Source organism: Lethenteron reissneri, chromosome 24, assembly GCF_015708825.2.
Source record: "Lethenteron reissneri isolate LAM-NWPU_2019-01 chromosome 24, ASM1570882v1, whole genome shotgun sequence".
Taxonomy (NCBI): Eukaryota; Metazoa; Chordata; class Hyperoartia; order Petromyzontiformes; family Petromyzontidae; genus Lethenteron; species Lethenteron reissneri.
The window spans coordinates 14874214-14935161 of NC_083802.1; the positions used below are offsets into that span (position 1 = coordinate 14874214).

General features: G+C 43.6%; 1 protein-coding gene across 2 annotated transcripts; it reads right to left on the bottom strand.

The window, feature by feature from the left end:
* Window positions 1-48286: 48286 nt before the first annotated feature.
* On the bottom strand, window positions 48287-57690 carry LOC133346667 (relaxin-3 receptor 1-like). Of its 2 annotated transcripts, none has more exons than XM_061558442.1 (2): window positions 57271-57690; window positions 48287-54231 (listed from the first exon to the last, which is right to left on the bottom strand). In XM_061558442.1, exon 2 carries the CDS (start codon window positions 54105-54107, stop codon window positions 52590-52592), a length of 1518 nt encoding a protein of 505 aa, XP_061414426.1. In that variant the 5' UTR covers window positions 54108-54231; window positions 57271-57690; the 3' UTR covers window positions 48287-52589. The 2 variants fall into 2 exon arrangements, with proteins under 2 accessions (XP_061414426.1, XP_061414427.1); XM_061558443.1 differs by lacking the exon at window positions 57271-57690 and adding an exon at window positions 55321-56103.
* Window positions 57691-60948: the final 3258 nt, after the last annotated feature.

Here is a 60948-nt window from a genome sequence, read left to right on the forward strand (position 1 = left end):
ATCACTAGCTTAGCCATTGCTATAGTTTTGCCAAACCACAATCCTACCTATCCACACTGCACTGAGTACAGACCTGTCGTGCCAACTATTCTAAACCCCCTCACTTAGTCTTGCACTGCCATAACTTAGTCCTCACCTCCCTTAAGAAACATGCTCAGTGTGTGATATCATAACCCCTCTCACTCTCATTCCTTACCCTACCCTCTCCATTACATTCCTGCTCAATCAGCCCACGAACCTACAACTGTAAATGACATTACCATATTCATCATAACACTGCTGTGTTATGATGAATATTAAAGCATATATAGTAGGCTGCAGTTTCGGACACTGGTCCTGTCTTCGGAGTATATATGGAGAGATGGCAGAGATAGTAACAGTAATGGGTTAGAGTCCTAGTACTTGACACTGTGGGACCCTGATAAAACTTTATGCTAACATAGCAGTGCAATGCATCAATATTCCACCATATCTCTGGCTAACATATGTACTGTAATGCCCACCACCACCTACATCTGGGCAATGTCCACCTCACCAACGAAAAATATCCCCCGTATAGCCTTAGGGTCCGTCCATAAATGACGTCACGCGAGTTTGGACGATTTTTGACCCCCCCCCCCCCCTCGTCACACGGCATCACAAAAAGTCAGACCCCCTCCCCCTCAAATATGACGTCACAAAGCTCTGCCCCCGCCTCAAAACCATATTTCCATTTTGAAAATAAAACATGCTTCAAATCGCTTTAAACTATTGTCATTGTAGTGCGTATTTAATGTGGCGCTGCACTCTGGTGTTGTAGGAGAAAACATTTATTAAAAAGTCTATTTAATTAAGTAGAACGTGTTGTTTATATTTATTAAAAGTTGGGACAAGTGCCGTTAACGAGCCCCTCTGAAGGCGGGCACGGCGCCATGAGTGGGGTGGGTGGCCACCACCACCACCACCATCCACGCCCGACTGGCCTTTGCCTCCAGAGTGGCGATGCTGACACACACCGCACAGCACCAGCGCCTCATTCCAGAGGCTGAGTCGACCGAGGAGAGGAGGAGGAGGAAGCCCCTCCCCCCCCCCCCCCCGGGGGACCGGTGGCAAATAATAATTCTCGAATAATAATTCGCCACCGGTGTTGGCCCGTGAGCGGGGAATGGAACTCGGGTGGCCGAGTTTGTAGCGCAGCGTGGCTGGCCGCTACACCGCCGCTCCCCCTGCCAACCCAGGCAACACCCCTCGGAACCATCTCCTATTCACCCCTCCCCAAGCTCCTGTCGCCCAGTTCATTGTCTCCTCTCTCTCTGCACCCCGTGGGGCTAGGGAGCGAACGCGACTTCTCTCCCACCCACCCATCCACCCACCCCCCAGTCTCATTACAATGCACCGTGTGACGAGCTGCAGACAAAGCGTAAAAGCTGCGGTTTGCACGGCGGGATTTTCAAAATTCCCGCCGTTTTCCACGCCAGATTTGCAAAGGGGCGAAGATGAACATTTGTGATGCATATCGCGATGTTCTTCGATTCTTGCGAACGGCATCACCACGTATTACGGAGATGAAAGCCGATGTCGAAGTGTGCCAGTGACGACGACGGGGCTTTAGGACAGAGTTCGTGTAGGTTTGCTTTTACTGGACATCTGTGAAAATAGCATCGTAGCTCATCGGATATCTGCGGAATAAATAAAGATTCTGATTATGACATTCCTACGTCGAAGGAGTGCAGACAGTCGTTTACTTTACGCTCCATAGTTTGAGTTGCATGACCACAATCGCACTTATTGTACTGTACTATGGTTTGTCTTTAATGTATCTCTATGCTTCTATATGAGTACGGTACGTGTGTATGTATCTTTGTGTCTCTATTGGTTTATTCTATGGTCCATAGTTCTGGGTGCATGGCCACATTTAGGAAGATATGCGCATAGGCATGTCGATGTTTTGATGCGGTTGATGGTTACACCGGTGTCACTATGTAACAAACAATAACTTTACCAAATAAGATAATCATCGCTGCATGACTGTCAGTTAATTTGCAGGAGGGTTCTTACTATGACAAGTCTGGTTTATCTGTAATAACAATTATCATACTAGATTCGAAGCCTTCGTGACTGCAGGTTCTTTCGGTAAAGTCGTGTAGAAAATAATAATAATAGAATACGACGTTTCGGTTGCAACACAAGCAGCCATCATCAGGTAAGAATGAATGATAAAACACAGACACGGAAACAACATGGCCAGACACACATGCAGAGACACACCAACAGTGTGTGTGTCGGTGTGTCTCTGCATGTGTGTCTGCCCATGTTGTTTCCGTGTCTGTTTTATCATTCATTCTTACCTGATAATGGCTGCTTGTTTTGCAACCGAAACGTCGTATTCCATAATTATTTTATTTTCTATGTGACTTTACCAAAAGAACCAAAGAATAATTATCATGTCTTTGTTTAGACATAAAAAAACACTTGACGATGTTTCAGAAGGCTCCAATTTTGGGGTGGTGGAGGGTATTTATTTTATTTGTATCAGTGACAAAACGATCCACGATTAAAGTTTCACTTCACTGTTGTAAAACGATTTCCTGGGTGCGCCTGTTTTCGGATGTTTAAATTTCAGGTTTGTTTCGTTTGTCGGAATTTGGTTACAGCTTTTATTTTTTAAGGGCAACACCCTACATTTTCCTGGCATAGTATTTGTTTTATAAACATTTTATCAGCCCATGTGTATATACGCATCACATTTGCACCGGTTGGTTTGTTTTTGTTCACTCAGTGCATTACTATACAGCATAAAGTAATGTCCAGTATATTTTAACCACAGTCCTCTATACACAATATTGCAGAATTCTTTGTAAAGATCTGCGGGGCCAGCAGCCAGTCGCTCTATAAAGTATTGATACTGATAATGATTGACTTTCGGAATTATTTTAAAGCATAATTTCGGATGTTATGGTCATTTACATTACACATACATTTATAATGCATTCGCGTTAACGATAGTGACACAAACTGACAGCACGTGTTGACGAGGGTGGTGTTGAGTTTTTGTTTTTATTCCTCATCATGTTTTTGGATAAATTCGAAACAAACATTTCGGATAGTCCGAAATTTGGCATCTGGCCTCGAGATGCGAATGAATCTTAAGCTTTGGAAAATATCCCTAATCACTAAATGCCGTACAGAATCCCCGTGTCCTGTTTCACGCATGCAATCTATTTGTATCATGTGTCACTGTATTGCACGTGTCAATTTTGTCATAATATATAGATGCATAACGTTTTTTTTGCTTTTACCTTTTATGTCATAAAACGATTCACCCAAGTAAGACACTAGTTTCAAATGTGTACGTTAGTGCATTCCTTCAGATGTTTAACATCCCTGTAATTAGGTACAGCATTACAATGTACCAATTTAAGACCAGGTGCTGATGGTAGATTTAAACACAAACTATGGTACTTCAACACACCAGTGGGTTAAAGCAGTGAACTATTTGTCTTTTGTCAACGTGACACTTTTTTGCTGATTGGCCGTGTCGGGTGGTGGAGGGTTACGACACATTTATAAATAACGCGATCTAACCCAAAAACCTTAATTATTGTTCATGATTAATGGTATTCTTCACACATATGTATCACTCTCTTGCTTTGTACTTTACCGTATAGCCATTCCTTGAAACATAGACCGAACACTGAAAGTGGAGTGAGATTTTTTTTTGCTTTCATGCTACCGAATTAAATGCAGCACATTACCGCGGTGAGAAGGGCTCCAATTCAATTTTATGCAAAACACAATAAAAGCAATGTACGAGATGGGAGTGGTGTGGTCGGCCCTCTGCATGGATAACACAACGCAATACTCTGTTGGCATTGGCTTCTACAATACTACGACACTCCAATACTATTGTGTTATATAATTAATGTTACAATGTTGTGGCTTGGTTCTCCAACACACAGGTGTGCTGTACTAGTGACGAATTGGCATGTTCTGTTTACGTGACAGCCCTTACTAGTTGGCTGTGTCGGGTGGTGGCGGGTTTTAACGACACATTTATATATTTACGCGATCTAACCCAAAAAAACCTTTATTATGGATGATATTGGTCGCAAAAGATTACGTGTTAAAAAGCCTACGTGTTGAACTAAAATCTTACTGTGAATGCTCAGGCGTTACAAGCATAGCTCCAGCACACCGATGGGTAAGCGTTGCAGCTCTACGTACAGGTTGGTCCAGATGTCTAGTGACTCACATTTAAATCTCTAAAACTTAATATATATTTTTTAAAGTAAGGTTCTTTAAAACAGAAATTAATATCCAAAGGAACAAAAATGCTCCGGGTCAATTAATTCGGCGTCACAAAACATCTGGGCCATCCTGTACTCACACCTGATACATTTCAACTCATATGAGCACTGCTAATTGTATTTCTTTAAATGTGTGGTGTGCGTTTGTAACCGAGGACTCGCTTTTACCAGAATGACTGTTTCGTCTCATCTGTACTGTGTTCTTGCAACCTTGCTAAATTCAGGAAACGTATTACCCCTCACATAATTACAACTTCAATCGTGCTGCTTATTGCTGGCAGCTTGGCCTTTTGGACTTTTTGATCAGCAACCGTGATATTAAAATAGTTATTTAACGCGTGTGTGTTTTCTTTCTCTCTCTTGCCAAGTCGTCATTTGAAACGTCTCGCATAGACTGACGCATCAGCAACACATAACAACTATGTAAGTGGTATGATCCAGAGCAGGTGAATTGTTTGCTTAGTAAATACTGTAACGCTTTAATAATATGTTATGTAGTTCAGGCGGAGAGTGAAGATATGTCGGAATTTAACGATAATACTTCAATGATAGAGCAGTTCTTCGAATGCAATAGCACTAGTAAGAGGACACTGACCGACATATTCCAATCCCTTTATTTTCTAAAGTATGTACAGTATTTCTTTTTTAAATCCTTTATATTAAGTTCGCATGCTTGCTTGCTTGCGTGCTTGCTTGCTTGCGTGCTTGCGTGCTTGCTTGCTTACGACCGTGCAAATCTTTCGGTCGTTTTTTAACCCACTTCCCGTGATCCAATCGAGCTGACATTTTCCACACAGACTCGTTGTGCCAGACAATTAATGTTCGTGAAAAAAAATTCCCAAAATTTTACACTTTTTAGGCAAAATGTTTTTATTTTACATATATTCAAATAGAACTCATTCTTGGCTTTGGCTGAACGTCACAGTGCAAGAGCCCAGAGCGTAACCCCTCCACAGGCCGTGGCGGAGTAGCGCAGTTGGTAGCGCCCTCGCTTCCCATGCCAAAGGTCGCGGGATCGATCCCCGCGTCCTCCACAGGCGAATATATTTTTAAATCCTTTTTATTAAGTTCGCTGCCACGCATATAAAGGATTTATAGTGAAAAACTTTGTTTTTACGGGTTTACTTATTCCTTCGCTTTATTTATTTCACAGTGGACCACGGCTCGATGTGCTTTTTCAAGGTTCTAAAACGTAATCGTTTTTTTTTCATCTTCTCCCCTAATTATTGCCGGCAATGTCATGAAACAAACCCACATTCAATTCAATTCAGTGAGCAGTGCACCTTCTTGTGTCTCCGGACCATCTTTTCAAGTCCCTGTCAATAATGCCGACCTAATTGTCGCACGGCAAACGCTAAACTGCGTAATCCTCAACAGCTGGGAAGAGCGAAAGCGAATCAAGTGGAGAGCAAACTTAATCAAATATGATGGATTTTATTTCGGTGCAGTCATTGGTGACCCGGCTAAGGCCGCCGACATCTCGCTTTGGTTTTATCACGGGTGGTTTCCCAGCGAAAAAAGCCAGAACGTCTGCGGTGTCGGCTCAGTGTTCCGACACGGTATTAGCCCTCGTGAGCCACCTTCATGCCAAGTGATTCCAAAAGGGCTTACTTACGCAACGAAGGAGGCTACTGCATTGGAATGTTTGTCTCGCTCCGATTTCTAAAATCATTTTTTTTGCATAGGTGGGAGTACCGGACCGTATCCGGGGAAACCCCCACGCTTACAAAATGATGACTTCTCACACTCTCCTGCAACCGAGAAGGGTATGGTAGAAACCTACTTGCTATACGGTCTCCTATAAGAACCAAATACTTGTCCTTATTGGTGAACATCTTCCATCCACGTGTGCTTCATCAACTTCGCCCCCTTCTACGCCACAATCTAATTTTATGGATGTCAGGCATGCACCGCCAATTTTGGCACATTTTAGCATCTCTACTCGTTCTTCAAGTCTCCTTTGGTGTTCTGGGTTGCTGTTTTTTCCCGAATATTTTTGTTGCGTGGAGTCACTTTAAGATGTTTCTTGTTCATGTTTTTGTTTGTTGCGGTTGCACCCGAGTCAAGAGCCGCATGGCTCACAGGGTTATACCTAATAAATGAAACTGAAAACTGAAAACATACCACTCTAATACTGTAGAATTGTACTTTAATTAGGTAATATGATGTTTAATGTTCACCAACTACCTGTTTATGTTAAGTTGTATAGCAATGATAACATACCGATCAATGGATAAGATTGCCCTCTGTGGTGTCATCCGAAGCGTTTGCTTATTTTATATTCAACGTTTAGTAAACAAAGTACAGTGCTAATTTTTGCGGTACAATGTGTGGTTGCTGCGTGTGTGTGTGTGCGCGCAGGAATACACAGATCACCTGTATATATATACACACACACACGTGGTAAAGATTGTACTAATCCACGCGCGTCATTATCTACACAGAGTGTGTTCTCATCGGATGTCCGACACATTTCCAGACTTGGTGAGCAAACGCGTTGTCAGCCTCGGCCGTCAATATTTTCAGTGAGATGGATAACACGCACATCTGGCCCCACGTATACAGGAGTGATTACACTAAAAGTGTGCAATGAATTATTCACAACCACAAGCAGTGCTAATACGGCAGCGTACACATGCCACGTTGGCGTACTTTGAAAACTGTAGATAATTGCATGATTTGCATCCCAAAAAATGCATCTGAAAAAAGCGTAAAATTGTACATGCTCGTTGTGAGAACAATTGTCCTGGATAACAAGATTATAACTGCTTCATGCTTCTCTGGTGAGATCATTCAAACTCCCCTAGTTTTACAATGGACTGCAGTCGCCGTAGAGATTAAAGTTGTTCATTGTTGATTCTAATGAGACAGCTTGTTCCACGTGATCATAGCCATAATACGACTAGTTTACAATACTGTACAAGGCATATCCCATGTACAGTGTAGCTTTTTACCAATATTTCAGAATGTCAGCCTGCACTTAGACGCATCACGATTGCGGTTCTTACTCATCATGCTGTGGTCGTGAATGAGGTGCCGTGTAAATGAGTGACCTAATTGCTGAGCCATTGTTTGTGCTAAGTCATTTAAAAGGGAATTTTCAATCACATCCAAAACAATAACATACCAGGACACGTGGAAAATAATTAATTTTAATCCACAGATGTCCCTTAAAACAAATAATCTCAATGGAGTATCACTTATATTATTGGTTCTTTCGGTAAAGTCACGTAGAAGGGAAATAAAAAAATAAAATAAAAATATAAAAATTCTCACGACGTTTCGACAGCAAGATAATTTTTCTTGCTGTGGATTTCACACCTGATGATGATTGCTTGTGTTGCAGTCAAAACGTCGTGTTAATTTTTATTGTTTTATATTTTAATTATTTTATTATTTCCCTTCTACGTGACTTTACCGAAAGAACCAAGAATATGAATCCCTGTAGTCACGAAAGCTTTAAATCGGAGTATCACTTGCAAAAATTTCCCAACGATAACGAACTTAATGCCTTGTTTTTGTACTATTTGACAACCTTTCAACATTTATCAGACGCTTTACAAGCGAATCTTATAGAAAAGTACAGCCATATGTACTATAAATTATGTTAACTGTACATAATAATAGTCAATGTTATTTCTTGCTGGTTTGAGCGTGGAGGCGGCGCTCATCTCATATTCACAGCCCTGACTCTGTGGTGGAAATTCCACATTCATATGGCGGAGGCAAGTCTTTATATTAGGAGAACAATTGTGGACTTCCACACAAATCGGTAACCCACCACCAGGATTTGAACTCGCAAACCTTCTAGACTGCGAGCCGATGGCTCTGCCACTGAGCCGCAGTGTTGCGATGATCCCGGTGATCTGAATTTGATTCGCCGACGTGGCTAATGTGAGTGGCGTGTGATGTGTCTGAACCGTCCCCGAGATTGCACTGCCTTCTCTCGCTATCTCAAAAACATCCGACTGATCAGCGTGAGGAATGTTTAAAATATTCCCCATAATCGATAGAGCGTGGGGGAAGGCTTCACTCAGAAGTCGATTGACAAAGGGCTGTAAAGCTCTCAAGAGCAATGCAGTATAGTATTGGCGAGTAAGGGGGAAAGATGTTGAATTACAGGGTAAGAAGGCATACCAAAATTTCCCAGAACATTAACACACCAGGGCCTACTTTGTGAAGTGTCGTGTGACGTTTACTGCCATTAGAAATATAGGTGGCAGAGTTCACTGAAAGAGACCTGCTTACTTGATTGTGTTTTCTTTTATTGACACAAATCAAGCCTGTACATGTTTGGCCTGACTGCAATCCCCTAGACTCCTCGTTTGAATTTGAACCTTAAATCACGTTTGTCAAAGGAGTCGCTGTAGGCACAGTGTTCTGGTAAATGGTCATAAGTGTAATACATTTCAAAAACGTAGCTATAGAGCTACTTGCCAATCGAAAGGCTAATTTGTATTCGTTAATCATTCACTGGTCCGAAGATGACCTCAGATCCACACACAATGGAATTGTTCTGTACTATTGAACAGAAAACGGAGCACCTACGTTAATAGCACTATCCGGAAAAAAAATGAGGCGACGTTTCAGGCAATACCCCTGCTTAAAAAGTACAGTGAATGACCGAAACGTCACCTAGGAATGTGTTCAACGTTTGTTCGTTGTGCTGATGTACCACTGCCGACGCAGTATAGTATCACAAAGGGTTGTGTTGTTTTAATAATTGCCCTAAAGGGATATTGAGAAATGTAAAAATAAATATGATGCAAACAAAAAACCGAATGCCAAAATTAGTGTGATGCATCAGGTTTGTGATTCATCATAACAACTTTAACAATCTTGTTAAACAATTTTTGCCACAACTTCTCCATGACTCTTCACGCACATGATGTGTAATGTAAAAAAAAATGTAAGATCACCTCTTGACATGCCCCGTATATTCCCGAGGGCACTAGCGTTGACCCGTTTTACCACTTTCAAGAACCTGGCGGCTTCAATTTAACTGCTCTATAAATAGTCTCCATTGTACAGCGTGGGGACAGGAATTTCATGCCATGTGGTTTAGTCAACATTTGCGTCATCATTACGATGGTGACAGTTTTGTGAAGCAAACTCCATCAAATGAGAACGAACTGTAAAACAGCAATACATAAAATAGGCACACGTTTATTGTTGTTTGCTTTCGATTGGTTTACATTACATTCCATGATAGGAGGACCTTGCTGTGTTTTCAGTTTCTTACAAAGAGCAAGACAATAAATTACAGTACATGTTCAATGGGCCAGAACCCAGCCTACATTGGTCTTTGAAACGAGCGGCTCGAGTCCTCTCGTCCTCTGGCTTGAGATGGCTGCCACCTATGGGTCAGATGCAACCATTAAGCAATTGGTAAAACAACAAAAACCCATCAATTACGATGTAAAGTTGAGCAACTCAGAAGTGTCAACGGGCCATAGATTTGGTAAACAAGCGTGGCGTGGTTGTGTTGATTGGTTTCCATAGGAAAAAAGGTGAGGTAGCCCTTGTCGAGTGTGCATTACCAAACAAAGCACACTGCCATTTCGAAAACTCAACACATTCATCAATAACACAGCTCCAAAGGTAAACTGCATTGGAGCTTTCATATATTGGCCCTTCCTTAGGACACAGATAACACGTTCCTTCGGAGTGAGCAGGTAGGAACTTGGTTAGACAGCGCATTCGTGCACGACAGACAAATATGCACGACAGACAAATAATCCCTGGTGGGCAGTGTGAAACCTGCTGTTCCTACCTGTATTATTTATATCTCTGCTATAAACTAGGACTATTTGCCAAAACGTCGCCCATGACAGTATCTACTTTGTTTTCCTTTTAGAGTTGTGTTATTGACGAATCTGTTGAGTTGTCTTTTCTGTTATTTGTGCTTGTTGCACCACTGCCAACACGAAATCACACAAAAATGTGCCATTTCAGCACGGATATATGAGCCTCCTCCCAGCGGATGAGTAAGGTTTAGTGTGCATGACTGCCGCTCGCTCGCCTATAGTTAGATCTCCTGTGTCCTCATGTAGCTTTGCTTTCTGCACAGCACAACATTCGCTTTAAGCAACAGTCTGCCTCAAATTACGCATTGCACGACGCTGTAAATTGTTGCAGAATATTCCATACGTCCATGTACCGTAGTTGAGGCAAAAAGGGGAACCTTTCTTCTGGAAAAGTACAAACACAGAATTTCCAATGACACACACTTTTTGTCTCTGCATGTGAAAAAAAAATCAACAACCAGCCACATTTGTGTTTAATTTTCAAGTAAATAGTGGGGAACTGATTTATCATGCCACGTTCCAAAATGAGAAAACAACAACAAGCGACTGCGCGTGTTCATTGGGTCCGTGTGACACAAAAAACACAACCCAGAAACCCACTGTTGTTACTTGCGACCACAGCAGACTGTATGCATGCCGCATCGGTTCTGAAACAATTACACACCACGTCTTCTTCTCTGCATACACACGCGATTTAAACATTCAATAAAACAGCTGTTGCCAGATAAACTACACACCGACCCGTGTTATGTCAATAGCTTGAAACAATAACACGTTTTCCTGTATTTATTTGCGTATAACAGTATTCAGCCACTTACCTGATGGGTGATACCTGCGTTGTCAGTGTAGAGTGGTGGATTTATTTATTGTCAACAAACATCCCTCTCAGAAGTGAAACGCAAGTCCAAAATATGTATTGCGAGTGATCACGTCCACGACCTTAAATAACTTGTTTTAGAGACGTTCTTGAAAATCTTATGATGTCTTATAACGATATGTGTGTTGTAACAGCAGACCTTGAAGACCCGTGATCCAACGAGCGTGTGGGTCACCTGTTACCACAAATTGAAGGAACCCTGGAGCAGAGATGCTGCTATGAATAGAAGCACCCAACACACACACACCGGAGTGTCGACTGTCACCTTCCAGTATAGATAGGGGGCGCTCACGTGACATACATCCACGTGTGAATGAATGAACGCACTCACCACATACACAGTATCACATCCAAAAATACATGCAATGCACGTGTTCAGCCTTGATTGCATTCACATGTGCACGTTGTATGTGCTCGCATACGATCCGTACACGTAGATTTCATAGATTTGACAATTTGAATTAACTTGTATTGATATCATGTGGCTAGCAGGTTACTGCGTTTACGATGCTTTGAATATTTTTTTTCTCCACAGGGGGTCAGTGCTTACCTGTATCGGATTTTTACCAAAAGTTCTGGAATCACATTTTTATTTTTAAACCAATAAAAAAAGAGCGGAGCGCTTCGGGATAACATATGGTCTTTTTTTCTCACACAGCCTATAAATAAGCGATCGCATTGAGTGAGGTATCATGTGCGGAACAGAGGACTAACAGGTTTTTTATGAGGTATTGGAATTGTTACCCAGAGGTTGGCGACTCATTGACGGATGTGAGATGAGGTTATAAAAGCAACGCTTCAGGGTCACTTGTTGACTGCGTAACATGGGGGGGGGAGCTGAGATCGTGTGCGTACCCTCAGATCATATGGTGGGATGAGACTGTAATAGCAGATCTTAAAAGGTCGGCTGTGCAACGGTGATGGAATGTCACAAAATAGAAAGCGATGGGTAATGGGGTGGTGGCAGCAAAGACGTTAGACAGGATGACTTATTGATGGTCAATCAAATACATTTATACAGCTGCCAGCTTTGGACAAAACAAAGATGGTGTCAATCATTTCCATATGAAAGTTGAAGGCTTCCGACTATTGCCTAAAACCTGCCACGTCCATTCGTTTTAAACAAAGTCAGCCATAAAATAACAACCTGATTTATGTGTAACCTCTCTGACAAAAGCGTCTCGAGAACATGTGATGCTGTAACTCAATATTCAACCTCACCCTTGGTGTTACAACTTTCACAAAAATCCAATCAGAAGGTGCTAGAGCAAGCACAGTGGCAGATATGAGACAGAATTTTTAACCTTTTATATTTGGAGCAGCATTTGTACATTTCAGCAAAATGTTCAACTGCCCATGCCAACGTAATTCATTGCTAATATGTGGCACCAATAATATCATTCTATACTATTCTTTTGCCGGCATTCTTTGTAACGTTATGTAATATGTGGTACATCATATAATGTGTGGTAACTGAACATTAGCTGGCAATAATTAAATTGTGACGTGAAATAGCACTGGGAAAGGAAACATTTTCACCAGGCAGTATTTCAACCAATTTCTAATTTAATATTTATCTCTGAGGGTTAAGTGAATAGTTTAAATACATAACTGATCTTTCCTTTCAAAGTGTCATGCAATCTTGATTTGAAGCTTTCGTGACGGCAGGAATCTATACTCTTAGGTTCTTTCGGTAAAGTCACGTAGGTAGAATAATAAAATAAAATAAACAATAATATATCACGACGTTTCAATCGCAACACAAGCGGTCGTCCTCAGGCGGAAAAAATAATCCAGCAGTGGAACTGCTGAACCAGGAAGAACACAGCGAGAGAGCTGTTACAACAAGAGGTTATATATGTGGCGAATGGCAACACCATCACCTTGCCATACATAGCAGGTGTTACCAAAAATATTTCCAAAATCTTAAACAAACACAAGATCCAGGTCCAATTCAATACAGTACACAAAATCCGTGATTTGATCCCATCTGTGAAGGATGTCATTCCTGACATGCAATACCCTGGTGTCTACAAACTAAGTTGTGTCTGTGGCAGCAGTTACATTTGGGAAATGAAACGACATGTCTCGGACCGTGTTCGCGAACACAAGGCAGATTTGAAACACGGCAGAACCAATACCTCTGTAATGAGAGAGCACACTCACTGGCGACGGAGGGCTGCATAGGTACTGCTGCATCGGTCATAGCCAATCAGGGCTACGGGTTCCATCTGGCCCAAAGTTCATGGGCGGAGCTCATGGGTGCATGCGGGAACCATCGGGAAGGTTCTGAGGGGGGCACGGTTAGAGGCGGGGCTTCGCTGGGCTGAGAGGGATATAAGGAGAGGCAAGGGGAGGTCTCGGGGTCGGTGTGGAAGCCTGGGTCTGGATTGCATCTCCTCCATCTCGTCACGCCACTGGCCACGTGGCAGCCTCGAGGGCCGAAGCTCTCCCGACTCCCGGCGCGCCGTCGACCAGCGGTGCGCGGGGAAGTGAGAGCGAGGGAAGCCACGCGGGAACGGAGGAGCAGTGAGCGATTGCATGTGGCGAGAGGGAGAGAGGGTGACCATACAGAAGGGAGTGCGGAGCCGAGCAGTCATCACTAAATAAAAACAGGACGCAAGTCTCAACATGTCGTGGAAGTCGTTTATTACACCTTTGCCGTGGCTGATAATTGTTATAACACAGTGGGCTCGCACGATATTGTCTTTTTTCCGAGACCAAGGTACTCTGCTACCATAAAAGATTTGTCCATGAAGCCATCCAGATATATAAACACGAGACAATTTCAACCGAGAAGATGGGTATAAGCTGAGCAATCATTGGAAGGACGGTATTTACCAGGCAAAGTCGTAACTTGCTGTGGTGCTTCCATTCTTCCCTGCCGTTTGGCTATTATCTCCGACTCTCTGAGTTGCATTGCCCTGGGGTCTCACTAACATGGCCACCTCTGCTCCCTTAGCCTCGTTGTATCAATGGTTCTGGCTGTGTGATGGGCTTTGTGTCTCACTTACGCGACCACCATTGCGGTGGTTCTCTTGCGTGGACGCGCTGCCTCTCACAGCGCAGTTGGCAGCGCCGCAGCTTGTGTTACACATATACATGACATTAACTTGGTAATCCCCCTAATCTCTCTGCCTAATCTCTCCCATCAACATAGTGCTAATCTCCCATTAACACTGCTGTTGTGCGCATATGCGGGGACGATACTCTTATGCGGCGACGGAAGCTCATTTCATGCTGATCTCTTTCCCTAATCTCCCCCATTAACACAACTGACGTGCTTGCGTGCGGGGATGGAATTCCTTTCCAGCTCAGACCCCACCTGCTTGCTCTTTGCCACGTATATAACCTCTTGTAGCAGCTCTCTCGCTGTGTTCTTCCTGTTTCAGCAGTTCCACTGCTGGATATTTTTCCACCTGAGGACGACCGCTTGTGTTGCGATCGAAACGTAGTGATATATTATTTTTTATTTAATTTTATTTTTCTACCTACGTGACTTTACCGACAGAACCAAAGAGTATAGTGTCATACAATTTTCTTTAATTATTGCTCACAATTAAAAATGTTGATGCTCCAGTTAGCAACACAATTCTGGGACAGAACTTTGCTCTACATACTTCTTGGTTAAACCACTGCTGGACGAACGCCTCCCCAAGCCCCTGCCACCTCTCACGATACTGCACTAAGCACTGTGATCCACAAGCAAGCTACGACCAACAATTACGAGGATTTAACTCTGTAATGTACTACAGTATAGCCATAATGTACTCTTACCATCTAAGTTAAGATATGTATGAATTATATGTATTTGCCGTCAGACCAAACGACGTTTGTTCATGCTTTTGTTAGTGATTGTCCTAATTTTGCTTTGATTTGCCCTGAGTTCCACAAAAAATATCCATCGTCTTGGCCACTGCTGTTCTACAGGATCAGCTTTCACAACGATGTTTCTGCAGTACTGTAGTTCTTCTCTTCACATTTCAAATCTGGCATTGTTCCCAGGTGTAAGCCATGATTCTCATTTTGTTGAACACTGAACAATTGAATTTCGATTTAAAGCTTTCGTGACCTGAGGACGGCTGCTTGCGTTGTGGCCGAAACGTCGTGAGAATTATTTTATTATGTTTTATTTTATTACTTCCCTTCTACGTGACTTTACCGAAAGAACCAAGAAGACTGAACAATTTATTAAATTACCTCCATCTATCTCCATACAGGAGTACAAATGTGAGTCGGTCGGTAGGTCACGTGTGGTGGGGTAAACGTGTGGGTGCTCCCACCTCCTCCCAGATGTCTGGTGTGACAGATACTCTTGGTTCTTGCGGTAAAGTCACGTAGGTAAAGAAAATAATAATAAAATAAGCATATGAATAAAAGATACAAATAAATACAATTAAATCATGTGATTTATGTGATTAAAAAATGTGATTACATTTTATTTATAATTTCTTTTTTAATTTTTGACTTTACCGAAAGAACCAAGAGTATGGATCCTTGCAGTCACGAAAACTTCAAATCTAGAATGGTGTGACAGAGTAGGCCAAATACACTTTAGAGGAGCTCCTTAGAGCTCCCTGTGAGTTGAGGTGCTTCTGCCAGCAGTGGCTTGAGCAGCAATTGCAGGGATGTACCTACATTCCATTCACAGACGTATTTCTTTTAAGTGGCACAGATATGAGAGTGTGCAGCCGCATTTATCAGCATATAGTCACCAATATTCAGTACACTTGTCACACTAGCTCGAAATGAATACGGTATTAATGATGTTTGATACATAGACAGTATCTCCTTGCAACGGTGTTATTGTTTAGAATGATGTAGAAACAATTACTGTACTTCAATAATGTGAAATGCCACGTTATATTTGGGTTTCAATTTGTTTTATCCTTTAAATATGCAGATTGACAGCCTGGTTTTTATTTTTAGCTCCAAAATTGCTTCTCATTTTAGCGCATTGGATACACTTTAATGGGAATTTTATAAAATAACCTTCCGGGATTAAAAAAGTTCCAAAATTCTTGCTTTCATATTAAAACAATAATTATAACAATAAACTGTCACATTCAGGCGTAAGAGCTTTTATTGCCAGCACATGTAATTACTGCTAAATTTCAACGACGCTTTCAATACCACCCTGCCTTCAGAACATATGATTTGCCATAAGTGTGTCCCATTAAGTACCTTTTACATAACTTATTTGACAGTTTTTTTTTACGTGATGTCCCATAACCAGGACATTACATTGTCCTCCTCAAAATCTCCATGACAACAATGATTAGGCTTTCACTGTGCTTTGCCGTGATTATCCTCATCAGTCGCTTGCTCCTGCCTGGAGCGGAGCGGTCCCTACAGGACACCTGAGCGCGCCGCCACGCGGAGTTACGGTCCAAGTCGTTCATGATGTTTGACGTTAGCCTCAAACGTGCGCGTCCACATCAACCGTCGCCTACCCCGAGATCGGCTCTAGTTCCTTGGCAGGCCGCTGATCATGGTTCCGCAGGGCTCCGGTGCGATCGGGGGGGGCAACGTGTGTCCGAAGAGGGGATGTCTCCTGACCCTGCCGATGGACCTCCGCGTTGGTGATGTGCTTGTTGAAGTGGGGGCGGAGTGACCGTGGCAGACAACCCCTGGTCGAATGCGTCCAGTTTCCTACGCAGATAATCTGTCATTGGCCACGTCTCTGAGCCAGAGGTCGCAACCGGGTACCCGATACCCGTACCCTACCCGATACCCGGCTACCCGTACCCGGCCGGGTACGGGTAGCCGTTTGCGACCCTGGTGCGGCCGGGTACGGGTACGGGTAGACTGTGAGTCACTGGTGAGTAACTGTTTGTCACTCATTTCCCAACGTCTTGTCTCTTCTCACAATTCAAGTTCCTAGAATCAACCCACCCGCGCCTGCAACATGGCTTCATCCCAGAGGTCGCAATCAGGTACCCGATACCCGTACCCTACCTGTACGGGTAGGGTACAGGTACGGCCGGGTACGGGTACCTGTTTGCGACCCTGGTGCGGCCGGGTACGGGTAAGGAATCAAAACCCGACCTCTGCTCTGAGCCGTACAGCAGTGCGGCGAGGATGTACGCGTTGCATAGACGGATCTTTGTTATCGTTGTAATGCCGGAGTGCTGGATGTATCTGTCGAGCTGTTTGATATGCACCGTGATGAATTCGGTTGGCAATATGTGAAGAAAAATACATGATGGTAAGGCAATATGTTTGTATTGCTTTAGAGTATTTATTCACTTAAAATTAACATGCTGTCATGAAGCCTTTTCGAAAATTTGACAAAGGTGGTGGAACAAAAGTTTTTATTGAGAAACAAAAAGGGGAACACATGGATTCGAAAAGTGAATGGGCTTTGGCCGAACACGTCATGTGAAGAGATGATGGTCGTCAGTCACCACAAACAAAGGAGGTGTTTTTCCACCAGAGCTGAATATTTTAGCTCTGCTGGAAAAAGGTTTATTTGAGGTATTTTACAGGGTATAATGCTAACAACTGCATATTCAATATATCTCAAACATTAGCTTGAGAAATATGCATACTGTACAGTATTTAATTGCTTATTTTTGATGGCGAGAAACTAAATGTTTTAATAAAATTAGAATTTAAGTGAGGAATCTTTAATTATATTTATTATGCCAATTTCAAAACAAACCAGCTGCCATAATATTCATAATTATTGTTACACCGCACTACAATTTGCATGCTCATGCTTTTACCGGCTCGGCTTTGCCAGGCACCACACTCTTCTTAGCTTCAATGATTCTCTGTCATGATAATATTAGCATACTGTCAAGATAAATTGCCAGTTAATATAACCAATTTTACCCTCCTAAAAGCCACAAAACAAACTGTAGAATATACACAATGCCATGTACAGTACTGTAACTTGGCTTAATAAAATATCGGAATGTGATATTATATTAGAATCATGCCAATATTGACCAAAGTATTATCAGCAGAGCATAATAACTACGTTTTATTAGTAGTATATTGAGGCTATCATGTTTACTTTAACAAAAAAACTAATCGAAAACCGAAAGTTGAATTTAAAATATTCCAAGAACAAAAAGGACAGCGTTACATTGCCTCGTGAAATGTGGCACGGTCATGGTTAAATTGAGCAATATGCTCTGCAGCATGATCTCTAGAGATTCATCATGCTGATGTGTGACCCAAAAGGTTCGCCTTTCCATCGCCCACGCTTACAAAAGCACTAATTATCCCAGCAATCTCCTGCTACCTTATTAATCTCGTTGAAAATTAATATTATGGTAAAAATAAACAATGTATTTATGCAAACGTGATTCGCAACAAATATTGAACTAAAAGTGATGCTTCATGGTACCGTTTGTCAACACTTGCTGTGATCACAAATCAAGATTGTCAATTTGTAATATTTACTGTGTCAATAAAATTACCTTTATTTGCCATTTGACAAATTAACTCATGTTGTATGCTGGCTAAAAGGCGGTAGTTTATTTCACATAAAGCAAGCCAAATGAAGCATTGCTCTGCTGCAGTGCAATGGTTTTTTTTCGAGCAAGATAGAACGTCACATTCTACATTCAACATTTATTTTTTTTGTTCTTCATCAAAAATATAAAAACATTCGTTCATTATGTTTCTTTCAGCCGCTGCCTCATGGTAGCTTGAAATTATTGGCAATTTAGGCTGCTTGGAACTTGCCAAGGCAATTGTATCAAAAAGATAATTATCTTGTAATGAGGTAAAATTATTCTTTGGGCGCACATTAATCATTAATACAAGAAATGTCACTATGGAAGAATATGCATCTTCTCTCTATTTATTATGTTTGGTGCAAATGTTTTCAGGCAATGTTCTTTTTTAAGCAGCAGCAGCAATACAAAAAAGTAATATTCTGCCTTTTAGGTATAACGATGTGTTTACATTTCGTGTGAATCGTTTAATTTTCCATTCAAACGATTATGTGCTGTCTCAAGATGGTATAGTTAGATCAGCAAAATTATTTAACACTGCAAAACAAATCTTGACTTAAAGCTTTCGTGACTGCAGGAATTCCAATTATTTTGGTCTTTCGGTAAAGTCACGTAGATAGGTTCTAAATTAATAAATAAATAAAATAACAAAAAGACCACGATACTTCATGTGAAGTACAAAAAGTTGTTAATTTCCCACATTAACATAACCATCTCCACTTGTGCTGGCCCCAGGGCAGAGGTCGCAAACGGGTTTTGATTCCTTACCCGTACCCGTACCCGGCCGCACCAGGGTCGCAAATGGGTACCCGTACCCGGCCGGGTACGGGTACCTATTCCCTACCCGTACCCATACCCTACCCGAAATGAGTGACAAACGGTTACTCACCAGTGACTCACGGCCTACCTGTACGCGGCCGCACCAGGGTCACAAACGGCTACCCGTACCCGTACCCGGCCGGGTACGGGTAGCCGGGTATCGGGTAGGGTACGGGTATCGGGTACCCGGTTGCGACCTCTGCCCCAGGGTCCTTGTGCCCCGCCCACTTCGCAGGGCGCATTACAAGTTGATGCTTGAGCTATGCCCATCTTAAACGTTTAAAGACAGCTTGCCTTTGGGAGCTTTCCCCCCCTTTTCCACCTGAAGACGATCGCTTGTGTTGCGATAGAAACGTCGTGGTTTTTTATTTTGATTAATTTTTTACCTATCTACGCGACTTTACCGAAAGGCCCAAAGAATACTGCAAAAAATATATTTGTATTTCATTCTTTTATTTCTAAAGGGAGATGAAAACCATTTTAACAATTACTTAACCGTTCGCCTGCTATCACATCTTCACACATATATAAATGGATCACAAAGTCATAGAGAACTGAATAGATAATTTAGAGGCCAGCCAACTAACCTTGTAAGCAAACTGTATTTTGAAATGGGGTTTGTACCACCATAAACATACTATCAATGCTATTTTAGCAAAGACAACAAATAAATATAAAATTCCATTCCCACAATTTAATATTAAATGAGATTATAATTGGCTTTTGTGGACTAGGAAAATGCATTTAACTCAGTGGAAACTAACGTGGTTATCATTATTCTCACAAATCAAGGCCTTGAAATCAACAGGCTGCTTTGCACATCTCCTTCATCAATGGAGCATTAAAAGCAAGCCACAGTGTGGCTGTTGCCATGCAATCTAAACTATGGACCATGTGGTAAACAACTGTATTCTTAGGTTTTTTCGGTAAAGTCACGTAGGTAAAACATCTAAATTAATAAAAATAAAATAAAAAATCACGACGTTTCGGAGGCAACACAAGTCTCCGTCATCAGGTGGGACCGTCACAGCCGGATTAGCTGCATCAAGTGAGGAAATGATTCAAGATGTAATCCCTTAAAAGCAAGTGTAGTTTGCGCTCCTTCAGCAGAGAAATAGAAAAATTATACGAACTCTTTGCTGAAGGCCTCTCGTGGCCAGCTGTCCTGGACATTGCCATTTAGCTCCTGAATATATTGCCAAATGCAGTAATGAAATAGAATTAAAAACAATTATACAGAAATGATGACACTCCATGTTAAATGTCGATAAGAGTCAACCAGGAAGATACATTCTCGCCGAAGTTATTCAGAGCGATATTAGAAGACATAAAAAATAATGGAGCTGATGAGATCGGGGACATTACAGATGATTTGGTCATTAGCTACAAATGATGATTTTAAATTTATACGTGGTGCCCTGTATGCTGGGGCGTCTCTAAGTGTGCTTTATACCACATCTCATTTCAAACATTTATAAGGGCATCCTCAGTGGCAACTGTCCCTGCGGGCACAAGGGATTCGGCACCTAGCCTGCAAATGGGCATTAGTCTGCAAATCAGGGGCAGCGATTTCTAGGCACAGTACTAATTGAGGTATTTTGGAGTGTAATTTTTGCAAAATTTGGACTCTGACGCCGGCACACAATGGCATACCCTTGCGAATATTTAATGTGCACCGTGAAGCAGACGGCGTGTAGTTTTATGGCTGTTCTTTCCGCAGTAATCATCGGGGCGGCCGCTTGATTGGAACAGTGGACTTACCCAACCACAAGGCCATGTCACTTACCCATGTTTAGAATGTATATTTTTTGTATTGTATAAATATACATCCTGGATACCTATACTTTCCCATTCTTATTTCAGTATTCATCGTTCGTGAATAAGACTTCATCACTGTATCAAATGCTGATGATATTTTCCAGAACTGAACTGCAAGGACTCACGAAGATTATTCTTCCATACTCCATAGGCATTGTGGACATGATCAAGCTACCTTAATTTTGTTCAACTTCTCTCACTTTTTATCCATATGTCCATCTACACATTTATTTTCTAATTTAGTTGTATATTTTATAATTATCTTACCTTGCCATTTTCTATTTCAATAAATATCTCCACACTTTTTTCATGTTAGTATTCTCTCCATCATCCTTGCCATGGTGATCATGTTGAAAGAACGATGTCATTTGAATACTGATTGCAGACATATTCAACACTTGTAAATTTCAGACGAGCTGTCTATTAATGACCACTTTACAACTGTTTTAATAGATTAAACATTAATGAACAAATTATACATGTGTTCATTTATATTTTAGTGGATGTTGTGCATGAAGATGTTTTGCTGGGGTAGTTTGGCAGCTTTCATTTTCGGCACAATTTATTAGGAACTGAACTCTCTCTATACAGTATATAAAACACTCTACACTAACTGTGACTGCATGTGTATTCTAGGAATGGGTGTTTATACAATTTGGCTTGGAAACACAAAGCATGTGCCCTTCACTGTATATGTATCCATATATATAATGATTACAGCAGTTTGTATCCGCAGGTTCACTTCCAAACTTTAAATCATACATAACACCGCTGCCAGACTTATCACCCATATGCGTAAGACAGCAAGACCCCAATTACACAGATCCCTCCCCTGGCTTCCAATACATTCCCGAATAAGCTTCAAAATTGCCTTGACCATCTTAAAAATCCTCTAAAGACTCGCCTCCATCTACCTCTGTCTTCTCATTTCATTTCACACCCCTCCAGGTACCCCTCCTCTCTAGCAATTAAGGTCTTATATCAAAGCCTACAGTGAACCTTCACTCAATGAAGGGGAGGATACTCCTTCTCTGCTGCTGCTCGCTCTGTCTGAATTCAATTCCTCTGTCCATACTGATGAGAGCAGTCATGTGTGGAAGTCCAGGCTTAAGACTGTCATAGTTAACATTTCGTGGTGGTGAGATGTTAACTACATCGCCTGGTATACATGAGGTCGTGGGTTTCGATCCCAACCCTGAAGTCTGTATATTTGGAGTTTGTATGTTCTCCCTGTGGTCGCGTTGATTTTTCTCCTTGTCCTCCGGTTTTTCCCTCCACATTTACAAACATGTGTATTTGGCTGCGATAAATGTCCACGTGATAAGCCACTTCATTTGGCTATCGTTTGCGGCCAGGTTGCTTCTGAAATGAGAACTATATAGCTCAGTGGGCCTTACCTGGTAAAATAAAATACGAATATTATTATATAATTTAATTATATTTTATTTTTTGGTATTATTTCCCTTCTACGTGACTTTACCGAAAGAACCAAGAAGATGAATCCTTGCAGTCATGAAAGCTTTAAATCGAAATAAAATACGAATAGTTTAATAGTGTTTAGTAATAGTTTATTTCGGTCTTCTGCCACGGACTGCCTCTCCATATCCCAAATGAAGTGCTTTAATTTGCACATCGACCAACCGTCTCTCTGGCTTTAGCATTATACCCACTCTTTCCCGTCTAGAAATAAAAAAAATTTCAACCCCTCTCCCGCCCCTCCATTTTATATTCAAATTCTCTAGATGTGCGATGTTTTCTCCTGACCGTACAGATGTGGTCACTATCGTATGCTCTGTTAGTTCAAATTGTATTGTAAAACACAGGATGTACAAAATTAACAGGAGAATGTGTTAAATATATCACACATGGGCATGCTCACGCATTTGTTTAATATTGCTGTCAATTCAAATTGTTTAACATAATGTAATTAACCTGAATTTTGATGATCGTTAAATATGTGACTGCACGTGGATTAACAAAACATAGGGATTTTTTTGTACATCAAAATTAAAACGTGGAAATTGATGTGAATTAAACATGCAATCTATGCTCTATGTGTGCCATTACCATAATGTGTAAAACACGTTTAAACAGAAATAATTATTTGTCCAATTGTATCTCATTAATGCTGCAAATCCACTGAGATGTAAAACAAGGTTCATAATAGCAGTACAATTTTTTGCTGTTAAAATAAATTGAAGTCATTTAATAATAAATAATAGCTACATACTCTCAATGTTCTTCTTCTTTAGTGCTGCCTAACGGCGTGTGCGACTTCACAATGATATTGGTTAATTACATTGTCCATTGACTTTGTCTCAATGTTAACATTGCTAAATTATTCAGTGTTCATTGTATTGTCAAACATGTTTAATATGCCCTAAAAGAGTTTCAGCCTTCTCGAATTCACTGACCTCATACAACAGCAGAACTTTATAGTAAAACAGCAAGAGCCCAACACGCACATGGGTATAGTTTAGGGTTGCCCAATCGACTAAATGACTCCAGGAGGATTCGACAAAAATCGTAAATTGACATTGGTGCACGTTCCCGGTTGAACTGACCGTTCATTCATTCGCAACCCTTGCCGACAATTCATAACCATCAGAGTCACTGCTCGGCAATTTTCGCAGATTCCTTGACCGTCTGACCTCAGCGAGCCGCACATTTGCACGACTGGAAATGCAGAAGCTAACCGAAGTCATGCCACGGGGCAGCTGGCAGGAGCACTTTCCCCGCACCTCTGATTATCACGGTTGGCTACGTACGGTGCAAAGGAAGTTCAACATACTGACTTTACATACATGGGCCGTTATCTCGCGTGCAAGCCGAGCCTTATCTTATTGTGGGTCTATTTGCAAAGCACATCCACCATGAGGTACCTCTGCACAGCAACCTAAATAAAAAAGAAACTACTATCAAAAATCACGGTCACTTTGATGGGTGGTGTCTCTTTTAGACGACTCGTTTTCTTATCTTTGAAAGCCAAATACTGATAATTATTTCTGAAAGACACCTTATCCTGGGGAAACGAAGTGAAAATTTACCTTTCACAGTATCATGTCCAATTTGCTGTTTGTCCCGTGGTTATAGTATCTGAATCTTGAATAAATTAAATTATCATTTAATTACTGGGACACAGTGCTTTATTAACAATCATAAAAGAAAATAAAAGATGAGTTGCACAATAACTTTAAAATATAGGTGGTCTCTGGCCCTTACACCGATTGGCCCTTTTATAATCAAATCTCTTGATATCAAAGGCGCATCTGCACCCATTTATGTGCATCGTGCTTTTTAAAACGTGAAATTAAAAAAGCCGTTGCAAATTAAAAAAAATATGTTATTAATTAGGCAAAAAGGATTTTTAATTAAACTTGATCATTTACATTTTTCACAGTCCACCATACAATACTTCATTTGTAAATACCTGGAAACAAATAATCATTTGTTTATTTCTTAATTAAAACCTTAATTATTTTTGAATGTTGTTTGTCCACATGCCTGCTTTACAGCGAGGCAGCTTTGTTGCTTAACTACTCGATGAAATTGAACATCTATTGCAAAAAGATCATGGAGTGGAGATGCGCATCTGCAGCCAATGTTTAATGAATCTTTATTTTCTTACAATCGCTTCTTAAATGTTACCCAAAACAAATGCAGCTTAGGTATACATGTGCATATGCGAATGTATTGTTGGATATTGCTTATCTTCAGAATATTAGATCTATTGTCTTGCCATTCAGATATAATTCTCTCCAGAGTGGGCTGAATATTTCAAAAACTTTCAATAGTGCTGCCAAAGTAGAGCTGAGACTCCTGAATTAAATCTCATAACTTGTGGTGAAATTACAATTCCGCTGGGATCTCAGAGGACGAGGAAAACTAAAAAAAACGCATCCGAAATGTAATCAACATTGACACTTTATCTTTACTGAAAAAGTGAAAGAAAAAATCATGTTGGTAGGCTTTTTTTCACTCGGATTGTTGTAAGGGGTGTAAGAGCAGAGGATGTATGCTCTTTAAGCAGTGCATATTCCTCTAACTACTGGACATCTATGACTACTGGATATCTGTGACTACTGGACATATGTGACTAGTGGATATATGTAAAAAAGAGCTTCATAGCTCATCGGATTCCTGCAGAATAAATAAAGATTCTGATTTCCGATTCTGAACAGTATGCTCATGTGTATTCATTTGGCAAAAGAGCTTACAAGATGAAAGGCAGTTTCCCATTGAAAACCATCTGATATTGTCATCCTCTCTAAATTTTACTGGAAATTGCAATACTGTATAGTGCATCATTTTCCGATTTATCTAAATGAATAAGACGATGTAAAATTACCTGCCGTTGTTCCACATTTCAAAAACGTGCAGCACTTGTAAATATATTTTTTCTTTTGATTTGAAATAGCAATAAAAATGCAAGCTGCAGCACCATTCAAAGGAGTACCGACATGACCCCTCTCCCCTTTGATAGGCAAAAATTCACCATCTCATGAACAGAGCAATCCACCAATTGCGGTGATCTTTTGTTGATTCCATCGTCCGAGGATCCATATTGTCTGCATAATTTTGTTTTTAACTTATCTCCTTACCTAAACGGTTCCTCAATGTCACCTTTAGCTTGTGGTGCGTTTGAGAGGAAGAGGTGGCTGGACATGGTGCTGGCCAGAAAATCGGCTGTGAGCCCCAAGTCTTTCTTCCTGCATCCCAATGAGCGTTATAAATACTGGATAGCGTCTCTGATCCGTTATGCAACCAGAGGCCACGGCCTCTTAGGTACAAAACAAATATTATTGGTTCATATGTCATTTTCTTTATATAAATCCGTTTACCTAAATGAACAAAAAATACTATATGTGATAATGTTTTTCCTACGAGTAAAAAACAAAAAAAATATATAAAAAACATCAATCCACTCTTTGGCTTAAAGCACAGCTTTCTGAGTAATTTTGAAATTGTAGGCACTTTCAAAGCGCAATTGTATTTTGATGCACTTATTGGAAATAGGTAAATAAATTAATAAGGGAAATGTTTAATTCAAATGCCTGAATGCTTTTGTGCCTATTCACTACACCTCGTAGCACATGGAAATGTCATCCTGCAAATGCATTTTGTCCACTCTCAGTATTGTACTTTAAAAAAATAAACGAAGTCCACTAATCATATAATATCCTGAAGGGTTTTTCCTAAACTAGAGCTGAATTAATTGTAGTTGCTGTCAGTGGCGTTATTGGGAAGAACAGAGAGAGGGGGGAGGAAAGTTGCATTCACGAACATTCACGAGCGTAGAACAGTGGTTAGGGGCCGTCCATAAATGCGTCACGCGATTTTGGACAATATTTGACCCCCCCCCCCCTCCTTCGTCACACGGCGTCACAAAAAGTCAGACCCCCCCACAAATATGACGTCACAAAGCTCTGCCCCCCCCCCCAAAAAAACATGCTTCAAATCGCTTTAAACTATTGTCATTGTAGTGCGTATTTAGTGTGGCGCTACACTCTGATGTTGTAGGAGAAAACATTTATATAAAAACGTATATTTAATAAAGTAGAACATATTGTCTATATTTATTTAAAGTTACGCATTTTGATGTGACGTCACATTTCTCAACCCCCCCCCCCCTCCCCTCGTCACACATCGTCACAAATGTCTGACCCCCCCCCCCCCCAAGTGCGTGACGTCATTTATGGACGGCCCCTTATTTCATGAAGCACGGTTAACAAAGATACCGTTGCTGTGGACTAAATAGCAGAATATGGTAAAGGTGCAACCCTGCAATTACTTGCTCTCTCCGCTGCTGGCAGAAGGGCTTCCACAAGAGGGAGCTCTGGAAAGCCTCTCCAGAGGTGGGAGTAGCCACACTTCACCCCACGACACGCGGCCTGCCGATCCGCCGTGGTGCACACATTGTTTTAGCTGCCGTGCCTGGAGATTTAGAAATCCAGCGGGCTAACCGTTACATCAGAATGATGTAGTGGAATCGCTGGTGAGGGCAATAGGCCACACACCTATCTCCAACAGGACGGAGCATCTGTTTTCCCCAGGGGTTCCATGCAAAGACCATGGTGAATCGGTCGGTGATGCTGCCGATGGCTGCAATGCAGGTCTTTGACGCGAACGACCTTCAGCGTCTTGGACATGGGGGGGGGGGGGGGGGAGGAGAGAATGATATATTTTAAAAAATAGAAAGTTATATTTTCTGTTGGGCTTCAGTACGAAAAGCAACCCGTCCGAAGAAAGCTTAACTTTTTTTTTATAGAAATACAAAAAAATCATGACAAGGCACAGAAGATTATAAGCTGATGAAATGTTTTGACATTATATATACACACACACGCATAGCCTAAATCAGGTTTACTATCAATTACGTGCCATCATCGTTATCCTGCTCTCTCCTGGGTTGCTAAAATGAGTACAAGCCAGAGGTCGCAAACGGGTTTTGATTCCCTACCCGTATCCGGCCGCACCAGGGTATCGGGTAGGGTACGGGTATCGGGTACCCGGTTGCGACCTCTGGTACAAGCTGGTGAGGCAGCGCCCGTTATGAGGAAGTCGACAGCATAGGCCGGTCTCAATCATGGGAATGTGGAACGTTTTATTTACCTCTCGTGTCCTGGCTCAAGACGTAGCAATAGGGATGAGCATTATGAAATGTTTGTACAAAGCCTATATATATATTTGTATAGAGGGTGCGATAAATATATTTGGAATATATAGGGTGTGATTATATTGGGAAAATCGGGTTCACTATTGCACAGTAATCCGTTTGAGTTAAAATACAATTCATGTGGTCTATTTTTAGCTTTTGACCCCCTCTCATATGTAGAGGTTATATATAAAGAAAATGTACAGATCTTTATTTAATTTACTAAATTGTTTTCCTTCCCCCGCACGACTAGCACGCTTGGCTATGTACGGTGCGAAAGAAGTTCCACACACATACATACAAACAATGTCTCCCAATAACAAGTCAGTTAAGGATCAGTTTTTTTGTAATACTTCTCCGCACTGGTCAGTGTGGGTTGACAAAGTGGGGATCCCAGGACCAGTTTAAATATAACTCGCCGCTCATGTTTATCTGTGGCCGGGATCAAAACTAATGTTTGCAAGGTTCATAGTAGCCACCACTCTGCTCCATCATAAAAAAATCACTGTGACATACTCTACCCAGTGCCGGATTAAGCTAGTGCGGGGCCTGTAGCATATGCTATAAAGGGGCCACAAATAAATAAATAAACACGTAAATATTAAAACACATACATTTTTAACTTGCATAGTAAAGTAATTGTATTTTTTTTATTTGCTATACAGCCAGATAATACGACAAATCGCTAACCTCAAACACCCAGTCGTTCATAAAAGTTGAAAGTGGTATAGTACTATAGTAATAGAGCAAGTGCAGAATCACTGAACCGGAATTTATAGCTTGAAAGCATTTAGCGTGGGGCCCTTGAAAGTGTGGGGCCTGTAGCATATGTAGCTGCTTGTGCTACTAGGATAATCCGGCACTGACTCTACCAGTCATTTTTATTACAATACCTTTATACGTTTAACGTTTGTCGTTTAGCAAATGGCTTTTGGACCACAGACCATAAAAATAACGACAAAATCATTCCCATATGTCACCTAAATAGCAGCACCTTCTATGTTGTGCTCACTGCAAACGAATAAGTGGCTCTTTCCTGCAAAACACACACACACACCACACTTACCCATCGTGTGAGGCAGACAGGCAGGGAGCTCGATATATGGACAGCACATAATATCCACTGGGTCTTTCCGGGTGAGCGACCGAGATAATGTTTCTGTGTCCAGCACACCACATCAAGTATTACCTCTTTCTATGGCTGTGACAACTAGTCACGTGTCTACTCCAGTTTTCCAGCGATCCAGAAGTAATTCAGTGGGAAATTTAAGCCCGATATTTATGTGTGCACGTGGCGTGCGCCCCACAATTACCAGACCACCTGTATCCAAGGCAGTAAGTACCTCCATCTCACAGTTGTAACATCTCATTTGGCAATGCTCCACTGCTCTGTTGACGAGCATCCCAGTGGGCACTTTGCAGCATTCAACATGTGTGGAGAAAGGAACAGTGTAAACAAACAACATAATGGCCTTCATGGTTGGGCACAAAATGGAATTGTGAACGGAGCTGATGAACAAAGGTTTATTTGTTTAATTCCCAATGCCATCAATTGTGTTATTCATATATACTGGACTGTGTAATGTATAATAACAATATACAGCCTTTGTCAATCCACTGCTGACGGAAGGCCCAAGAGTTGTTAGAGCGTAATTAATTCACCATTCTGTGGATTGGTGAATGGGATCCTCCATGACCAGTTCAGATATCACGCGCCACTCACGTTAGCCGTGGCAGGGAATGAAATGTACCTCGCCAGTTTCAAAGCGCAGTGCATGAACAACTGCTTCACCGAAGTTAAAACAATAATTGACAGTATTGTTTAAATTAATGACGCCTGTTTGCATGAAGAGTAAATGATCATTGTCGGTCAACTTCCGATGAAGGCGAGTTAGCCAAAGCACAGTTATTTATTCAAGTGAGAGGAGAGACTCAAAGTGGTTCTTGTATATTCTTCATCATATTCTTTGGGTCTTTCGGTCAAGATCTATTCTTCATCAGTTTATGTTCACTTGCTCTAAGAGTAACAATTTATTATGATGCACTGACTAACCCGTATTTATAAATCCTACTAAACAGTGAACAATGTTTCTGTACGATGCGAATTCAGTTCCAGTTCCGATGGGATACTTTTCATTGCATACGCACAGAATCATAAATGTGACTCATTCTAGATTTGAAGCTTTCGTGAGTGCAATGATTCATATTCTTAGGTTTTTTCGGTAAAGTCACGTAGGTAAAACATTAAAATTAATAGAAATCATATCCTCTACTGGTATATATTTAGGGGTGGCTAAATTTCGCCGTCACCCCTAAATATATACCAGTAGAGGATATGATGTCTATTAATTTTAATGTTTTACCTACGTGACTTTACCGAAAAAACCTAAGAATATGAATGTGACTCATCTCAACACTCTGTCCCCGCCAGTGCCGCTTAGTCTCTAACCACGTGAGACTCATATGCTGTCCGCTTCCCTTTTAAGACAGATACATTCGAATAAAAACAAAAATATCTATTTCTCGCGGCTGGCCGATTGATTCACCATGGCAGGTGTGTATTTGGGATCCCTTCAATTCCGTTGCGTGTGGTCCGAGGAAGGATCACTCCACCGCATTTCCATCGCTTCTGCTCAGCCTTGAACATCCAAAACCACATTTGTGATCCGTACGAGCGCGAGTTCCCCCCGCACAAACAATGAGAGCGGCATTAACGCGTTTTTCGCGCAGGGATGAAACATGACCGATCTCCACCGCGGCGTGACGCCGTTAATGCGATACGTGCTCGCATTGTGATCTCTCAAAGATTGAAAATTTACCTTGGTCAGTGCTCTGTGTAATTGCTCTTCGCGTGCAAATAAGATCTGCCTGTGCTGGGAAAGGTATGATGCCGAGTGGATCGACCTAACACGCATATGCGGGCACCTTATGGATACAATCGTATTCTAATGCTCGTCATGTAGACCTGAAATGAACGGTGTATTTAAAAATAAAAATACTTAGACAGGTGGATGGGTGGGCTCAGAGATGAGCCAGTGGCTACTCAGATTTTGGGTACGGAATCTGGGCAACGACCCATGAATAAACTGGGGTTTCAAGTAGATTGAGTTGATGGGTCTCGGTCTGTGCCCAATGACATTTGGTTTTGGACTTAAATGTGGCTAAGTAAAAATGTCGGGTTTTACGGTCATGTGACGAGTCATTCCATAGGAGGGACGAAAAGTGTGCCTAGCAATGTGTCGAGGATAATAACAATAATAAATGTGTTCTAGATTTGAAGCTTTCCTTGCAGTCACGAAAGCTTCAAATCTAGAATTTATGCCCTCTACGGGGAGGAATTTCACCTATCTGTTAGAACTTTTAACAGACAATGAGACAAGAAGTCACAGCTTCTCGAGACGCTAGCCTTCCTCAAGAGATGCCGCGATAACAAGGTAATACCCATCTTGGATTTCCCTTCACTTGATACAGTAAATTTGGCTTTGACGGTCCCACCTGAAGACGGAGATTTGTGTTGCTTCCGAAACGTCGTACTTGAATTTAGTTATTTTCATTTATTATTATTTTATTTTATTATTATTATTGTTTACCTACGTGACTTTACCGAAAACACCTAAGAGTAATAATAAATGTGATAATTGAATCATTTGATAATTATATATTAATGACTTAAGGCCACGTAGGATTTTTTTCGGAAGTCCTGTGAAAAAATACATTTCCGCAGCCTCGCGCGTGAGTACTGCTTCGTGATATTTACAAATTGATTGTTTGTTACAGGACACGATGCCGATAGCACAATGGGAATACACTGGGAGAGGGGGAAAATACCAAAAAAATATTTCCGCTCAGAGGGAGTTGACCCAACATAAGCAGTCACTGGCCTTGGGTAGTGGCAGAGACGTGTATGAATGTTAAAAGCTCTAACAGATGTGTGTATGAATGTTAAAACATCAACCATTCCCATTTATGCACGATCGCATGCTCGTGTGTCTCACTCGTCGTGAACAATGTGAGCGTCAAAACACATCTGTCTGTTCCCCATAGTGCGGTTTCGTAAACAACAATCCGTTTGTTAAAGAGGATATATATTTTTCCATATTCAACTTATAACCTCGGAAGGATGAGTTCCAGGTTGAGGCGTTATAAATAAGAAATGATTGTAGGTGATTTCATCTTTTGGTGAGGTATTGAACATGTCAACAAGAGTAATAAAACCCACCTTGGAGGTTACTGGCACCATATGGTCAATAAGAATTGGCATTAGACGTTGAACCCCAAGGCTAAATAGAGCTGCCAAGAACCCACAAGAGCATTGGTACGGCGAAGGCATTTGCCCTCTCATCTGAAAAATAATATCCCTTTTACATGCGGTCTGTCATGTTACATGCTTGGGTGTAATGAATTGCATGTTGTTTATTTAGGATTTGCATATAATGTAATCGTAATTGTATGCTGCTTTTTTAAAATTTAAACTCACTATAGCTGCAGAGTATACACAGCGACAGTAAATTTTAAGATGAAGGGAATATTTTCTTTAAATATATAAATACGTCTAGTATTCCCTCGTCAAACACAAATGTGTTATCCACAATTTTGGCTATCCGCGATTTGCATCTGGAACTCCACGTATATAATATGTATGCTGGACTTTTTTCGCACCGTGCATAGCCAACCGTGCTAATCGCATGTGCGGTGGAAGGAAAGTGATGAGAGAGAATGTGATGACATAAAGAGATGAGAGAGAGATATACACGTATAGACAGAACTTCTCGAAGCTTCAGAAGCATCTGCAGACATTGCGTGTACGATGTTCGTAGGCCAATATCATTATCCGTGAAATTTGCAATTCATGAGCATCTCCAGAACGTATCCTTCGCGAATAACGAGCGAATACTGTGTAATATTTGACAGATTAAGAAGGTATTCCATCTCAGATGTTGTGCTGTCAGCTGATACATCGTTGCTAAGCAGGACCGGTCGTCCGTGTAGCGAAGCAAATCTTTCATTTCGCAGCGCGGTTTAAAAGTGTGGCAGAAACAACAGATTTGCATGACATCACGTCAGGGTGTGAAATGGCTCAGAAAGGTTCTCATGCGTTTGTTATCCACTTGTTTTTTTGTCTGCCATTCCCCCCCCTCCCTCCAGCATGTATTGGTTTATATTACTCAATAGAGAGGGCATTTTATTTGCACCAGTGTACATTGGTATTTACTTTACCTGTGTGTACCTTAATATGACTTGATAGACATGAAGTAGTTTTAGCTCCAAATCAGATTGCTAAGTAAAGCACATCACCACACATGTGTAGAGAAGTTCCGACGGACGTACTCGGACACGGAGGTAAGTTAAGGGCTTTCGCCAGGGTTTATTAAAGCTGTTACAATATTACACAGCAGGGTACACAACTCCCAGGGGCTAGGGGGGTCCTACTCTGAGTCCGGGTCCCTGCCGGCTCGCTCCGGTCTCTCTCTCTCGTGTCGGATCGTGGACTCTGCCGACTCCACCGACCAGAGAGAGAAGCACCTCTACGGCTACCACCGGCTTCTCCCCAGACTCACCACTCGATCCCTCTCTCTACCCCTGGTTCCCTCTTCACCCTGCTTACTCTACCCGTTCCCACAGTGACCCCGCTTACGTCACGGGGTATCCCTTAAGTACTCTAGGAGACGTGACGTCATCGCACTGAACGGCACACCTGACGTCACGTCCCCATTTTACTCCTCTACACCTGTATTCCTGCAATTCCAGTCAGCTACTGATTGGACCATGGTCAGTGGCATAGCGTGGTTGGAATGGGTCCTGGTGCAAGGAGTTAAATAGGGCATCGCCTGTCCAATTTCCCCCCCCCCCACCCTGTCCGGAGCCCAGAGCCTGGTTCGTTCCCCTCTGGCCAGGGGGCCCTGGTGCAGTTGAACCATCTGCACACTCAATAGCTACGCCACTGATCATGGTGGGTATGTTCTCATTGCTCGTGTCTTTTGTGACGTATTAAAATTGCCACATATAACCAATACAAATCCATTGTGTCATATTCCTCGTGTGCCTTTGCACACGGTGTTGGGGCGTCATGTTGATGAGATATTAACTACCTTGCCTGGTATACAGGAGGTTGTGGGTTCGCTCCCGACGCTGATGCCTGCTGTATATTTGGAGTTTGCATGGTGGCGTGGATTTTCATCTGGGTCTTCCGAGCTTTCCCTGCATATTTAGAAACATGCGTGATAAGCCACTTCGTTGAGCTATCATTGGTGGCCAAGTTGCCTCTGAAAAGAGCTATATAGCTCAGTGCGCCTTACCTGGTAAAAGAAAAATAGTAAATAGTAATACAGTATTCCACATACACATGCTGTTAGGGCAGGAACTAATATACCTCCTGGACAGACTGGGCTATTTTGGTTGAAAAGAAAATGCCGTAATCCAATCCACAGTACTTAATCCCAGCCCTTAATAAAATTGTTAACGTGCGCAAAGCATATAAATAGACACATGTTATTCATGCTAAGAAAGACAATGGCACTCTTTGTGATGGTCAGATGTGAACATTGAGAGACCGGTGTTGCTGCTATCCATTCTGACGGCACTGCTATTTTAGAACGCCGTGCCCTAGTAATTTTGAGCAGAGCTTTACCTTAATGCTACAGCTACTGATGGCAAATTGGCTGCAAGAAAATCATGAGGGGAGTTTTTTCTTTTTGCTCGTGCATGGTCCAGAACAATGCTCTTTGGTGCACGCGCAGAATCAAAAACTGTAGCCGTGGGATAGCGCAATCAATATCACAATAACAACGGCATATTTGTGTGCTTGTGCGCGCCATGCGCGTGTGTGTGTGTGTGTGTGGAGCGGTAGTGTGGCGGTTAGCGCTACGCTGCGCTACGAACCCAGCGACCGATATCGATTCCCGCTCATGGCCAACACCAGTGACGATTATCTGAACCGGTCATGGGCCTCCCCTAGGTCGACTTAGCCTCAAACGAGTACCTGGTGTGGTGTGTAAATATCACCACTGGAGAGATAAAGCCGACAATCCTTGTTCTCAAACCTGCATTTTTGTGTCCTGTCAGTATGGCTTTAATCACATTCATTCTTTGAGATTAATGCACGAGTTGCCATGATCTTTCCCGTTGGGTATGTTTTTAAGCTCACACTCGTCTCATGTGTCATTTACTCAAGAGGACGCCATCGTTATTTACACAACCACACTCTGAATATTTTATTTTCCCCTCCATTCAGATTGGTGTCAGCAGAGAACGTGAAAATGCCTGCTCGCCACACATACATTAGGAAGCCACTGATATTAGGAAGTCACCGATATTATGAATACACTGGATCTATCCGCTTTAAAATCTAGACTGAAAACTAATTTCTCAAGAACTGCTTTTTGCGTTTGGTTTATTGTCCTTCCCCCGCACCTCCAAATAGCACGGTTGGCGAGGTACGGCGCGAAAGAAGTTCAACATACATACATATACAAGCCTAAAACGAGCACTGGCAGGCTAAAGTCAAAGGTTTAGCATTTTGCACGTTATGTTGAGTGTCTGGAACAGTTGCCAGCGGGAATTCAAAATCCGCCTAAGAGCATCACACTGTGCCGGCGATGACTCCATTGACAGGAGAAAGAGCAAGGGAATTGCAGTGAGAGACTGAGAAAACCTCTGGGATGGATTACACATGCCATCCACTCGTGAAAGGTTCTGCTGACCAAACGTCTTGGACAGCACCCTCCCTCATGGTGTGTGAACTCCTACAGGCAGATACGTTGGAAGAAAATAATCTGCTGGGGGCTAACGAAAGTAATTTTACAGTAATTTGCCCACTGTAGAGAGACTCACGTTTTCAGTCAAATGTGATGTTTACGTTAATATTACAAGTATCATAGTGTTTAGTCCTGAACCCTCGCGAGACACTCAAAGCATGAATAGATTTGTTTTTTCTACTTGGGTTAGGAAATTAGCTTAATTGAACTAAAGGGCATGTCTGACAATGTATCTTTTTGTTAGCAAACTCATGTACAATTATTCATAATCCAGTAATGAATTCTGCATTTATCTGGACGTAGGATCTTTTTTTAAAGCATTGACATTCTTAAAATTCCAAAGATGTTTGTTTTCCCTTTCTAGTTTTTGGGTTATGATATAAAACAGTTATGGTTTATGGTTCCACAGTGAGGAATAAACACAAGTCTGCTGTGGTTTTTCCAGTCTCAGCTTCCACCAAATCAGCTCTGCCGATGAGCTGCATGGACTGCATGTGCCCATCTCTCTTGGAGAAAGCACTGACAAGAACTAAAAGAATGCATTTCATGTGTAAAAGCCTCACTGAGTCTTAAGACTAATTTTCAAGGAGAGGTCCTGCATTGTTGTGTTTGGTCAATTATATATATTGAACGAATCAATCCACCGCCATTGCATTGCTTTCAAAGCCCTGTTCAATGATTGCATTCCCCTGCACGTGCCATCGGCTGAGACTGGGAAATCCCAGGCAGAGTCTATTACCACCTCAATGTTAAACAGAAGCTACCATTGATATGAAGGTAACTGCATTTGTTTTAGTGAGCCAGCTGCATTGCATTGCACAGTTCATCAACTTACCCGCAGCTGTTCAACACCAACCTTGAATACAATTAATCGCCTGGCGAACTGCCAGAAAACGATCCCCCGTGCCTGGAGATTCAACACTTTCCCTCCGTAGCAGAATGAATTTTAACCAGCTTCCTCAGCCAGGAATCACCATGAAAATGACAATTTTTGGACAAATTTTGGATGCGAATATTCACGCTAGGGTTGCCATCCCTGATGTACAAATATAGGATATATAAGAAAGTGAAGAATATGGCACAATACTATGCCAGGAGAGGGGCAAACTACGTGTACATTCATAGCCGTGAACTATTATTAAACTGATACAAAACTGGGATTTTTTTATGTACCCGACAAAAAAAACGCAAGGATTTCTCAGGATAAAAAAGACTGAGGACGATCCTGAGAAACCACGACAGATGGAAACCATAGTTAATGTACAACGAGTTTCTGGCTTTCTGTCACAAGGCACAGTTTTTAATACGTTTTTAAAAAATATTTGCTGGTTTATTCCAGGATGTTTCTGTTACGCGTCATCGCTTTAAGATGTTCTGTGTTCATATTTTGTTTGTTTCGGTTGCACCCGACTTAAGAGCCGCATGGCTCACAGGGGCTATACCTAAAAAATGAACTTGAACTTGAACAGTTGCAACACTCCGCCATTTTACAAGTCCAAAGCGGACGTTTGTTTGAGGGCGTTTCTAGCGCATTTCTCTTTGTTATTTTCATGGTATTGTTCCATGACCTTTGGTGCCAATTGAGGGTGTCGCCAGCATTCACGTGATCGAGAAACTCCGCTTTAACGCCACTGATTGTCATTCGATGAAAAGTGCCTCAAGCAGGGAACCCATTTTTTCAATAGGAACTGATGAAAAGCGAAATGCATTGTCATATCTTGTCACCGCAGTGGTGGTTTTATTCAATTTCGGCTCCCACACCCTCTGGAAAACGTGAAGCGTTTGCAGTGCCAGATGTCGAGCGCTGCGCTCGGAAACGTAACTGAGAGCGAGTTCCTAACAATGACAGAAGCGTCATCCGCACCCGTCACCATCTATTGTGGAGCCGAATCCAATTTTCTGACATCATCAGTGGACAGCAGAGCGTGCCCTAAGTGTCTACCAATGTGAATCTTGCATGGCGACACAATTAAATTTAATAGAAGATGTTATCCACTTTGGAGGTTTGGGCTGACCGATGTGACAGGGTGACATGATAAGGCTGGATTATTTCCCGCAATCGACCGTTTTGTTTGAAGCCACGGAAAGTGCTGAGATCTAATTGCACGCCTGCATTGTTCGCTACGAGCGCAGGAATGAATGCCTGTCATTGTCAGCTTTGAGATTTGCACACACGGGGGCCCTTGATGTTTCACGACGTATGACATCGCTGCGTGACGTGAAGAAAACAAGGCCTGGCCTTGAGCCACATCACCGAGTCCCTGTTGCACATTTGGCTCAATCTACTAGTTCACTCTTTGTAAATGCACGACTGGATGAAGGCCTCCTCATGCTTTCTCATTCATCGGTATCGCTTGACCATACTTCACCATGCTGGCTCGTGCGGGTTGGTGAAGGGTGGGAGGGTGGGGGGAACAGGACCGGTTCTGATATTACTCACTGCTGATCGTAGCCATTACTGGCAATCAAACTCAGGTTGCTGTGCTTATAGTGCAGTGCGCTAACCACTGCACCACTGCTCTGCGCATTAACGCTCTGCTGCTGAGCCTAGCCATCCAATTATGACTGTGCAGTTGATACTTGAGTCGCTATTTCTGGTCTAATCTGGCTGGTAAAAATGTAACGATTTGCACTATCCTTGATTTGATTACTTGTCTCCAATGCATGATTGCCTTGACTAACTTGTCATTACTCTTTGGTTCTTTCGGTAAAGTCACGTAGGTATAAAATAAAATAAATCACGACGTTTCGGGCGCAACACAAGCGTCCATCATTATGTCCCCCCATTTTAAATGTAGCATCCATAGTGCTATGAATCTATAGAAGCGACAATGATTTGAATCACAATTATCTAGAGTTAATTTGTAGTGATATCGAATAGACGTATAGTATATCAATATTAAAATAACCGGTAATCTGCACACAATTCCGTGCTTTTATTGTAGGCGTAAGAATGTACTTTAATCAATGAATCCCGGAATTGCGACATGTCTACTGGCAAGGATTGCACTTAGAATGACTTTGATATCAGCTGCTGACTAAGGAATTTATCAATCAGAAATATTGTATACTAATTGTGTGTATATGTTTGTAATATATATTTTTGCATATTTTTGTTACTCGTGCATTAATATATCCTCCACCAAAATCATCCATTGTGTATGTGTGGACTGTATGTATGCATGCATTAACATTCATCGCTGTAAACGTATGTCGTTTTATACTGCGGAGTGTCGTGGTTAGCGCATTGTGCTACGAAATCGGCGACCCGAGTTCATATCCAATAACAGTGGTGCATGTTTGAACCTGGTCCTGTGCCTCCCCTAGGTCGACTCAGCTTTCAATGAGTACCCGGTACAATGTGTAAACATTAGCACTCGGCAGAATAAAGGTGGCCATAGGTGCGACTCGCAAACAGCACTCATCCCAGCAGCCTGTTAAAGGCTCAATGGAGAATCGTTGTCTTTGTTCGTATGTACCGTGTACACTTCTTAAAGTGCTCAGATATCATGCCAGCGGTGATGCAGTATTTTTTTTATCATGCTGTTGTGCCGGTGGTGACATTGGGTTGCGTGTCTTTGTTATGCATCACATTGGGCACACACATGCAAATGGATTGACAGAGCAAACAACAATGCCTTGGAGGAAATGCCTTGGCACACCGGCTGCAGCAGAACATTGCGGGCTATGTCGATATAGTGAGAGCAAATACTCATGTCAGCGTATTTTATTTATCAATCTTGACGATGATTTTTGAGTGTATGTAGTTTGCCTGACATCTAACGGCCTATATCTGTTAAAATACAGCCCTGTGAAAGTGCTGCACTCTATTTTACAGGGCCTGTTGGCGAGAGTGGGCTATATCCGGCTGTGTGAGAAATGATGGAATTCGTTTGAGAGAGACCTCCTCCACTAAAGAGATGGAGCGATGAAATTCGCTCATGCTCAGAAGTGCTGGGTGGGATTGTTGCCTCAAGAGATCGAGGGAGACTGCGACGGCTTGGTGAGGCCTTTATCCAGCAGTGGATTGATCATGGCTGATGATTGTGATGAGCAATGTTACGTCATATGTAACTGCTTTATACCTGGGTGTTGGTTTGTGCGTCCTGTGTGGAGAGGTGGAAAATGTACAAAAATCCGGTTATTTTCAGTTTCGCATAGCTTCTGCTTGCGGTGTAACGTATGGCTTTGACTGCGAAGGCAACAGTTGACGCACCGGTCCTCTTCCCGCTATCTGACTGACCAGTTCGCCAGGTGAAGCTGCGTGGACTTTTCAGGTAGGGGGGGCAACCCCTCCAGCAATGAAAAATTATAGAGGAGTTGTTAGTAAGTCAGGACTTGTCCCTTCCTTTTAATTCGATGCGTGTGCGGCGATGGCGCTTTGAACCGCGTTGTGTGATCGGCATCGCGCTCGCTGAAGGTGAATGCCTTCTGGGAAGTCGTGGACTCTATACGCAACTGCGCACAATTCTGTGAGTCACTTATAACTGCTTTTCCGTTACTTATTGACAATTATAGACTCAGACTATCGTCCTATTATTTCATAGAGTCACTGGCACGTAATAATATGCTACACAGTGGCAGTGGGGGTCGCAAAATGCCGATTTATTACCAATAAACCCCAATGATCCGATCCAAATTAGGGATTTCGATCGGATCATTGGGGGGGGGGGCACGTGCCCCCCCCCTGCTGGCTCCGCCAGTGGCAGCACGGCTGGAGTGGAGTTTTCCACCTCCCAACAATTGAGCCACCCATCAGCTGCCAACATTTTAAAATCGCACATATTTTTTTCTACTCTGATTAAACGATGTATTTACTGCTACGCCAGTGTGACGTCTCTTGTCTGTGCAGAGGCTCAGGCAAAAGTATGAATTTAGCAATACCGGCAGACTGTTGTACCCACATAAACGCGAATAATATTGCCGGTATTCACGGTGATTCCAATTAATCACAGTTTCCAAAATAATAACAGGATAAGTTACCGACAGTTGATTGAATTTTCCACTCATCAATGAGCAGTGTGAATAATACGAGCATCGGATATTAGGGGCCTCGGATAATAGGGGTTGCGCCGTAGTCAACTCGAGTGGCTGAGCTCTCCCACACATTCAGAACCACGCACGATGTGAGCACGACGCACGGAATCAAAGTGTCAAAGTGTCCTCGTGCGCACAAAGCAAGCCCTCGTGCAGCGCAGATCAATGGAGAGGTCACTCATTACACACGCAAGGTGTCACGGGGTCCGTGCTCATGATGGGATGGCCACTTTCGTTTAGAGAAAGCCCGGTGTGTTGTGTGCACATGTAGCGTGCAAATTATTACGCCTCCATAAATTCATGTTGGAGAGTGGTGGCGCCGCGGTTAGCGCACTGAGCTATGAATGCGACGGACCCGAGTTCGATTTCCAAGCATGGCTAACATCCCTGCCACGGCTAACATCATTGGCTAGTGATATCGGAGAACCGGTCCTGTGGTCCAACCTGTAGTTGATGTTTGTATTTTGAACTTCTTTCGCATTGAATACAATTAATCGCCCGACTAACTTGCAGAAAACGACCCCCCTGTGTCTGGAGGCTCAACACTTGCCCTCCATAGCAGAAGGAATTTTAACCAACTTTTTCAGCCAACCGCACTCAACGGAGGTATGCTGCAAGAACCCCCATGACCGACACGGTGTGGAGAGACTTTAAATCAGTCGTAGACTGACAATCAGCTGTGAATTAATAAGACTAATTCTTATCATTATAAATCCTATTACTTCAGTGAATTTTATCTTGTTTGTGTGTACACTTGCGGCAAATTCATACGAAAAATTATTGCCATATAACAGGTATGCTGATCAGCACAAACACACCTGCATGGAAACTCCACTATCAATGTTAAAACATATTGAATAAATTGCATTCACGCACTGATTAATGCACTTGCAGAACTTAATGCAAACTGCTGGATGAAGGCTCCGCACTGTGTAGGGCATGCGGGTTGTTTGGCCATTGGTCACCACAGTGACCAGCGGGTTGCTGAAGGGGGAGCCCAGGACTGATTTGGATGTCGCTCGCCACTGAGTTTATCCACGGCCGGGAAACACGTTTTTGTTGGTACGTAGTCGGGGGGCGCTAACAACTGCACCACCGATCATCCACCAAAATTTCCATTTCCAAAACAAAATAATCTTTAAGGAGCTTTATGTACATTGATCACCACCATGCATATTTTTTATGACAATAAGATATTCAATCATTATTCTGGGATGCTGAAGCCCTTTAATGATGTATTTACTGTAGGTGTGGCCTCCACTTCATCACTCGAATTGCTTTCTTTGTCTGTGCACAACCTTTGCTCGCATTGACCTAATAGCAAAGGCTAAGCCTTGGATTATGGCCATCTATGGATTATTAAGCAATATACTGATTTTACAATGTTAAGATGCTAAGTCAGCAACGAGAGTGTTGGTGTGTGTGTGTGTCAAATACATATAGACAATTGTGACGGATTAAAATTTGCAAAGTGTTCTAGAAGGGCTAGAACAACAGAGCCCAGTACAAATACAGTCGAGACAAATTCTCATTTCTAGAAACATCTGAAATCCCATACCTTTGAATGAGAGTATGGAGGTTTCTTGGTTGTACTCCTGGGGTATGGTCAGCCTTAGATTAAATTTAAGATGCAGCCCTGCAGTTATGTGCCCATGCTGCTGCTAGCAGAAGGGTCTCCACTAGAGCGAGCTCTACTCTTCCATGTTGGCCGGACCTCTTGAAAGAGGTGGGAACACCGACACTCTACCCCACCAAGCACCACATACCGATCGACTATCTGTGGTGTAGTACTTACGCTATTGGATCAGCCTTCAAATATGCTTGTTCGAAACAATCACAAAGTATAACACCTATCATCAGTGAACTAAAGAATTTGCTTCTAGTGAATTGTGTGATTAAATATGCTGGAAAGCAAGTGAAGCCAGCTACCAGTTGTAAACGTATCGTGTTGATACGTGAATGCCAACGCATGTCACAATCACGCACGGTACGATATTCATTAGCGCTGTGGATAGAGACGTCATCACCGATTTGTGCCGACAGCCTCAAAAACCCCTTGCTCCATCAGTGGGGTGAGACTCCAACGTAATGTTTGCTTTTCCCCAAAGTTGACTAACGCATGCTATGCTTGATAAGGGCTGGCTGCTCTTCAAGCTGGCGCTAGCAATGATTTGAGGTCAGAGTAACTAAACACGATAACTGGGTCGGTGGTGGGGGGGGTATCTGCAGAGCCTACATCTGTGCCCCCCTCTCAGCCTATAAAGTTAGAGGGTCATGGCGAGAATTTCAACGCATGTATTATTCATCCTGGTCCGACGTCATTAGACACTGGTGGTCGCTGGATAGTAATGCTCTGGAAAGCCAATTTCCATCGATGGACTGGAAAATATATTTTTATGTAGAGACAAAGATCAGATTGCATTTGCTTTTGCTCTCGATGATCAAAGGCCAGGCGTGATGAGTTTGTGGACGGTATTGCTTTTTTATTTCTGCCTTGAGCAGGAGCTCATGGTTTGGATGGAGCGATCTTGCCAATAACATTTGGAAATCCAGGGTCATTTATTTAACAAGCCTGACTCTACTGATAAGCTTCAGAAAAGGTCGAAAACCCAGTCCAGAATTTGCTACGTATCAAACAAATGCTGCCAGATAGCAACGGCCTGGAAAGACAATAGGCCCGTGGACTAGAGAATGTTTAGTTATGCTGAAAGGCATTGTTAGTTTGTGTACAGCAATTAAGACACCGCTTGAAATTAAACATGCACGTCGAACACAACGCACATCCACGTTGATTATTTAATGCTGTTCTTGTTTGTTCATTAATATTGTTGTTGTTTGTTCATACATATTGTTGTTGTTTGTTCATAGATATCAGACAACGTGTCACAACCAGCACTCCACAGTCTACCGTTAAGCTATTTTGGGCGGTGAGGGAAGTGACCCAATTTTAAACGGACACGTTTGTTTCCATTACACAGTACAACAAAAGCTAGGGTTCTCAACGTCCAATTTTTTGGCTTTTACAATATATATTGTCAAGGGTATACTTGACCAAAATGAGTCGATCGATGCATTCATGGTTTCATCCATTCATTCCATTTATCTAATTTGCAAATCCTTTTGTACGGATCTGCCATGTTTAGAATTACACCCAACACGCATGGAAAGGAGTGTGTCTCATTAAAATGCATTGGATATGTTTGTTGTTCCCCGTATCCAGCGTTGTGCGTCAGATGCAGATAGTGGCGACGCTCATGATATTAACACGGTATACATTCCCGATCAATGCCCCCTTCCGCGCTGAAATGTGCCACATTTGTAGATGCACACGTGATATGTTCTTTTGTCAGTCCGCAGCCAGATGAGGGTTATTTGAACCCGACTTCACCACGCTTGTCAGTGCGGGTTTGTCGAAGGGCATAGTTCTGGATTTTGATCCGCTGCCCTCTGCTGACAGCGCAGTCTCGCGGCAGCCTATAACACCTGCGTTGTTCGTGGTGGGGTCACCCATCAGTGGTGTTGTTTGCTTAGCTTCTGAGATCCGACGAGATGAACACATGTTCGTCACGGGCATTCCACATTACGCGCTACCAGGTGTAACTAACGTTCACGCTTGTTCAGTGCTGTTGCATACTGCAGATATTTGGAGTTAGGCAATGGGTTTTAGTTGAGGTATTTGGCTAAATTTTACCGTGTCCACAATATACATTTGTAGTACATATATTTATACCCATTTGAAAATCAACTGCTGAATGAAGGCCAATCTACATTGTCTCAATCATGGCCATACGTACTTTACCACAATGGTTGGTGTAGGTTGATAAACGGAGGCCTCCGTCCAGTTCAAACATCATTCGTCACTGATGTCAGCCGTGGCCAGGAGTCGAACTCGTGTCTCCGGGTTTATAGTGTAGTGCGCTCCTAACCTCTGTGCTACCATCGGCCGCTCCAACCAACCGTACATGTTTGTATAAACAATGTAACGGTAACTGCACACAAGTATTTTTTTGCTACAAAAGCCTCCAACCTAGCTACTACATAGAGGGATGCTTGGTTGTCTGAATTAACACCTGTCATTGTACCTCTATCCTTCTTACCCATGACATCAATAACGACAGTTTGTACAAAGCAATAACAGCCCCACAATAACATACGCACGCCCAGTGACGGATTGGGACAAACATTTTGTAAACACACAGCGGCCCAAATTGGCATGCGATCTTATTGGAGTATTTGGGCTGGTCCAAAAACACAAATGGGCCGGTGAGAAATAAAAAATGTTGGGCTGCCGAATATGAGAGTTATTGTCAACTGAGAGCATACATAAGCAATGCAGCGAACATATTAGAGTTAATTAAAAAAAATTCAACAAAAAAATATATTTTTTTACTTTGATCACATTTGAAATTTCCTCACACAAACCAGCTCACTGGCCTTCAAAATTTACCGGTCCTCTGGGCATTTGCCCGGACTGCTGCCCTATTGACCTCAGTCCGGGCCTGCGTGTGCCCATCCCTTTTGTCAGTCCACTGCTGGATGAAGGCCCCTTCAAGCCTCCGTCATCTCCCAGACGCATATCCCCAGCATTAGATAACTAATGAATACGAATGGTCTCTTAGCCGATTGGATGATCTCCAGATTAATTGTCCAATTACATAAATATATCATTCTACATTACTGTATTAAAATATTTGCTTGAGACTTCAGTTATCCTCCGCATATTCATATTATGGTTACGTACATACGCGTTGGGAGAGGCAGCGAGGCAGTGGTTAACGCATTGCACTTTAAACCCAGTGAGCTGATTTCGATTCCAGTCCGTGCCTAACATGAGTGACGAGTGATACATTGTCTCAGTCGGCCTTGGCCTGCCCCCATTCGTTCACCCACCCAAACGCACCAAGCATGGTGGCTTGCAAGTCCGATTAGCGCGGTTGGCTACGTACGTTGAGAAAGTAGGTCAACGTACATAATACATACGTACATGGTGAAGTATGGTCACTTGACGTCTTTGACACGGCATGGGGAGGTCTTCATCCAACAGTGGATTGATAAAGAGGCCGTACAAAGAACGTTCAAATGCACTTGTGGGTCAGTGCCATCATAGAAGCTATCAACTCTGGCTTCTGCATCTGAATGGATGTATTCCATTAACGTCAACACCAACACGTGGGTTGCCAATGGTTATTAATTATGTTTTTATGATCATGGCCCTTACTCAGACTGACCATTAATTAAACGGATGAACGTTTACACAACAGCTCCCTGACCTTTTGCCCACTAAAATACCGCATGCTCCCTCCACTGTAATAGAACAAACACTGCAATTATTCTCAACATTAATTCTAGCTCTGCATGACGGGAGGTCATTTTATTCTCTGTCACCCGAACGTTCAAATGCAACCTTTCCACGACAGTCCACGTCTCCAACTCTGTCTCTCACGTTTAAATCAAGACTAGGAACATATTTCTTTTTAATTGCACGTGCTTGAAATTACGAACCTCCGTCTACCTTTGCTCTTCACGTCATCCGTATTATCAATATTGGTTTATTCCCTACCTCGCCCCTTCTGCGTCATGTCAGAACAGCCTACATAGATCTTCTTCTTGGTTCTTTCGGTAAAGCCACGTACATGGGAAATTATAAAATTATAAAATTATAATAATAAAACATAATAAAATAATTCTCACGACGTTTCGGCCACAACGCAAGCAGCCGTCTTCCCGACAGACCTGTTCTTCACCTGAGGACGGCTGCTTGCGTTGTGGCCGAAAAGTCGTGAGAACTATTTTATTATGTAACATTTTTATTATTTTATTATCTCCCTTCTACGTGTCTTTACCGAAAGAACCAAGAAGATGAATCCCTGCAGTCACGAAAGCTTTAAATCGAAATTTACATAGATCTTATTTATTTTGCGTATCACCATCATCATCATCGACGACCATCGTATATTCACTTCTGGATGAAGGCGTTCCCAAGCGATCACCCGTTCTCACGGTCTCGTGACATCACAATCCATCGAGCTCCTGCACACAAGCTGCTTCCTTAGCTCCATCTCCCGAATCGGATGCCCTCTTAGGCGTGTTGCCTCCTCTGGCTGCGACATTGTTGTTCATGTTGACCGCTGGCCATCATCCCTTCTCGTGATGAGTCCTGCCCAAAGCCTGCTTATTTTTCTTAACAGTCAATATGATACTTTTTGGTTTTTTCGGTTGAGTCACGTGGGTAAATTTTTTTTCATAAATTAAAATGAAAACAAAGTAAATTAAATAACGACGTTTCGGAAGCAACACAAGCAACCGTCATCAGGTGTTGACTGCTCCAGCAAAAATTACTGAGGCGTCTGAAGAGAATTATTACGAGACAACATGTTTATATAGGGTGTTAGGGGGGGGGGGTCAAGAGGTCGGGGAGGGGGGAGGTCTGTGGCAAGCACCAAGCAGTGTGCACGGCTATCCACCGGATTAGCATGATTTAAGCCGATAGATAACCATCTTAATTTTTTTTACCTACGTGACTTTACCGAAAAAACCAAAGAGTATGGATCCTTGCAGTCACAAAAACTTCAAATCTAGAAATAGTCAATATGATGCCACTGACCTGCACACGTTATCGAATCCGTTGGGTCCCCTTCCTCTCTCTCAGTGTCATTCCAAGGGTGCACCCCAGGCCCTCCAAGGAACAACATTGCTTCGCGCAGCTTTGCATCGTACAATGCGAGGCATTACCTGGATATGCAGAATGGCGTCTCGAGGTCACGGTAAAAAGGATGAGACCAAATATCAAACAAGGAATGCTCAGACGTCATGGCAGTAAGCTGCAAGGCAATTTCGAAGAAGAAGAAAAAGAAAAAAAACTCCAGCACCACATTGCTCCAATATTTGCTCGCACGTGCACCGTGTCCTGACTTTTAGCCACCAGCCGCAATAACACTCGGGGCTGTTATTTACGTGCATGCCAACAACAGAGAGCATCAAGGGTGTTGTGGATGTCTGCCATAATTACTTGCAGCTGACTGTTAACTTCGTATGAACGTGCATTACGTGTTGTTTAGTTTGGGTTTTACACCCATTTTTTTTCCAGTTCATAGAGATGTCCCATTGACCAGAGTTAAACATCAACTCAAACGATATATTTTGGCTTTCGAATTTCATCGGCTAATGCTCATATTGCCAGATACAATTCTGGCATCTACTTCCAAACGTTTCCACGTAACGTTGCCCGCGCATGATCCAGAGCCTAATACAGCCTCACGTCCTTCTTTCACTTCACCTCGGCCCGTGTATACGGGAGGTGGCGAGGGTCTGCTCCTAATCTCTCGCCCTCTTTGCGACATCCTCCTGCCTTCGACCAACGCTCGCCATATCCTCCCAGATCTTGACTCTCCATCTCATCTCTGGTCTGCCCCTCGCTCTGTCTCTTGCCTACGCAATTCTAATCCAGGAGGTTGGGTTCTACCCCCGGCCCTCCTGAGCCGCCATAAACACGGCCGGACCGTTCGAGACGTTCTCCCCTTCAAGCGTTAGGACGCACAGAGCCCGTTGCTTGCGACCGAGGGTGGCCTTCTTCGACTCGGCATTGTGCCTAGCCCCAGTGTCGAGCCAATGAACGTCTTAATCTTGCCACAGAGACAATGCGTTGCGTGTAACACCGCAACTCCCACCCACCCCCCCCCCCCCCGCTTTATCCTCCTTTTATTTGGCACCAAAGGCATTCACAAAAGGTCAGCGTACCACATCATATTTTTATTATTTGCAAAATGCCATGCAACTGCACGAACAGCCGAGCATCATCACTGGCCAAGAGACCAGTTCCCCTGCAACACTGCCACATCACACCACTGCCACGAGAAAAAAAAAACTGCTCACAATTTGGCCACAATATTAACACAGCAACACAGCTTTACGTCAGTTATATATGTGTGTGTGTGCGTGCATGCACGCTCTGTGAGTGAATACAAACATTAAAAAATACTGTACTGTAGAATGGCATTGTTCTGCCTTGTAAAGAGGAAATGAGACATTGACAAATCTGCGTTGATTTTGTTGCAGAGCCAAGCCGGGCTAAGAGAGAAATGAGATGCTTTATTTATTTATTAAGAAACGCATTTATTAGATGGGGCAGAAACAATGTCATTTACTATATAAATATACAACATATTTACACATGTTACGATTTGCATTGGACATGACGATTTTTTTTTTCTGAGCAGCACAAACCCATCGATATTTGTTGATTACCACCAATTGGAATAAATGGCATAAATGCTTCAATTTGGGGCAGAATTTGTAAGGCTATGCTTGCACCTGTTTGGTTATGTAAGCCACTTTGGCATTGTAGGCCAGCGCAATAATAGACTATGATTTATATTCAAATGGCACCAAATGCCAGAGCATGTCGAGGCACTGCAGAGAAATCTTCTGAACTCTCAGAGAATCAACAAAAAAGGTTTCAATTTGTTGCAGTTGGCATTTCCACTCAACATTCAGACCCTGACGACTCTCGTGTAGCATATAAAGGCTGCCTGTCACCTTTTGTAGCCTGGGGGGGCCACGGCACTTGACTGCGAGTTGCGTACAACAGGCACCCGTGGTTAATTTTACACAACCTCGTGTGATGTGATTCTGACCCGTGTCCGTCAGTATGACTCGTCACTTCCATTTGTCCAGGAAGGGTGAACTTCGGAGCTTGCGGATCTTCTCATCCCGTTTTTCTACATCGACCAATTGTCAGGGCTCACTTTTAAAGCGGAGCACCTATGAAGGCCGGCGTGGCGCACGAGGGGTGGGGGGGGGGGGGCAACGCCACGCCCGACCGGGGGAAGTCTCCCCAGTGGGGGAGTTTACACACCACACTGTGTACTCATTTGAGGCTGAGTCGACCTAGGGGAGGCCCATGACCGGTTCAGATAATCGTCACTGGTGTTGGCCGCGAGTGGGAATCAAACTGTGGTCGCTGGGCTCGTAGCGCAGCGCGCTAAACGCTACGCTAGCGCTGCCCACGAAATCGGATAATGAGCATTTCCACATGCATCTGCTGGATCTTTATCCTTGACAAGTAGTGGGTGTGTAACGATTTGCCTCCTCGGTGATTTTGGGTGACGATTCATTTCAAGAATGTCTTTTTTTGCCCAAGTGTTTTTTGCCACGTGGTTTAAATTTTTTATTGAAAAAAAACTTGTTTGCACAATCCTTCGTTAGTTCTATTAGCCTAAATGCAACATTACCATACAATTAACATATGATATGCGTGATATACAATTTCCTAATTTGATGCATTTAACGAGGACCTAAGAATGCATTTTAATCCATTAATCACTGCATTTATTGCACGCCTACATTTTTTAAAATTGTTTTTCACTGCAGAAGTACGCTATTTACCAATATCTGCCTCGTGAAAAATAAATAATAGTAAATATTTTCAAAATAAAAATGCAGCCTTGCAAAAGTAACTTTAAACCACGTGTTTGTTTATGTCCGAGCTGCCAAGCACGGAGTGTACATGTACATTCATACACGCAGACAGGCGCGTGCGCTTACAGGCACATCCACATTGGACAGTCAAAACATTTTGGGAACAAGATAATGTACTAATAATAGCCTCGGCTGCAAAATAAAGTGTTGGCCTCTCTCATTGCCACACACTGTGATTTGTGCAGTAGACATCATGCACTGCTGCCACATTACATCCATACCACTTGAATGGAATCACAAAGGTGGAACGCACAGCAACAACTACTTCAACAAAAATAATAACCGAAACGTTATCGATAAACCTGCACGTATATTTTAATTCCCAACTTTATAAACGAAATTGACCGGCGGTCGCAAGATGCCCCCGACGTATCGCTTCGCTGTCTCGGCGGCTAATGTCGGCCGTGACAAGTCACTTCAATAACATTCCGACCAAACACGCTCGCATGCTATCACGTCGGTAGTTTTTTTTAAAGAGCTGAGCAGCGAATAATTTCAGGGGGCTGTGCAATTTTCGGCACCATTGGGAAAAGGTCAGGTCAGCGTTAGCAGCTGCCTCGTGGCGCGGAACGATGCAATGTGCTAAAGACAAGTAGCAGCGCGATTCAAGCGAGTATAAAATGGCCCCCGAAACCTGTTGCACATGACAAGACAATGATTTGATACAATTGTTGCGCTGCCCAATTGATGAAGCGCTCACGTCTATAAAGCTCAGTGGTTGTGTAATTATTGCGGGGATAGAACTCGTGCCGAACTCTTTCACATCGCTTCACGCAGCCACTAGGCCACACGTTTCTGCCAGCCGCGACCTTTATTATTGAAACATATGAAATGAAATACTGTACAAAATACTCGAAATTTCCCACGTCGTTTTCGGCCAGACAAAATTATTCCTTAAAGTTGTACAAGATTTATAATGTTCTAGATATGTGAATAAATATTAATTGTATTAATTTACAGCCCTTTGTCAATCCGCTGCTCGGTGAAAATCTCCCTACGCCGTATAAGTCATGGAGGTTTTTATTTACCATACTTCACCATTCTGGTTAGTGTGGGCTTGCGAAGGAGGGCACCCCAAGACCTGATCAGACATCACTCACCACTGATATTGTCCAAAGGCAGGAATAAAGCTCAGACCGCTGGGCTATTAGCACAATGTGCTAAACCACTGCACCCACCCCCACCCCCCCTTCCCCACCTCCACCGATATGTGTATATATAATGATTTAATAATGAATTGTATTTTGATTGGGGGGTCATAAATAAGGCCATGTGCAAAACATCTGTTATTTTGCAAAACATGTCATTCGCACAATGATGCTCGTATTACATAAATAGCCGATGGGCTATATTCATACTTACTAACATACATTAGGTGACTGTGTCAGACGCTTCGGTGCTTTTCTGATCAGAAACAAAGATCAAACACCACGTCGTTAAAGTGCATCGTGATATATTTTGGAGAAGAAGAAAAACTACATCCCACCTCCCCCCCCCACCCCGAGTACCGTACGGCAGTCTCGCGTGGTGTGGCTCGGCATTGTATCTCATTAATACCACAGCCCGTCATATATTAGGGAAATTCCTTCATATCTGCGCAAGACTTGCTCCACCGCAGGAATGGTAATTGAAAGCAAGCAGCCAGTGACCAAGCCACAATTCGTTTTGGCCACATATTGAGTCCGCGCACGCGCGAATGTAGAGCATGTCAAATGTATGTCTGATAACCACTTGTGGGCGGCCGTGGTATAACTTCATGCGCATCCATTATGCTCGAATGATGTGACCCGAATCGCAATGTTGCAGTTTCAGCTCCGACACGGAGGCGCAAAAAGACGAAGATCCCCCGTCTAACCTTAACAGGCTGTTTGGGCATGTGCTGTTCACGATCACCTATGAAGGGGGTGGGTGGCCAGCACCACGCCCGACCGCCTTTTTCTTCCCATTGGCAATGTTTTCACACACCGCGCCAACGTACTCATTTGAGGCTGAGTCGACTGAGGGGAGGCCCAGGACTGCTTCAGATAATCACCACTGGTGTTGGCCGTGAGTAGGAATCGAACTGGGGTCCCTAGCGTGTTAACCGCTGCACAACCACTCCCCACACGCACAAGCACGCACGCACGCACGGACACGCCCTTAAAAGGTGGAGAATTTTCACCTGCAGTGCAGCGGGTTACCACTAAATTCCAGGAAAAGATACACAGGTATGCCGAATACGTTCTTGTTATGCCAAACCCTGTATATACAGTACAATCTCCGGCATAGCCAAAACAGCTACATTAGACCGTCACACGTGTTCCTAACATCTATCACCCTGATCGTTCCCCAAGTTATCACGTGCTGCGAACGCTTGGAAATCGGCCATAAGACACAAGCAATTACATTTCGTGGCCCAAGGTGAAGGCGCGGTGCTCTGCGTATGGCCCCTCTTCAAAGTCCATCGTCACCCAGCGTTACACTGAACTTCAGCTACACGCAGTACACCGCAGGGACATTGGACCTCCACAGCTCCGTGTGACGGTCGGCCAGCCGTCCGGCCGGGCCCACTTTTGTCGGACCGAACGGTGCCGTGCACTTCAGGCCACCTTCAGTAAATCGTGTTCCCCACCGATGCCACGGCCGGCAGTGGCTCGGCGCGTTCCGCGCAGGACCGGTAACTCCCGGTCAGGTACGTGGTGGTGGAGCAGGCCGACACGGCCACGTCCCGGCAACCCACGTACACCCCCGGGCGCGTGTGAGTGCGCGCGAGCTGCGACTGAGTCCTACTCCCCAGCTGCTGCTGCTGCTGCTGGACATGATGACGGTTGGGGTGGAGGTGCTGCGGGTGCAGGTTGCGGCGTGACGTGCACGCCACTCCAACGTTGCGCTGCTGCTGCTGCCGCCGCTGCCCCTTCTCGTCCCCGTCCATGGGCTGAAGCTGGATGACGGCCTGCAGGTCGTCGACTTCGGGCTCGGGCCGGCAGGTGCCCGAGAAGGGTCGCAGGTGGCAGGTGTGCGTGGTGGCGGTGGGCGGCGAGGAAGGGGCTCGCCAGAAGACCTGGCGGAGCGCCTGGCGGTAGTCGCGCCGGAGCAGGCAGTAGAGCAGCGGGTTGAGGCAGCTGTTGGCGTGCGCCAGGCACACGGTGACGGGGAACACGTACACGTGCGCCGTGTAGAAGGCGTCTCCGAAGGGCACGGCGCCCAACTTGACGAAGATGCCCCAGAGCGTGATGGCGTGGTTGGGCAGCCAGCACACGAAGAAGGACAGCACCACGACGGTGACGGAGCGCGTGACGCGCGACCGCCGGCCGGTCCGCTGGGCCCCCGCGGGGTTTTTGTGGCGCAGAAATCTCAGCAGCTGCAGGTAGCACGCCGAGATGATGACCAGGGGCAGCAGGAAGCCGAGCAGGATCTTCTGCACGTGGTATACGCCCAGCCAGAACTGGCCCTCGGGGAAGCGCAGCAGGCAGAGCGGCACGCCCGACACCGTGGGGGCCGTGGAGAACACGGCGGTGGGCACGCTGGCCGCGGTGGCCGCCAGCCACACGACGAGGCTGATCCAGCGCGGGGAGCAGCCGGTGGGACGCGGCCGCGAGTGCACCGCCGAGGCGATGGCCCAGTAGCGCACGACGCTCATGGCCGTGAGGAAGGAGACGCTGGCGTACATGTTGAGCACGGTGAGCGAGGACACGAGGCGGCAGAGCGCGTCGCCGAAGGGCCAGTTGAAGTCGAGCGCCGTCTCGACGGCCCAGAAGGGCAGCACGAGCACAAACTGAAAGTCGGTGATGGCCAGGTTGACGACGAAGTAGTTGATCGTGGACTTCTTGCGCGCCTGCTTGTTGCGCATCACGTAGAAGACGAGCAGGTTGCCCACGAGCCCCACGGCGCACACGACGGAGTAGACGAGCGAGATGATGATGCGCAGAGCCGGCGACCCGTCGACGGGCACCTCGGACTCGAACTCGTCGCTGCAGTTGTCGGGCGGGCGGTGTCCGAGCGACGCGTTGCTGCTGTTGGCGCCGTCGAGGGTCGCCGAGAGAAGCTCCCGGCACAGGGAGATGAGCAGGGACCTTGGCAGCGGGGGTTCGGTGACTGCGCTCATCTCGGGCCCTGAGGTCACGCTCATCCTCTCCGCCCTCCCCGCGCCGGTGCTTTAATTGGAGCACGCGGAGCAGCTTTCATGCAATCAGGGACGGGAATACCCCCCCTCCCCCACGCGACTGGCAAGAGACAGCCCTGGCAGCGGTCGCCTGTGGAACGGCACGAGAGGGAATGGTTGAGCAACAGAGACATATCATGCGGGCCCTGAGAGTATCCCCAAAATGTTTTTTTTTTGCTTTGTGCGATATTGTTTTTGGAGCGTGAGATTTGTTTGGTAACAGATTATGTGTTCTGGTACGTCCTTCGGAGTATATGACGAATGTTTTTGCCTGGCGGAAGAAAACAACAGACCATGATCTGAACGAGATGTGACATTCCCCATGCAAGCTGTATGTTCATCCAGCATCTGCTTAATCTTCTGTGCCATGCTGGGGTTTTTTTGTTCTTGTTATATTACACATACACAATAAACAGCTACATTTTTATGTAATATTTTAATCGCTTTCTTAAATCTCCGAAAGATTATTGCAGTCTGTAGTAGATTTTAACCATATTAATAACAACTATACATCACAATAGTAAGAACTTGGAGTTTAATTGCTGATGAAAAGCTTTAATTCCAGCTCCCTCACATTGCAGTTGACAATTTGTTCCGAAATTTTTCTGAGACATGCCACCTTGTAATATTTAGCAGCACTGAAATTGCAATTTAGAGGTGGCCGATTTGGTTCAATTCCCGCAGCGTGGGGGCCACGGTGGCTAGGATATGTTAATCACCTCGCCTAATATGCAGGAGGTCGTGGGTTCGATCCCGACCATGACGCCTGTACATTTGGAGTTTGCAAATCTCTCTTCCCATGGTCGCGTAGATTTTTCTCCGGGTCCTCCGGATTTGCCCTCCACATTTAGAAACACGCGTTTAAAGTATTTGGCTGCTATAAATTTCCACATGATAAGCCACTTTATTGGGCTATCAATTGTGGCCAGGTCGCTTCTGAAAAAGAGCTATATTATTCAGTCGGCCTTACCTGGTAAAATAATAAAAAATAGTTTAGTTTGTCGTTTATTTGAAACGATAGTTACATTTCCCAGAATTCCCCCGGGACTCTGTGTATCCGTGAGTGTAAATGGGTGCACAGCAATGAGTTGATCGGTAAGATCGCCTTTGGTGGGGTAAAGCGTGAATATTCCCACGTTTTACAGAAATTATGGCTAGTATGGAAGAGTAGGCCAAATACCTTCTAGAGCTCCCTCTCGTGGAGCCCCTCCACCAGCAGTGGCTTGAGCGAGCAATTGTAGGGTCGCTCCTTTACCTATAATCCTTTGAATCCATCGGCAGCTGTGCATCAAATGCTTCACAAATCTTTGCCGTCTATCGCAGCAAAATATAATTCTCGTCCACGGCCAGATATTTCTCTTATTTAGATATACATTCAGCATTTTCGATGCATTTTCAATGCTGAATGTAGATCAAATTAAAATGACTCAGAATGTATGTATGTTGAACTTATTTTGTACCGTACATAGAGGTTGCACCTCCAATTAACACGGTTGGCTACGTACGGTGCGAAAGAAGTTCAAAATGCAACATACATACATAATCGGAGGTGCGAGGGAAGGATCAGAAACTAAACACAAAAAGTAGTTCGAAAGAAATTTGTTTTCAATCTAAATTTGAATGTGCATAGCTCCAGTGGTTTCCTAATATCGGAAGGAAGAGCGTTCCAGACGGTCGCAGAAGCGTAACTGAAGCGCGCGATGCAGTAACCGTCTTTGTTCGATGGTAAGCCAAAAGCCGCTGCTGTGAGGATGACCGGACACACAATGTGTAAACCAATATTCTCCCATACTCGTTGGGTCTTTCGATAAAGTCACGTGGATAATCTCCATGACTTTACCGAAATACCCAAAGAGTATGAATTCCTGCAGTCACGAAAGCTTTAAATCAAGATTCAATATTCTCCCATTAAAAACCAACACGCACAAAATATTTTTATGGAAATGTTCTTTCCTCGACGTGAAAAACCACAATTTTATGGATTATGCCAGGCATCTCAAATGTCTACACTTGGTGAGACGTAACAAAGGGTTCGCGAAAAAAAATATTCTGCAAGTGTGGAGTAAAATACCACAGTTTTTTTTCTTTCATATAGGTACTGTATATTGCAGCTTTATCAGCAGAGAACCCCAAACAGTGCGTGGGTACAAGCAAGCTGTCTTCATTTCTACATTCTCAGCAGTGGCTAAGGAAGAGGTGGATTTGGACATTTCTTCAGCAAACCATGAAAGGATAAATTAATGTTTGCCAAATTATTCAGAGGGCCTTTACCCTCAGATGGTATTTTTTCAAAGTATTGCCCTTTATCGCTGATCTTATCTGCTTGTAAACGTTGACCAAATCACCTGAAATACGTTCAATCTCATCAGATCTCAGTAGCTAAGCATGGTTGAGCGTGGATCTAGTGCTTGGATGGGTGACCAACATGTCCCAAAGGCAGGCGTTATATAGGCGTCATGGGCAGCAGAGGGCAGTTTTTTTCTGCCCTGCCCCCACCTACCTCACCTCGCACTGACCAGCATGGTGAAGTATGATCATATAATGCTAACAGCCCACAATGTGTGGGGATGCATTCATCCAGCAGTGGACTGACATAAACAAAAACAGGCTGGACGTGTACACATTTTGTTATCATTTAAATTTGGTAGTGTTTTATCCTTGCTCCGTTTGTATCTGTTGACCATCTGGCTTGCCCCAATTAAATTACGCAAGCACATTTGAACCGCGTATATCGCTGAAATACATAAAATAATTTCACGCGATGAAAAATATCGTTCTGCTCACGGGTTAATTTTTTGTTGAGTCTGTAAATATATATATACCATACGTGTGTCAGCACGCATCTACGTTTATAAAGAACATACAGATCAGCTGCAGAGACAGTAAATCAAATCCGATGCATGTGAAAAATGACTCGAAAAATGAGAGCCGTCATTCAAAAATGGGTACACTATTTCACGATTAACTCATTCGTAGAAATGTCTATTTAACAAAAAAATCTACTCCTTGAGATCTGGCTGTCTGCAAAGAAAAACAATAACATCAATTTATAGTCTGACAGGTAAAGCACAAATTATAGAAATCGGCCAAAAACTTGTCTCGTAACGGTCACACCAAAAACACGACTCACCTCGCGTCGGTGATCGATGCGGTGGCTTCCCTTCAGATCCACACGTCGCCGCTACGGACAGCAAAGGGCTTTTCACAAACACTTCCTTGAGGGAAAAAAAGAAACCGATAACACCCCGAGGCTTAGCAACCAGAACAATTAGGCACGCGAATACCATGGATTTGACCAGCGGAGGGATCTGCTTTTGCAGTAATTGGTAAACGCAACAAAAAAATGCATGCCTCGCCACTCAAACATTCGCAACAATTCCAATTTCTTCGCAATATTCTAAAGGGCGTCGGGGGTCTTTATATTCGGACGCGCAGTTTTTCCCAACAAAAGCGGCGGAAGGAAGGCTTCGCGTAATCATTCAGCTCCCGTGGCGACTCTGTCGCGCGTTCATCCCTCGTTGCCTCGCGTCGCTCGGAAGGCGGAGAGAGAAAGGGGGGCGGCGGGCGGGGCGGGGGGCTCGGGGAGCCGATCTCTCGCTCGTCGCCTCGGTTGCTGTGGAGCTGCGCTTGGTGCTTCGCGTGCCTTTATAGGCGGCCAGCGTGCCTCTGACGCCCCCGTTGCTCTCGGTGTGTCCGAGCTGAAGTTCCCAAACGCGCTGCGCTGCTGCATCAGAGGAGCACGCGCGTTCTGTTCATTTATTCTGACCGGCCAGTTACGCCGATTTCTGTCGTCTTCGTGCAAATTATCATTGGGGGTTTTTTTTTTTTTTACGCCCACACTTTTGAAAATTACGTCAACTCAGTTGGTGATTTTTTTTTTATTCCTTGAAACTTGAATCCTACAGTTTTTCTGATTTAATTTAGTTGATTAAAGGCAAGTTTCATCGATGTTTTTTCTCCCCCTTGTCTGTTGCCATCAGGCTCATCCAGCGTGGATGAAGTATGATTATATATTCTCCACGGCCCACAAGGTGTGTGGAATTTCTTATCAAGCAGTGGATTGACAAAAAGACTGGACATCTTAAAATAAATTGACCGGCAGACTCATTTTACTTTCAAAAGGTGAAGGTGTAGCCCTGCATTTGCATGCTTTCGCAAATTGCAGTAAACGGGCTGATACTTATGTAAGATCTAAGAGAACTCCTTCTCATACATTAAATGCACGCTGGTCAGATGTCTTGGGAGAGACTGAATTATCCAGACCTTACCCCGACACCTGCGATCAACTCTCTGCCGTGGGGTGGATAGACGTGGAGGGATTGGAGGAGGCTCTCTCCAAAATACTCCCCCAAAATGACCTTCCATTTAATCAGAGTTAATTTTTTGGCTGGTAAGAACTTACCTACATGGGCAATTATAGGCCTACATAGGCAATTTTACAAGGTCAACCCGGTCAAGATGGCCATGAAAGTAAAACCGAGTAATGATCAATCATAAGATTACCACAGTCTACTTCGTCCGTTGGAAAGGAGTGGCTTTGATAAGAATAGGGGTTTCCCCTTTTTTTCTGGCAACACAATTGAAACCTTTTTACAAGGAATCATGTCTGCATTAACCACAATACTTGTGGTCAGAATGCAAACAAAAAAATGAGTCCGATAATATATTGGCATTGTCTTTGAAACTGATTGGTCCACACCAAAGTCTAGTCTCAAATGGTGTTAGACCTCTGAGACTAGGCTCCAAAGAAAGCTGTCTCTGGTGTGGACCAATAAGTTTAAAAAGACTGCATATATTATCACTGTTTTTTGTTTGCATTCTGATATCAAGTACCGTGGTTAATGTAGACATGATTCCTTGTAAAAATGTTTAAGTTTTGTTGCCAAAAAAAAGGGGGAAAACCTATTCTTATATTTTGGTACTGGCAGAGGAGGTCTCATGATGGAGTGGGTTTTAGTTTGGATTGATTCTTAAGTAGCCCTCAGTCATTGGTAAACTCCCATTTGAAAACCCGGTGGAACGCTGTACGTATGCATATGCTGTACACGGTAGCTACGTGGCAGGCTGCAGTCGGCAGTGCAGCAAAATCCACTGTTCAACTCTGCTTCTGTGCTCCAACTTCTACGCTTCCTGCTTTCAACAGCTAACACTGACCAGCGTGGGGAAGTATAGTCACATAACAGGCCTCGCTGCATGGGAAAGCCCTCATCTAGCATGGCGAAGTATGGTCAAATCACCCCCACAAACCGCACGGTGTGGGGAGGCCATCATCCAGCAGTGGATCCACAAAAAGCCGTACAGGTACGCATGTAGAAGTGTATTCATAACAACAACAACAACAACACGACACTTGAATCTAATGAAATGGGTCACTGTTCGCGAAACATGGCCAGGCAAGTAAGTGTGAAATCACCCTCCCCAGTTTTAACCTGTGTCCTTCGCGAATCGGGGCGGCCGGGTTTCTCGTTCTCGAATCTATTTGGCTGTACCATGGGTGGAAAAAACCCGATTTTTCCAGCGGCAGGCTTCGGGTTTTTAATTTAATACAATTAAACCCGATTTCGGGAAATAAAACCTGGTTTAATGAATACGAAACTCTGATAGGCGTGGGCTGCTTCCTCGTCGGTGCTGCTATCGTACTCGGGGCCGTCGGGCACGGGGTAGTCGTAGAATGCGGCGGGCAGGTTGGTCTTGATGAACACGAGCTTCTCCTCCACAATCGTGGGCGCCAGTGAGTTCCATAGCTTGTAATGGATGAAGCCCATCGTTGATAAGTGCGGTTCTGCAATTAGAACCAATTAAACCGGATTTCTCCCAATCTCAGATGATCGGGTTTAATATAAAAAGACAATTAAACCCGATTATAAAAAAAACCCGACTGTGCCACCCTTGGGCTGTACCCACGTGGCAGCTCGCACGAAAAGGGGGTAATCTGGGATCTGTGGTTCCACCAACCAGGTCCACATACCGGCTCCGTTATCTCGCAGATAACGACATCGCAGAACGGAGGCTTCACCTCGAGCGCACGGTCATACATACACATTGGATTATATTGCTATAGAGGCAAGGTTGTAGATCATAGTCCTTTATTTAATCAGGTGAATGTCTGTAAAGTGTTTCCGCCGCACTGCTTCATGGTTACACGCAGCCACGTTCTAAGCAAGCACACTGGAACACGAGTGTAAGGCAATGGTCTGATTCGCATCTCGGCAGTGTTTTATTTTCCGTGAGCTCCAACTGCCTAAATGTAAGTTGCGCAATGTCGTCACCCGTAAATGTGTCTTTTTAAAATCGATTCTCTCGAGCACAATTCGAACAATGCATTTGCGAGAATAGGAAGCAATGTCAACCTTCGAATCAATGCATCGTTAGCAAAGTATAGCTGCTGATCACGCACCAAGATGTCTAGTTTACCGTGGGCTGCCGATCACATAGACCCAGGTGGGACGAAAGGCAGATCGAACCCTGGGACTGGATTTGAACCCATAGACCCTTGCGATCTCAAGTCGTCCGATCCTTCCCCATTGAGAGACAAACCGTGCGTAGAGCACGCGGGCTCAGCTGAAGGTTAAATTTCGATTTAAAGCTTCTTTCGTGACTGCAGGGATTCATCTTCTTGGTCCTTTCGGTAAAGTCACGTAGAAGGAAAAATAATAAAATAATAAAAATAAAACATAATAAAATAATTCTCACGACGTTTCGGCCACAACGCAAGCAGCCGTCTTCAGGTGAAGAACAGGTCTGTCAAGTAGACAGAGTCTGAATGTTATGTTTTATTTTTATTATTTTATTATTTTCCTTCTACGTG

Excerpts from the sequence above, each read along its gene's own strand:
- LOC133346667 (XM_061558442.1), bottom strand. The coding sequence starts at position 54,107 with ATGAGCGTGACCTCAGGGCCCGAGATGAGCGCAGTCACCGAACCCCCG.